This window comes from Lactuca virosa, chromosome 4 (genome assembly GCF_052849685.1).
Source record: "Lactuca virosa cultivar CGN04683 chromosome 4, Lactuca_virosa_CGN04683_v6, whole genome shotgun sequence".
Classification (NCBI taxonomy): domain Eukaryota; kingdom Viridiplantae; phylum Streptophyta; class Magnoliopsida; order Asterales; family Asteraceae; genus Lactuca; species Lactuca virosa.
The window spans coordinates 70,646,944-70,711,553 of record NC_136429.1 but is presented as its reverse complement, the minus strand read 5'-3'; the positions used below and the strand labels follow the sequence as shown (position 1 = coordinate 70,711,553).

General features: G+C 34.5%; 3 protein-coding genes, 2 long non-coding RNA genes and 1 pseudogene across 5 annotated transcripts; 4 read left to right on the top strand and 2 right to left on the bottom strand.

The window, feature by feature from the left end:
- Positions 1–13,334: 13,334 nt before the first annotated feature.
- Positions 13,335–14,699, bottom strand: LOC145109813 (uncharacterized). Its single transcript, XR_013709228.1, has 2 exons — positions 14,509–14,699; positions 13,335–13,730 (listed from the first exon to the last, which is right to left on the bottom strand). It is a non-coding gene; the product is annotated as an uncharacterized LOC145109813 (long non-coding RNA).
- Positions 14,700–14,961: 262 nt separating this feature from the next.
- On the bottom strand, positions 14,962–23,128 carry LOC145104606 (uncharacterized; annotated as a pseudogene).
- A 3,242-nt stretch (positions 23,129–26,370) lies between these two features.
- On the top strand, positions 26,371–29,220 carry LOC145105323 (Pentatricopeptide repeat (PPR) superfamily protein). The gene has a single exon (XM_079042446.1). The coding sequence runs from the start codon at positions 26,396–26,398 to the stop codon at positions 29,012–29,014; it is 2,619 nt and encodes an 872-aa protein (XP_078898572.1). The 5' UTR covers positions 26,371–26,395; the 3' UTR covers positions 29,015–29,220.
- Positions 29,221–30,497: 1,277 nt separating this feature from the next.
- LOC145105321 (cytochrome P450 76T24-like) lies at positions 30,498–32,476 on the top strand. The gene is made up of 2 exons (XM_079042444.1): positions 30,498–31,572; positions 31,659–32,476. Exons 1-2 carry the CDS (start codon positions 30,676–30,678, stop codon positions 32,262–32,264), a joined length of 1,503 nt encoding a protein of 500 aa, XP_078898570.1. The 5' UTR covers positions 30,498–30,675; the 3' UTR covers positions 32,265–32,476.
- Positions 32,477–53,600: 21,124 nt separating this feature from the next.
- LOC145105313 (early nodulin-like protein 18) lies at positions 53,601–54,735 on the top strand. The gene is made up of 2 exons (XM_079042439.1): positions 53,601–53,884; positions 54,000–54,735. Exons 1-2 carry the CDS (start codon positions 53,707–53,709, stop codon positions 54,440–54,442), a joined length of 621 nt encoding a protein of 206 aa, XP_078898565.1. The 5' UTR covers positions 53,601–53,706; the 3' UTR covers positions 54,443–54,735.
- Positions 54,736–58,206: 3,471 nt separating this feature from the next.
- Positions 58,207–58,770, top strand: LOC145168553 (uncharacterized). The gene is made up of 2 exons (XR_013741931.1): positions 58,207–58,267; positions 58,343–58,770. It is a non-coding gene; the product is annotated as an uncharacterized LOC145168553 (long non-coding RNA).
- Positions 58,771–64,610: the final 5,840 nt, after the last annotated feature.

Here is a 64,610-nt window from a genome sequence, read left to right as displayed (position 1 = left end):
GTGAGGCTACACGGTGTTCCGTTAACAATTGTATCCGATCGTGACAGCCGTTTTACCTCAAGGTTTTGGAGGAGTCTACAAGAGGAATTGGGTACCAAGTTGTGTTTGAGTACAGCTTACCATCCACAAACCGATGGTCAGAGCGAACGAATGATTCAAACATTGGAGGATATGCTGAGAGAATGTACCCTAGAATTCCAAGGTAACTGGGATGAACACTTACCTCTAGTAGAATTTTCCTATAATAATGGTTTCCACTCAAGCATTAAGATGGCACCTTATCGAAGTTGGAGATTCGGTTTTACTTAAAGTCTCGCCGTGGAAGGGACTTATAAGATTTGGTAAAAGGGGAAAGTTGAGTCCAAGGTTTATTGGACCATTTAAAGTTCTTCAGAGGATCGGGAATCAAGTTTACAAGCTAGAATTACCGGAAGAACTGGAGGGTATTCATAACACATTTCATGTGTGTTATTTGAGGAAGTTCACGGGAGATGTGCCCGACATAATTCCGATTTCTGAGTTAAAGGTGGATGAAAACAAAAGGTTGATTGAAGAACCTGAGGCAATAGTTGACCGTAAGACTATGAAGTTGCGACGCAAGATGGTTGATTTAGTGCTTGTGCGCTGGAAACATACGAATGGACCAAATCTCACCTGGGAAACGGAGAGTGACATGATGAGTCGTTACCCGCAGTTGTTTGGTGATGTGTGATTTCGGGGACGGAATCATCCTAAGGAGGAGAGAATTGTAACACTCGTGTTTCTAGCGTAGGCATTAATATTAAGGTGATAGTCTAGGTTAACCTTTGTAACTCATTTTGAAGAAATGAAAAAGGAATTATGTGAATTCTATGTATTTTAAGTGTTTTATGCTTAATTACTAGGAGTTAATTAATTAAGAATAAAAATGAGCGTCAAAAATTAAATTTTAGATAAAGCCGATATCTATTAAGAAAGTTGTAGTGGTCGTGACAAAGATTACAGATATATAACGAATGCCGAAATCCGAGTTATAACGAAGAAGTTATGACCTGTCGAAGTTTCACGACAAAACCGGCTCGGTGCTGAATGTCGTAAAAAGTGAGTTTTCGATAAACTACTTTTTAGCCTTAGTGATCTAAACGAAACTCGTAGTGTTCGTTAAACCGAGAAGTTCGATAAAAAGAACACCCAAATCTGACGTCGGATGAAGAAGTTATGAATTTTTAACGGATTTCCTGTCCCGGTCTGTTAAAAACAATAATATACAAATTAAAGTCAAAATTAGCCGACGAAGTCTAAACGGAAGTTGTAGAGCGTAATTTTACCTACGCGTGCATATAAAGAACGTCAAAAACGGAGCTCGTATGCGAAAGTTATGGATTTTAGAAGTTTTTGCACAAAAACCGAGAAAATTCGCATAGTCACGATTTGCCACGTCACCCTCGCTTAGAAGGTGCCACGTGTCCGAAATTGGTGAGTCATCCTCGCACGAACAGTGGCTGCGTGTCGGATTTTGATTCGACCGAAGGGAGGCCCAATCTGAAGCTCGCACATGGACCAAACCTCGCACCGCCTAGCCTCCGAGCCTCGCACATGGGTCACGAGTCCGCGGTCCAATCAGCAACTGCCACCGAGGCCTTCGCACGTGCTGCCACCTGCGCACCCTCGCCTGCGGACCCCACCACCAGAACCGACTTCGGACCTAAGCTTCGGACCAATCACAAGAAGTCAGCAAGCCCTCGCAGGTGCGAGCCTCGTGCGAGCCATCCCCTGCGAGCTCCGGATCAGCGACGCGTGGCCTCTTCTCAGCGGTTGGATCAGGAGCTTCGGCCCCTATAAATAGGGGGTGCGAGACCTCCCGGGGGTATTTTGAAAACTTGTCATTTTTAGCCCCTTTCTCCATATTTCTTTCATATTATCATCCCCCGAAGCCCCGGTATCAATTATAAGCCCTGGAATACGCCACGAAGTGCCCATGAAGCCCGAAAAATTTATCTTTTCAGTTTCGAAGCCCGACTTTTGCAGAGCCCGGTTTCTCAATAAAACTCCCGGTTTTATTAAAAACAAATGTTTTAGGAAACGAATTGCTGCCCGATTATCATCAAATCATGTGAGTGTGTAGTTACTTTCAATTTACACATAGATATGAAGTATTTACCTTAAAATACGTGTTATGTGTAAATATGTTAATTGTTTATTTGAGGTGACTGTTGAATTGATGTTTTATACAAGTTTTAAACTGTATATGTATTTTATCTACAAATATGTTGGGTAAAACATGGGTAGACAAAATAGTCGGTGGGTGTTAAAAATGATGAGAGGCCTCGGTGTCGGTGTTGTTGTTGGTGTTATCGTTGTAGTCGTCTAGCGGAGTATAGATGACGATCACGGACCTTTCTAGACAGTCCAGTGGTACACTAGCAAGTTCGCAACTTGTAGGTGTTGATGAACTAAATGTTCATTGGTGTACTCCAATCCCCCTCCCCCCCCCCTCATGGTTGCCTTTAGGACATGTATGGTTGAGGAGTCCCCTTAGCAGTAGTGTCCAACCCGATAATATTCCTTAGGCTAAGTCCCTTGTGTTAGGTGTTTAGGGACGTAAAGTGAGGACAATGGGAATGGGTAATGAGGGTTATTGTTGATTGGTGAACTTAATAAATTAATATTATTGTGGGTTGAAAACCCTATATGCTCACCAGGCTCCCAAGCCTGACCCACTCAGTTTTTTTATGATTACAGGTAGTGGGCCCTGAGCATAGTCGGAGGATGATGAGAGATTTTTTGATTATAGGTCAGTAGTTGTAAATAACTGTTGAAAGGCTTATAATATCTTGTTTATGCTTTTGATCTGTATCGGAACATGACATCCCGAGTTTTGATATATATATATATGGGAAAATATATACCTTCTTAAAGAAGGGTTTTGATAAACTTTTATCATATGTTGTTTGGGGACCAATTCCGCAACATCTTTTGAAAAGATTTCTCTGATTTTATTTTAAAAAACATAAATTAAATCGGTCTTTTCTGGCCGAGAAATTAGGGGATGTCACAATCTTGTTAGTCTATGAATTGAAATGTGTGTTTTAATGTAAAATTATATATATATATATATATATATATATATATATATATGTATATATATATATATATATATATATATATATATATATATTATGCTTGCTATTATGTGTTGTTGTAAAAATTCAAAACCATAGAAAACAGAATCGCCAAGCTCAATTTTCATCTATTTCTGAATCAACATGTTTTTCGTGATTATAATTTGTTTCAGATTTCATCACGATAAACACTAAACTGGTCATAGAAATGCTTCATTCTATAGATTCATATTCGGATTATACACCTGATCATTCTTCAATTCACAAAACATGTATTGATTTTTTCTATATTTCAACTATAACTTGGTAATAAAATTATTCCGATTTACGTAGTTAGGGTTTATGATATAATTATTTTGATTTATAAATCAACAACAATTCAAGCATTTGTATTCTACATTCTCTTGAGTTATCCTTGATTTTGATTCTTATTATTCAACGATTATGATTTATGAAGCATTTTTTTTATGAAATTGTGTACTCTAGCTACATTTAACAATCAATTTATAACATCATATAAGTTTTTTTTCTAGATTTTTTACAGGTGTTTGGACTATAATTTAATCTGATATGTTATTGTTATTTTGCTTATTAGTTGATATTCTAGAAAAAAGTTTAATAAGTTGATGTTTCATAAGTTGATATTCTAAGTATTCAGATATGATTTCATATGTCAGTTCATAACTTTATTTTATTATATGATATATTGTTTTATAACATTGAAGTCTAATTGTTTACGATTTATTTAGAGTTTATGATATAGGTTTATTGTATATAGGTTTAGCTATTAATTTTAGAATTTTCTAAGATGTTATAGGTGTCTGAACGATAGTATAATCTTAGATGTTATTGCTATTTTGCTGATTATTTGGATATTGAAGAAAAGTTTAATAATCTGATGTTTCATAAGTTTATATTGTAGTTATTCTAATATGATGTCATATGTTACTTCATAACTTTATTTCATTAGATGATATAGTGTTTTATAACATTGAAGTCTAACTGTTTTTGAATTCTTTTACATTTATGATGTAGTTTTATTGTCGACAGGTTTAGCTATGAATTTCAGATTTTTAGAAAATTCAATACCAAAGAGTCGAGGATAAAGGATTCAAAGAAAGTTCTCAAACAAAGTAACATTATGATTCCAGTGAGGACCATATGTGAGTTATTTCATGTATTATGTTAATTATTTATCTTCTGGTATAAATTTAGTAAAAAGGTTTTTTCAATTTTGATATTCTACGTATTCTTATTAGTATAATCTAAGTTCAAATGTTATTGCATTATTTAGTTGGAAGTTATAGTACAAATAGAGTGATATGGGTTTTGCTATCTAAATATTCTGATTTTGTCTAAACTGCTTGATTTGAACATTTTCGTGAAGTAATGTGTAATATTCAGAGAGCATTTGATATATTATGCAGTTATGTGAAATATTTTAAAATTATATCTCATATTCTAATTTCAGACATTTTGATTTTGTTGGAAACAACTTTCTTTCAAACTTTTTGTTAAGTAATATGTATTATATTAATTTAGACATCTTAATTTTGTTGAAATAATTTGTTTTGAACATTTTTGTTAAGTAATGTGTAATATATGATTTTAAACAAAATGAATTTAGTTGGAAACAACATGTTTAGAACATTTTTAAAAATTTATTGTTTATATCCTAGTTTATTATTTGTAACAAAATTATGGTTTATTTTTTTGATGCAGATGAGATAACGAAATTACCAAATCAAGGGAAAATGAGTTTTTGATCCTAAAGAAAAGAATGTATGACAAGGTCTATAAAAATCTGTAGTTCATGGTGCCTCGTCAGATAGCTCATCAACTGATCAAATACACGCCAATAAAATATGAAACAAATATATATGACAATATAGTTGTAATTTTAGAATATAAGATGTATAATTTTGACATTCAATTTGTGTTATGTATTTTAAAGAATAATAGATGTAATGTTATAGTTTATGTAATGTAATGTTAGTAATATTCTATGTGTTATGTTATCATAAGTATATGTATAATAGAATAATACCTAATTAAAATTTGGCTTGTTTAATACTCATTGATATGCTATTATTTTGGCTATTCTAACTATTTAACATTTAATATTGTGTCTGTGTGTACTATTCTGATAATAAAGTGTAATATTCTAATATTTTAATGTGTAAAATGAAATTATATTATGTAACATTCTAATATTATAAAATCTGATCGACTAAAGCTTCTTAACTTGGCATAGGAAGTGATGCAGTGAAATGAAGATTGTTGATCGAATTGATAAAATATTTGCAAGAATTTAATGGTTAATTAATTTGGAGTCTTTTTCTCTTTGAATATTGGCTATATTTTCTATTTAACATGTTTGGTAAATAATAGTTATGGTTTGAATGTTTGAAGATTGATGAATATTTAATAAAACAATATTGTGGTTGAACAATAGTTATGTTTTAAATGATAATACATGTAATTTTGTAGTTTATGTCGTGTAATTGTAGTAATATCTTTCACATATTAGACGAGTTTAAAATTAAAGTCTCTATGTAAAATATTCCATCAGAATAATATTGTATGTTTTATGTTATAATAAGTATATATATAATATTTTAATAGAATAATTTCATGTGTTGTTTGTTATCTTTAATTGATGTTCATGTCTTTTTTAGAATTTAAGTCACTATTCAAGGTAAATTTTATAAGTAGAGTGTATGATGTTTAAAATCATTAGAATGTTGTAGTTTATGATGTATGATGTTTATAATCTAATAAAATAAAGTTATAGATTTTTATAATCTATATGTATAATATTTTAATAGAATAATATTCTGTGACATTCTAAGTTATATGCAATATATTCTAATACAACAATGTCTAATTAAATTTTGGCTTTTTTAATACTCAATGATATGATATTAATCTAGTTATTCAAAATATTCAATATTTTTATAATGTGTTGTTAATATGTAATATTATGAAGTTATTTGTAATATAATGAAATTTAAGCGTAGTATTCTAAAATTATGTTGTAATGTGTACAGTTAACTTACATTATGTAAGATTGTAATATTAAATATTATATGAAATATTATGTAATATTCTGAATTTATAATTTATAGTGTTATAGGAATATATTGAATAGTCTATAGAAAAAAATTGATTTATAGAAATGAAAAGTTTATAATGTTAATGTGTAATAATCTGAAAGATTGTAATATGATGTAATATTATATTATAAGATGAAATATTCTAATTCAGACATCATTCCCTTCAACTGTGTAGGAAACCAAATAATATGTAGGAACCTAGACTAATAAACATTTTAAACGAGTGAGAAACATATAAGTTTATAAAATGAAATGAATACTTTTAGGATATACTTCTCTAGAAGTTGAAACGTATTCTAAAAACCTCATAGATTAAAAACCAAATTTCAAGTTTGTATTATAAAAAATATATCACAAGGTTATAGTATTTACTAATATGTTGTTAATTGATACGTAATATTATGAAATTGTATGAAATATTCTGATATTAAAGTGTAATATTCTAAATTGTGTTATAACATATAAAATGAACTTATATTACATAAGATTCTAATGTTATATCTAATATTCTGAATATACATACCATTCTAACAGAACAATTTAATTAGGTTGTCTATATTCAAGTTACAACTTAATATCTTATAGAATAATGTTATAGGATGTTTGTATATGTAGAACATTCTAAATAGAATGTAACACTAAATGATTATATGAACATCAAATATTGAACTAGAATATAACAATATATATGTAAGAAAATTAAAATAATGCACGGTTTATTTGTAAATACCAATGTAAAAGTAAAAACTTAGAATATAGTGTTATCGTTTTATTCAATTACTTCAAATACATCACTTGAAACCAAACAAAAAAAATAACAACACCCCACTACATTGAATGAGACACTCCAGGAAATTATTATCGAGTCACATTCTCTACAGTTTCATTCAAGACTTACCTAAAAAGTTGTAATGATAGAAAACATGAAAGTTTTAGCTAATTTCATAATTGTATGTATCACTTTACACTGTGAAAGGGATGAAAGGGGTTTGATGGGTATTAGGATATATATCTGCTGCAATAACAATGTTTAAAGTTGCACAAATGTAGAGAACAATTTCATCAAGAAAGAAATAAAGAGAGTGCTAGGAGTAAATTAAACCAACATCCTCATTACAGATTTCGATTCTAAAGATGAACCAAGTCATCATCATCCATCAACTTCTTAGCCACTTTAACTCTTTATGGACCAAGCACCATTGAAACCAACATGTCAATATGCTTCTTGAAGTTCTCATCATTAATTAATGGTGGCAAGATATGGATGATATGCTTCTTCCAACATATGCACTGAACATTTGCATCGATGACAGTTATATGTCCTTCAATCACTGAAAAAAAAGAAGTACACCAGTCATCACTAAGTTAAGAAAAATCAGCTTGGAATTTGGGGTCAATATCATTAAATAGTAACAAAGTTTAAGGGTGGGAAGGAAGGAGTGATATATCAGACTCTACATCAGACTCTTTATTCATTCAAGACTTTCATCAAATAGGTAGAGTGCATGTATAATGTAAGAGAATTGGCTCAAGAACAATAATAATTATGTACATACCTCATTGATTTTATAGAATTAGAACAAAATAACACGAAGATACGTTGTTTTTGCTTGCTTATCTTCATTTAATATGTGCTCGAATGCACAGAAAAAACCAAAAGCTTGAAATTGATAATCGATGGCTGAAATCAAATACTTGAAATGATAATAGATTTAAGATGAAGTTAAATGGATAAAACACCTGATTTGAGAGTAAACTCGAAGCATCAATCTGATGGAAATCAATATCAGTTGATGATTGATTACCAATGTTGATGAATGGCTAAAAATCGTTGATCTAAAAGCGATGAAAACTCAGGGGAAGAAAACTCAAACCTTAATCAATTGATGAAATCATGATGTAGAGTAAAAAGCACAGCTTGAAAGATCGTTAGCAATTGTTGAAGATGAAGATTAGCAGAAATCGACTGAACACTTGAACTTCTACCTTGGATGAAATCGATGATCACAGAGCTAAAATCGATAAAAAACTTGTAATGAATTGTTGGTGTCGATAGATGAACATAAACCTCAATCACTCAAATCAAAGCAAATAGAAGATTGATTAGCGTGAATCGAAGATTAAGGAATGTTGATCGATTAGTGTGAATTGGTAGAAAGAATCGAAGCAGTTGGGTTTTGTGATAACGTGAAGATAACAGATCTGATGATCTAAAATTTAACCTAGTGACTAATCTACCCCTAATTAACTAATCTTTTAGAATAATTAGTGTTAATCACGTTTTCTTATGAGCCACAAGATCAGTTTTGATGAAAGGCACAAATTTGGTCCCCATGTCTCACAAAATATAGGTGGTCTCAAATGAACATCTATATATATATATATATATATATATATATATATATATATATATATATATATATATATATATATATTTCCAAGTAAGGTGTCACTCACAAAATTACTATTCATTAGCTTCTATCGCTCAATCCAAAACACACAAAGTCCAAATCAAGATAGAAGGTTCATAGAATACAATATAAGTTATGAAATAGAGTAAATTATACGAATGATCCTAATGGTTTTGGGTAATTTGCGTGTTTGGTCTCTAACTTATTTTTTTAACTCGGAAGGTCTTTATTATTTGTTTTTGTTACGCTCTTAGTCCTTGTTCTACCTAAAAAACTATTATTTAAATAGGAAATAATTGTGGGATAGGTAAGGTAAAGTGAGGGGGTGAGGTTTGGGTGTGTTTATTTAAATAAATTAACAAATTAAGGGAAAAATAGTATTTTTTTTAGGTAAGACAGGGACCAAGCGCGTAACAAAAATAAACAGTAGAGACCTTTCGAGTTAAAAAAATAAGTTATGGACCAAACGTGCAAAATTACCCTAAACCATAGGGACCATTCGTGTAATTTACTCTATGAAATAAGCATTTTCTTGAAAATAGCAAGTTTTATTATGCTAATAAAAAATCTCATATTTACATTTTCTCCCCTAAATAAATTTTGATTAAACAATTTTTACCTTTTATAATTCTAAAGTTAAATTATGGATGTTTTTAAGTTAAGATTTTGATCCCTTACTATATTTTTAAGTTATTTTTTTGGTCCCTGATTGTTTTTATAGTTTTTATTTTTATTAGTATTACATTTTTATTTAAACATTATAAACTTTTATGGTATTTACTATGGTATTAACTCGTAAAACTAATACGTTCAAGATACACTTTCAAACTTTATTTTTTGTCTGCCTCTTCCAACATAATTGTTTGGTTCGAAATCTTATCTTATATTTTTTTGCTCCGTTTTACACGTAACTCCTTTGCTAAGCGAAACACAAAAATATAAAAATAAAGTTATGATCGAAACAGGCTTGAAGGTTTAAATTATGTTGAAAGTTGTCTAAAAATTTCTCTTACGATACCTTATCCATGTTGCACTGCGTTTTTCAACTATCGGGTTTCTGCAACATCGTGTGGAGGGTCAAAACCCTATATATATATTAATTACCAAATATGGTTTGTGAGAGAGTTACTATTCATTAACTATTGCATTTTCAAGAACCAAAACTACTAAACTTAAATAATATTATAATTGTTAAAAACATTTGATACAAAATATAAATAAACTCCAATTTGGAAATATAACTTTTGATTCTTTTTATAGCAGACTTTTATATTTATATTTTTTCCACTCAACTAATTTTAAATTAATTGTTTTCTCCGTAATTTTTATGAAGTTATGTTATTTGTATTTTGTAAATTGTGATTCTGGTCGCTTATTATATTTTAAAGTTATATTTTTCGTCATTATATAATTTGTTTTTATCGTTTTCATTTTGATTAATATTAATTTTTCGTCATTATATAATTTTTTTTTATAAAGCTGGATCTGTAGAGTTTGATAAACGAGCAATTTAAGTTTTATGAATGAGAAACGATTAGTTACTGATCATTTGACTCATTTTAGAAGAGAATTTGTGATGCCACAGAAGCTTATTGTAACAACCCAATTTTTCAAAAGATTTTTTTTTCATTTTTAACAAATCAAATATTTACCACAAACCATAAAATCCCCAAATACAATTGTTTTCAATTTAGTAACAATAACAATTTTATTCCAAAACATCAGAGTGTCCTACAAACGCCTGAGAGAGAGTGCACGCCGCGCCATCAAGCCTTGCCTTTGCCCTTGGGCTCAGCTGTACCTGAAACAAATCCACAAACTGTAAGCTAATACTTAGTGAGTTCCCCAGAGCATACCCCACACACAATCCACATAACACATATCATATTAGCTATAAAATCTACATATATCACATAATCCATGCATACATCATATAAGGAAGTCATGGAAACCCTCTAATGTCTTACACCTTGTGCCACTGGAACCCCCACGTGGTCTTGACTACCTGCCATGGGAACCCCCACATGGTCTTCCTGCCATGGGAACCCCCACATGGTCTTCTCTACCAAGCAAATACAATGCAAAACTAAACATGAAATTATATACTAGGATGCCATGGAAACCCTCCAAGGTCTTATACCAAATGCCACGGGAACCCCCCAGGGTCTTCCATACAAATGTCATACTAACATAACGTATAGTCAATCGACAATCCACATATCATAACATGGGCCGGACTTGGTGCCTTAGACCCATTGGTATGGTGAGAAGCCTCACCTCTCGAGTGCTGAACTGACAAGCTAAGATCAGATATATCCCACACACTGCTCCTCCTCAACTGCCTATAACTAACATGTGATTAACTTGTCACAATCCCGAAATATCATAATTACCCTCAATGTCAACCCTATTCAAAGTCAAGGTCAAAAGTCCATGTTGACCTCAACTCGTCGAGTGCATCCAACAACTCGTCGAGTTAGCTGAATAATTCTTCAACTCGCCGAGTCACCTAAGTGACTCGTCGAGTTCATCAAATGTCCAGAAAGCCTAAAGTCCATTCTGACCAAACTCTAATCCTTCACTGCACTCATTCAGAAGCTCGAGACGGGTAAACCCTACCCGACTCGTCGAGTCAACTAAGGGACTCGACGAGTTCCTTCATTCCCTTTTATGTTCAGCCCTTTTTAGTGGGATCTAAGGTCCCAAACTTCAGATCTAACCTCACTTTACGTGCATGCAAGGTCCTCCAAGGCTAAAACATCAAAACTAAGCTTCCTACAAGGTTTTAGTGCATGGAAAGGGGCCAAGCTGTATAAAGTGAGCAACTTTATGTCATTGGGGACCTAGAGAGGTCCAGATCTGGAACCATATCCTTGTGATAAGTCCAGATCCGAGTTTGACCCCATTTTGCACCCAAAAGTGACCACATCCTTCCATGAAATGAGATCTAAGCAAATAGAGATCAAGGTGGTAACTTTTTACCTCTAAATGGATGCTCACAACCAACAGATGCTGGATCCCAAGCGTTCTCCTCTCTTCAAGCTCCTCTACCTTCAAGTTTCCTTCTTCAAAGGCACACGTTTCACTCTCTAAGGCTCACAGACACTCAAGGAAGCTCAAATATGCGGCTAGGGTTTCGTTTCGGGCTGTAAGGACGATGAGGGAGGCTACAAATGAGCCATAAGTCCTTTAAATAGGGTGCAAACCCCTGAAAATTAGGGTTTCTCTCTACAGCGCCTACTCGTCGAGTCGGGGCCTTCCGACTCGTCGAGTAGCATCCAAATCCCGTGTCCTCATAATAGTCTCTACTCGACGAGTTGGAGCACCCCATCTCGCCGAGTCCATGCACAAAACCCTAAAACTTAGATAAATTAAATAATACCTGGAACAGGTGTTACATTTATGAGAATCTTATTGAAGCATTTTGGGATTTTTTATGTTTCTGAAAGAGTGAAAAGGTTTAGTGTGTTCTTGACAGAAGCTTATGAAGGTTCTGGATTGATTGAGAAATGTCCATTGGTTGTTTGGAAGGAGAAAGTTGTGAGTCTTACTGGTTATAGAGGAAGGAAGAAAAAGATTGAAACTTTTGATGATTTTGATGATTTGAAGGATGATGATTTGTTTGAGAGTGATTCTGATGATGAGAAGACTATTCGGATTGATCAAGAAGATGATATGATGAGTAGTGATGTTGAAGATGGATTGATTCCAGAATGTTCTGAGATGGATATTTCAGAAGTTCAGAAAGCTTATACAGAGAAGTAAACATTTGAAGGTCAGAAATATTGTGTGTATGTTTTTTTTACTTATCTGGTATTTGACATAGTTTTAGCATACTTCTTGTTACATTAGCTTAAGCTCATTCGCTTTAAAGTGATTAGAGATAACATTGTGATGGTATAACATATTAATTTTATAACCATTAAAAACCATTTAGTCAAACATATGTTGAGATAAGTTGTTGCAAAGTTTTTTTTTTTTAGATTGAAGGAATAGCGTATGAATGGTTGTCTTTTTCTTTAGATATATTAACTTTTGTGGGGAGGAATTTGCAATTTCATTTCTAAATATAATAGACACTAAAACATTAGCTAAGTGGGACTTGACGTGTAAAAAAATAAAAGATTTAATCAGACATTTGAAATAGTTTGTTACTATAAAAGAAGAAAGACTCACATTTTTGCAACAAGTGATATCTGTTGGTATTTTGCAAAAGAAATATAAAAAAATAAATAGTTATCTCTTGGTAATTTTATTTAAAAACGAAATGACCTAATTTCATATAATCCATATTATATTTTTTTTTTTGGAAACGGCAAACGAATTAAATGGAGCCTACTCGCAATATTTCAACGAGCACCCCGGGTTCGAGCTCCTTTACAGGGCAAACTCAGCCCCCATAGGGATTTTCAGGGAAAAATTCCCCATATGTGGCACCACAAGAGGTAATTTAAGGGAATAGAACTTCCGACCTCACGCTCCACATGGATATAAAACCCGGTGCATCAACCCAGCTAGGCTGGACATATCCCCTGCATAAATATGTATAAACTACAAACGCAAACAAACATTACAAAATGGTAATATTTTTTATTTTCTGATAATAATTAAATCAGAATTCATTTATGCACCATTGTTTCCAAAAAAAAAAGACAACAATATGTAAATAAGTAAGTCCCAAAAATTATTATGTACTAAAAAAAATGTTAGCCAACATCAATATGATTACTAGTGATCATTTGGGATTTAATCACTTTATAATGATAATGTTACAAAGCTCGAATCCCGTATATACTGATTCAAACCTTGGGATGACATGAAATGTAGTTCACAAAAATACAAAAAAACAAAAAAAAAAGTTCAAAAGTGTCATCGTAAGCACAAAATATTTGTCGCATCTTTTGGCTAAAACCATAGATTTGCTTTAGGATCAAATGCTACATAACAACATTGGTCGAAAGATTCTCCTCATACGTATCTTCTCTTCGTACATTTGTGCCACTTTTCTGCCCTTAAATCTCATCATTCTCCTTTGTCCTTTTGTTTTTTTGTAGCCTTTGGAAAACCTCGAGTTGGCTTGGCCTTTTTCGTAATTCATTTTCCTAAATGAATAAAAAAATCAAAATCAATTAATAAAGTGGTAACACCTGTAATTATATCATATATTAAGGGTGGACAGAGTTGATGGCGTGGTGTGGCGGTTTAAGGGCGGGACCGCCGGTGATCCAAGCATTGATACCGCCGAAGTGAAGACACACGAGTATACTAACCCCACCCCCCCCCCCCCTCTCAAGCTTTATCACTTGTACAACATGCTACATCACTTGTACTCTATATAGTTTTGTATGTGTTTAGTTAGTTTGTGAATAAATTTTGTATGTTTTTAATATTTTCTAAATTAGTTTTGTATAACTTTAATTAGTTTGTAATTTTGTATTTATTTTAAAATTAAAAATTGAGTGTGAGTTTTCATGTGTTTTTAGATGAGATGGTGGAAATGAGCGGAGAGAAAAAACTAACGTGACACTATGTAACAAGTCAGTTTGTAGGGATAGGAAAAGTGGGTTCTCTCCACCCTAATAGAAGTAGCCTTGTGATGACATTGTGTGATTGAGGAGTGAAATTTCATATAGGAGTTACAAGGTTTAAACCATTATAGTACTAGTATTCTGTGATTGATCTTCTACGTGGGACCCTAGGGTAAGTTGATGTGAGCCGTTTAGATGGTGATTTTTTTTATTTTTTATTTTTATTTTTTTTAATACTAATAGAAGTATAGTAAATCAACAGATTTTACCAACGTAAAATGTACCTTTACACGGTCATGTATTAGTTTTAAATCAAAGACAGAATAACCAATAGATAAAAAAAAAGTAGTACCTCTTTTGATGGTTCTTCGTGGAAGGGCTCCTCTAATATCTAATGCTTCTGATAATCATCCATATGTTGGTTTATAGCCTCTCAATCACTTGTATTTTTTTTTTTTGCAGAAAAATAGAGAAGGAAGATGAAGTATTTTTCGTGTGTATGTAGTGAATGGAGAGAGAACAAATTTTCAAAAGTTGTGACTAAGTTACAGTCACACGTTTTCATTCATAGCTTTTTATAAACAAAAAAACAAAGCATTTAAGCTAGACAACTACTTAACTACTACTTGGTTTTTTCAACTACAATATTAAAGAAACATAAATGATAAAGATGGCTTGATAGTCAAACTAGAGTAGGTGTTAATAATAAACAAATGGACAGACAAAGAGCACGCCTGCCTGCTGTGTCATCTGCTTCTTCTCCTTTTTATAATAAATATTATGGATTATAATAATATTTCCCCCCTTAATCCATAATTTTTATTTGCTTCACTCCCAATAAGTTACACATTTCTTCAAACTTTTTGCTTGCCATGGATTTTGTGAGAATATCTGTCTTCTGTTCCTTGCTGCTCACGTGCATGACTTTTATGTCCCCATTCTCAACACATTCACGTATGAAATGAAACATTGTGTCTATGTGTTTGCTTCTCCCATGAAACACTGGGTTCTTTATCAAATCTATGGTTGATTTGTTGTCAACATGCAGCACCACAGGACTAACTTTCTTTCTTGTTAACTCGCTAAGCAACCGACGAATCCATATCCCTTGGCACGTTGCACTTGTCGTCGCCATGAATTCTGCTTCGCATGAGGAAAGAGCTACACTCCTCTGTTTTTGCGACGCCCAAGTAACCAGATTTTCATTAAGATAAAATGCCATTCCTGATGTGCTGCGTCTGTCATTTACGTCCCTTGAAAGATCACTATCTGTGTACCCGGTTACAATGTCTTCTCCATTCCCCCTGGTGTACTTTAAGCCATAATCAATGGTTCATTTGATATATCTCAGAATATGTTTCACTGCTTGTAGATGCTTGACTGTGGGTCTTTCCATGAATCGACTTACAATCCCGACAACATAAGAAATATCAGGTCGAGTGTGTGTAAGATATCTTAGACCTCCAATAATGCTTCTATACTCCGTGGGATTTACCGGGTCTCCCTCTTCATCTTTCGTTAGCTCTAACTTGGGTTCCATTGGGTATTTACATGAGTTGCATTCAGCCATGCCTGCCTTCTCCATGATATTTTTCGCATAAGCTATTTGCTTTAGAGTAATACCATCCTTTTGTTGACCCACTTCAATACCCAGGTAGTATGACAATGAGCCAAGGTCACTCATTTCAAACTCCTGTTGCATTTGTTCTTTGAAGAGCTTCACCTCATTACTACAATTTCCTGTAATAATCAAATCATCGACATACACCCCAACTATTAAGAGCTTACCATTCTTCTTCCTTGTGTAAACTGCATACTCTTGTGGGCATCTTGTAAATCCCAAATTTTTCAGACATTTGTCCAGACTAGAGTTCCAAGCTCTAGGAGCTTGACGAAGCCCATACAAAACTTTTGACAGCTTGTATACTTTTACTGGTTCATTTTGATTCACAAACCCCTCCGGTTGAGTTACATAAACTTCTTCTTCCAAATCTCCGTTTAGAAATGCAGATTTTACATCAAGGTGGTGAACAATCCATCCATTTTTACCTGCAAGGGCAAGCAAAATACGTATTGTTTCAAGTCGTGCAACTGGTGCAAAGACTTCATCAAAATCTATCCCGGGTTTCTGAACATAGCCCTTTGCTACCAACCTCGCCTTGTGCTTCAAAACTTTTCCTTTTGGATCCTTTTTCAGTTTGTAAACACACTTGAGACCAATGGGTTTTCGACCTGGTGGGAATTCAACCAGATTCCAAGTTTTATTTTTTTCAATGGCTTCCAGTTCACTTCTCATTGCATTTACCCAATCAACATTCTCACTAGCCATGGAGTATGACACAGGCTCCTCACTATCATGCATGAATAAAAGTTCGTCACACTCATCATAAATATAATCCAATGAACGATACCGTATCGGGGCTCCTCCACCTGTCGATTCTGATTTAGTACTTGCAGAAGCATCTGAACTGGTCGAACTTGAGGGTGTAAGTGTAGAGGCTTGTGCACTTGTCTGTTGGGTTTGTTCTGGTGCAGGACTTTGCATCCAGAGTTCATGTTCCTGGTTGCTCACATCTTCATAGTTATCTTCTGAAGAGTAGCCTTCAATTGTAAAAGTTGCTCCTGGTGTACTTCTAAACAAATTTGACTTTTCCCATGACCAAGCTTTATCTTCTTCAAAACATACATCCCTACTGATGCATATTTTCCCTGTGTCTGGATCAAACAATCTATATGCTTTCGTTCCTGTCTCGCATCCTAGGTGCACCAAACATTTGCTTCGATCATCAAGTTTCTTAAGATGACTTCTTGTTGCTCTTGCATGAGCAATACATCCAAACACTCTTAAGTGATCAACTTGTGGCTTTATTCTAGTCCACATTTCATAAGATGTTGCATCTTTTAAGGCTTTTGTGGTCACCCGATTAAGAACATAAACAACATGATGTACAGCCTCTCCCTATAACGTTTCTGGTACATGCATGCTCTTGAGTATACTTCTTGCCATCTCTACAACAGTGCGATTTTGTCTCTCCACCACTCCGTTTTGCTGTGGAGAATATGGTGCCGTGTAGTGCCGGTTTAGACCGGTTTCTTCACAATACGTGGTGAATTGTTTAGACAGAAATTCACCACCACGATCTGTTCGAAAAGTCTTTAACTTTTCACCAGTTTCAGTTTCAACTGATATCCAGAACTTTTTGAAAACACTGAAAGCTTCATCCTTAGTCTTCATCATATATATCCACATTACTCGAGTAAAATCATCAACTAACAACATAAAATATCGGTTACCAGCAGGTATGGGTGGTGAAATAGGACCACAAAGGTCCCCATGTACTAGCTCAAGCCTCTATTTTGCCTTGAAGCTTGCTTGTGATGGGTATGATTTCCGTGTCTGCTTTCCCACTAGACATCCCTCACACAACCGTGTAGGGTTATCTATCTTTGGTAGTCCACAAACTAAGTTCGTGTCTGACATTTGTTTGAGGGCAGTAAAGTTAACATGACCCATTCGTGCATGCCACAACCAAGTTTGTTCACAAGTTTCTCCAAGCAGACATCTAGACCCAACTTCATTCAAAATGATTTTATAAAGACGATTTGGAGATTGTTTTACCTTCATGAGTAGTCTCCCTTTTACATCATGAACCCACATAAATGATCCATGTATCAAGATCCGGTCACCATTCTCTGCTAGTTGACCCAAACTTATGATATTATTACACAAGCTTGGGATATAGTACACATCTTGCAGTTTTCGTTGCTCTCCATTCTTGCATTGGAATATGATAGAACCTTTCCCTTCTATACGCACCTTGGACCCATCTCCAAATTTTACATAACCCTGAGTTGTTTGGTTAAGATCATAAAACTTATCTTTCTGACCGGTCATGTGGTTACTTGCTCCATTGTCTAGATACCACACATTTGACTGAGTTGTTTCATCACTTGCTAACTTCAGTTTTGGTGTCACTTTTTCTTCATTCAGGAACACCTCCTCTATTGCTTCATTATTGTCAAAAGAAGCCAATAATAATGCCGGTTCAGCATGATCTTGGGTCAGATTTGCTTCATGGTTCCTTTCACGTCTTGGGTTTCTACACTCTGAGGCATAATGCCCAAATTCTTGACAGCTATAACATTGGAGTTTTCTCTTGTCGTGACTGTTAGATGGCCCACGATTTCCTTCTCGTTGTTGGTCAGCTACGCCTCTTCCATGGCCCCTTCCACGACCTCTTCCATGGCCTCTACCACGGTTGCTTTAGTTATTCCATCTACCACGACTTCTTCCACGACCTCGTTGATTGCTTGGACTGTTATGGTAGGATCTGTGAGAGGATTTTGAGTCCTCTTCACTTTGCTTCTTGTTTCTTTCAGACCACTCTTGGTGAGTCAATAGAAGCTTCTTTTCTTCAACTTCACTGTGCCCTCGGATTCTCTCATCGTGAGCTTTCAACCTACCAACAACTTCTTCAACATTCATCTTATCAAGATCCGCAAATTGCTCAATGGTTGATGCAATCTGCAAAAAATTTGATGGAACTGGCCGTAGTAGCTTCTTCACTACATAAGCTTCCTCAACTTTGTCTCCTAAGGCCCGAACATTGCTTACAATATTGTTTATCTTCAAAGCAAACTCGTCCACTGTCTCCATCTCCTTCATACTTAGAACTTCAAATTCTGCTTTTAACGTCTGCACCCTTGCTGTCTTTACTCTATCAGCCCCCATGTACATATCTTTTAGAGTTTCCCATGCTTCCATTGCTGTTTGTTTCTTAGCCAATGACAACAACATGTCTTCTAGAATTCCTTGATAGATGGATGCAAGTGCCATCTTATCTTTTCTAACTTCAACTACATCTTCCGGTTTACTGGGCTCTACAGCTTCCCAAACACCTTGTGCTTGCATGAACACTTTCATTTTAATGGCCCATGCAGCATAATTGTTTCTTGACAGCATAGGATAGTGCAGTGTAATCTGCCCATCTTTCTCGTTCCTTGACGAATCTCCCATGGATGCAGATCGGGGTTGATATTTTGGCATAAACTTGGAGCGCTCTGATACCAAATGTTGGTTTATAGCCTCTCAATCACTTGTATTTTTTTTTTTGCAGAAAAATAGAGAAGGAAGATGAAGTATTTTTCGTGTGTATGTAGTGAATGGAGAGAGAACAAATTTCCAAAAGTTGTGACTAAGTTACAGTCACACGTTTTCATTCATAGCTTTTTATAAACAAAAAAACAAAGCATTTAAGCTAGACAACTACTTAACTACTACTTGGTTTTTTCAACTACAATATTAAAGAAACATAAATGATAAAGATGGCTTGATAGTCAAACTAGAGTTGGTGTTAATAATAAACAAATGGACAGACAAGGAGCACGCCTGCCTGCTGTGCCATCTGCTTCTTCTCCTTTTTTTATAATAAATATTATGGATTATAATAATACCATAGAGGTGTCTATGGATTGACCCTTTGATTCAAATCCACGGATTTTAGACCTTTCAACAAAGAAATACTCCTGGGAAGATGACTTATGCATGTACCTTTTACATCTAACAGTTCTAAAGCTTCTAAATCTCCCAGTTTCTCGGGTAATTCCTTAAGTTGATTACATCCTTCAAGTAAAAGCTGTTTGAGATGCTTCAACTTACATATGTTGTCTGGAATTTCTCTCACCTTGCTAAATGATAGATATAATCTCTCCAAACATTCTAATCGCCCAAGATCCTCAGGTATGTTTTGAATGAAGTCACAATGTTGAAGATGGAGAATTTTTAGATGTTTCAACATACAAAAGCTTTCTGGTAGATGTTTAATAAGTGTATATGATAAATTTAACCAATATAAACATTCTAAATGACCAAGGTTCTCGGGAAGTTCCTCTATGGCACACTCCTTGAGGTTTAGATGCCTTAAATGTTGTAAAATACAAATGCTTTCTGGAAGACTCTTCAGATCTCTGCAAGAACTGAGATCTAGAGAAACAAGATAATGAAGATTTCCAATTGATGAGGGTAGTTCTTCAATATTGTTCTTTGAAAGATCTAGGGAAACAAGACAATGAAGATTTCCAATTGACGAGGGTAGTTCTTCAATATTGTTCTTTGAAAACTTAAGCTCTCGTAGGTCTACAATTAGATCCGGGAACTCCCACAAAGATAATTCATTTAGATCAAGAACCTCAACTGATTCTAACCGCTTGATAAATTAGAGAGATCTCAATCTCGTACAGAAATCTAGATTCAAGTACACTAGATTTTTCCCACATCCAGTGGACACGTGAACTTCTACCAAATCATCACATGCTTCAAGTATTAACCTCTCAAGATTCGGAGCCATCCCAAGGTCAAGGGTCCTCAACTTTGTAAAACCTAGGTCAAGGATTCTAAGCTTGTTGAGAACCTGTTGCAAGCAAACAAAAAAATGAATATTGGTTTGGTTTGAAGGGATAATCAGTCTCCACAACTTAACAATGTCGCTTAAACAATGGTGTAATTTATGAGTAGATTAGAGTATATGTGTGTTGCCGTTCTAGAAAAAACTAGGTAAAATGCACAACATTATTATGGAAAAGAACATATAAATCATTATTTTTACCTTTTGTTCTCCTTTCCAAAGTTTTACGATTCCGATTAAACTCATGTCAAGCACAACAAGATTATTTGCTTGAAACGTTTTTGGTAAATAATTATAAGGGTAAGCTCTCCAACAAAGATATCGTAAAGCTTTTGGAAAGTAGTGGCTAACTTGATCAAATTTCCAACCACCAGTAATCCAACTATATTCAGAACCATAACACATGTCATCGACATGCAGGTGAAGAGCCTTAAGTTCCTTTATTTTTCCCAGACCTCTCATAATAATTTCAGGAGGAAGTTCCTCTGATATTATTATAGATTTTGTTGCTTCAGTGCCCTACGATCCAAAAACATTAACCATCAAACTTATGTTATATGTAATGAAAATGATTTAGGTTGTGTTTGATACGCTATTTGAAAAGCTAGTTTATAAGCTACTTTAGTGGTCTCACAAAACGCTAAATTGCAACAAGCTTAGCTTATGCATGCCAAACACAACCTTATATAATTTTCTATAGCACAAGTATCATGATCCTTACCAAGTCATTAGCCAATACATCTTCAATTTCCTCATGAATAAACAACCGGCTATGTCTTCTTGGATCATCAAGGTGCAATCGACGAACAATATTCCTTCCCATTTCTTGTAGATGATCATGCATGTGCAAGAACATACTTGAACTAGTTATGAGAGATTTTTCCTCAAGAACTCTTAAACCAATTCTAGCATGAAATCCACAGCTTTCAAGTATTCTCATTGCATCCTCCTTGAACACATCTTTTAGTCCACATGCAACATCAAGGAATATTTCCTTGTAGTCATCCTCTAGTGCGATATAGCTTAACTTTAATTTTTCCAAAGTTTCCTTAAGTGGAATTCTTTTGAGTCTTTTTAGTGCATCCCTCCATTCAAGCTCATCTTTCCCACAGAGAAAAGAACCCAAAACTTTGATCGTTAAGGGAAGACCAGCAGCATAACGTACAACTGCAAGTGATAGCTTTTCATACCCTTTAAATAGAAGTACTGTACCAAATGCATATCTATTGAAAATAATAATGGCTTCTGCATTAGTTAATAGATTGACATTATGAATCAGATCTACTCCATGTGCCTTCAACAACTACTCATCTCTTGTTGTAATAATAATTTGACTTCCAAGCTTAAAGCAATTAGTCGCCCCAGCTAATGCCTCAAGCTGACTTATATGATCTATATCATCTAGACCAGAAGAACTTTTTTATGGCACAACCTCTCACTTAACATTTTTCTCCCATCATGCACACTATTTACAGTGTAGCCTTGATAATGTAATATGTCTGAAATGATTTGTTTTTGCAAAGACTGCAAACCATGCAATTTAGAAACTTCCCTAACGTTCTCAACAAAGCTTATACCATCAAATTGAGTTGATACTTTATCAAAAATAGATCTAGCAAGAGTTGTCTTACCACTACCTCCCATTCCCTTGATCCCTATCATTCGAACAACATTCAAATTATCGATTTGTAAAGACGACTCTACATCCTGCACTCGATGATGCATGCCTATTAAATTTTCATCGTCACTGAAATGAATGGAACGTAATTTCAGCAAAATCTGTTCAACAATAATTTTGATGACTTTAGCTTCATACTTGTAGATTAGAGAATATTCAGTTAGCTTGTTGAGGAAGATCCTACATGAAAAATTAGTTTTGGATCTATGATCTATCACATACTCACTTAAATTGAACACTAACATACACATACATTATTTTTCATCTATCGTCAGGACTTTGAATTAGGATTTGATAACACAACATGAGATGCTAGTGATAACCCTTATACTGTTATACATCCTAGTCTACACGTTGGTTTGAAAGAAACAAAATGAAAGAATATTACAAACATGAGGAAGCAATTACCCATTAGCAGTGTCCTTCAATTCCCACCCAGCTAGATTGGCTGCTTCATTGAGAGCCTCTCTCCATTTCACAGTAGCCTCTTCCATTTTATGTATGGATAAGGCTTCTGCAAATGCTCCATTTGGTTTTCGGACTTCAGAAGGTTCCACATCATAGAACACAGGGTAAGCAGACTGCTGATCATTCGATTTTTGGCACTCCATAATCTTGACAAGCTCCCTTAAGCACCAAGATGAAGATGCATAGTTCAGTGAGAAAATAATAATAAAGATTTTTGAGTCTTCAATGGACTTCAAGAGCTCTTCATCGATCTTTTTTCCTTTCTGGAGTCTTTCATCATCCTTGTAGGCGTGAATTCCGCTCCACTCAAGAGCAGCATATAGATGATCAACAAAGGTCTTACGGGTGTCTTCACCTCTGAAGCTCAAAAAGACATCATATTGATAGCTCTTGTGGATGGATAAAGTTGAAGAAGAAGCCATTGAAGGTATGTTTGACATCCAGTGAAATCAACTCTTTGTTGGGGGAAGTTTTTACTAAATGACAGAAAAGAGAGTAGACATGAGATGAAAAATTCTCATACTAATATAATGCTTAAAATGTTAACCACACATTTAGATCTTGACTCTTACAAGAGGCATCATGTGCAAAAATGTCATACAATTGATGCATATTAAATTATTAATTAAGCATTTCTATAAAGTCAAACATACAATGTCATCACTAGACACACTTATTTTTTTTATGAATCACGAACATTTAATTATACAAAACTAGACGAATTCTCGCGCGTTGCGCGACGAAGATTAAAAATATATTGTTAAAATATTGAAAAATATATGTTTAAAATGGTTATGTTATTGACATTAACTTTGAGATAATATTTTTACACTAATTTATATATATATAATCTCAATTATTTTGAACAATAATATTCATTGACATCAACCCACATTCCTCATTAATAGAATTAAATATAATTATCTATTAAGTATTATTTTTAACAATTATTATTATTGATTAATTATATTTTTAATTGTTATTCATTAATTTTAAACAACTTATTATTAATAATAAGTTAAAGAAGACTTTTAAGAAACACTTAATATTATTATTAAAATGTGAAACATACACTAAATAACAAAATGATAAGATAGACAATTTGCATTTAAAAAGAGACTTGCATGGATAATATGACATATCCATGTAATTTGATTTTATTATTTATAATTATTGCTTATTAATTTTAAAACTACTTATTATTATTAATAAGTGAAAGAAACTTTTAAAAAGCACTTATTATTATAATTAAAATGTTAAACATATACTAAAATATAAAGTGATAAGATAGACAATTTGCTCTTTAAAAAAGGCTTACATGGATAATATGGATAATATGACATATCCATGATTTTTAATTAATTATTGTTTTGAAGCAACATGAACATACAAACATGTATATAATAGTTAATTAAATATTATATATATCACCTTCAATAACATATGATCGATAACATGAATCTAATCTAATTTACATTAAAATTTCAACCACAACATACAATGATATTCTTAAAAGAATACTTAAATCAAGAAAATACAAAAAATAATTAGTATATAACAAACTTACAAATTAAAAACTTCAACATAATAACATGACTCGAAAAATTGTTCAAAGCCCTCAAACCAACACAAAAAACTTTAAACTTGTTTTCTTTGTGAATTTTGTATGTGATTTGTATTTGTGTGTCTACTCAAAAAGATTGACATTTTTATAGTAGAGTATGCATTAATTGTTTATTAAATATATTATATAAGTTATAAAATCTTTGAATTGTTAATCATTATTAAGAGACTTTTGAGTGGTATTCATTAAAATAGGAGGTTTCAAATACATGCGGTGTTTGTAAATTTTTATGGGGGTTTCAAATGCATGAGGTTCAATGAAAAATGCTAGCTTTATAAGTATGTATGATAAGTGCACCGAGTTTCTTAACTCACATTAAAGCAATTCATAGACTTAATTGCATTTTAAAAAAATTGTTATTTTTCTTAAGTTTTTTTTAAAGAAATATTAAGGGTGCGTTTGATTATAGAAAACCGTTTTCAGTTAATAGAGTTAGTTTTCATTTTTAATTTTCAATGAAAATTATAGAAAATGCTTTTAATTGGAACGGAGAACATTTTCCATCTTAGAAATTTAAAAAACTTTGAAAAACTATAAAAATCACTTTTCTAATTTAAATGCAATTTGAAAAATAGAAAATTTTCATTTTCTTAGAAATTTTTTGAAAACCGAATCACAACCAAATGCGTTTTCAAAATTTTCATTTCATTTGAAGATTTTCATGGAAAGCCATAAAATTTTCTGCAACCAAACACACTCTAAGGATTTTCCATCCATATGAGCATACAAAGTGGTCACAGGAAAGGAGCGGGTGAGGATCAGGATGCAATGGTATCGACGGGTTATCTGACAAGGCTAAAAAGACGGGTTCACAATATAAAACCATATAAATACCATTTCAACCTTCTCATTTTTCACATCATTTTTCCGGTTTCGTCTCAATTTCAAGTTGCGACAAGGCTAAAAAGACGGGTTCAAACTGAAGCAAGAGTAAAGCTATGCTACGGGTTCACAAGTTCCACCACCATTTGATTTATTCAAACATAATATAACTCAATGTTTATGTCACCACAGTTTCAATATCAAAACCATTACCCCCACAATTAATTTTGGCATAGTCTGTCACAATTTGCTAACAATGATATCCGATACACATATTTGATGCATGAGTCAATCAAACAATTGTAAAAACCGATTAGTATACGAGGGTCCTACTCAGAAATCTACAACTTGCGGGACACAACAATCTAGGAGATATTTTTATCTCTCTCAAGGTGTCCAAGAACGCCGAATACGAGACATCAACGGTAATAATTCAATATGTTTGGCAAACCTTAAGCTATAGTGGCTAGATTTGTGTGTGTGTGTGTTTTTTTTTCTAACAAATTATAAGAAGAACATCAACAAATTGATTATGAAAATTTAGGATAATGACTTAGGAGGGTAACAAACATATTTTTGTTCACATTTAGTCACTTTTTTGTACTTGAAAAACACGATCCTAAGGTTTTTCGAATTTGAAAAAAACGTCTGCAAAAGACCGAGTTCTAGAATCGATTTCATGTTCGTGTTATTGGAATTGGTTTATGCTCAGACCCTTTAGATTTCAAGGGTTTTTGATTTCTATTCAAGATCTTTGATTTCAGATCAAACCCTTCGACTTTAGCCTTTTGATTTCAAGGGTTTTCTTGTTTTTAGATATGCTCTTGTCTTGTTTTTTTTTTTTTTTTGAGTTCATCAAATTTCTAGCTTTTGAGTTTGAGTTCATCAATATATGTTCTTGAACATATGAAGATGAACAAACACACATGTCTAAGCCTTTGAAACAACCAGATCTTCATTTACATTTTGCTGGAGACTCATTGGAAAACTAATAGAGTTGTCGGATATAACAAAGTCGTCGGAAACTTCCAATAGCTGGTTATAATGGTATTTTTTTAAACACATAAATCAGTTCAATGATAAATGATTAAAAAAAACGATAATTATTACCCTCATAAGTCGTTTTACCATTAAAATTTTAAACATGAGGGGCCTATTTGTTATAAAAGTGAAGTTAGCATAAAACATAGAGGGCCAAATGGTTGTGTACTGTGGTAACTTTCATCACGGACAACAAATTTCAATGCTCAGATACACTCTCCATGCGACTGCGGCAGCTCGCGTATGTTCTCTCTTCCACCATCGACTCTCAATTCACCAATCGAAGCAGCTCCGGGACGTATCCGACTTGACCCAATCCCAATTAGTCGACCGCATTTGCCGTCTCCTCGTACTCCGCCGCTTCACCGCCATATCCACCCTTTCTTTCGACTTCTCCGACGACCTTTTAAACCAAGTCTTAACCAAACTAAAATTAAACCCAAACGCGTGTTTACATTTTTTTAAACTAGCTTCGAAGCAACAGAAATTTAGACCACATGTTAAGTCATACTGTAGATTAGTTCACATTCTGTCGAGGGCGCGTATGTTCGATGAAACGAGAGCGCATTTGAGGGTACTAGTTGGGTTCTGTGAGGAAGATAGTCGTTTGGGTTTGTATATTTGGCATCAGTTAGTTAGGTTTTATCGGGAATTTGGATTTTCTCCTACGGTGTTCGACATCATCTTGAAGCTGTACGCTGAAAAAGGGTTGACAAAGAATGCACTCTACGTGTTCGATGAAATGTGTAGGTTGGGAAGAGTGCCTAGTTTGCATTCTTGTAATGGTTTACTGAGTGGTTTAGTCCGGAAGGAAGAGTTTCATTCCGTTTTTGTAGTCTATGATCAGATGAACACGATTGGACTTGTGCCTGATGTATGCACTTGTAGTATTATGGTGAACGCATACTGTAAAGATGAGAAAGTGGGAAGAGCTGTAGAGTTCATGAGAGAGATTGAGGAGGACATTGGTGTGGAGCCTAACATAGTAACATACAATAGTTTGATCAACGGGTATGTTTCTATGGGTGATCTCAGAAGTGCAAAAGGAGTTTTGAGATTGATGAATGATAGACATGTGTTCAAGAATGTGGTTACATATACCCTGATCATTAAGGGATACTGCAAACAAGGGAAAATGGAAGAAGCTGAAAAGTTTCTTAAAGAAATGAAAGAGGAGAATCCATCATTCATCTTAGATGAACAAGCTTATTGTGTTTTGATAGATGGGTTTTGTCAAATAGGAAAGATGAATCATGCTGTTCGAATTCAAAGTGAGATGTTAAAAGCAGGATTGAAGTTAAACTTGTTTATTTGCAATTCGATGATCAATGGATACTGTAAACTAGGCCAGGTCAATGAAGCTGCAAAAATGGTAAAAAGTATGAGTAAATTAAAACTGAAGCCAGATTCTTACTGTTATAATACTTTGATAGATGGATATTGTAGGGAAGGTTTTATATCCAAGGCTTTTGATCTCTGTGAAAAGATGGTTCATGATGGCATAGATGTAAATATTGTAACTTATAATACCCTTTTGAAATCTTTTTGCCAAGATAACAACATCAACAAGGCTTTACAACTTTGGCATCTCATGATAAAACGAGGTTTGACACCTAATGAAGTTGGATATGGTACTCTACTTCATTGTCTCTTTAAAGTTGGAGACTTTAAAGGAGCTTTCATGTTATGGAAACAGTTTTTAGCTAAAGGGTTTATTAAACCTGTAATTGGGTTTAATATAATGCTTAATGGACTATGCAAAATGGGTAAAATGGATGAAGCAGAAAAAGTTTTTGATAAGATGAAAGAACTCGGTTGTCCACCAGACAAAATTACCTATAATACCCTTGTTGATGGGTATTGTAAAGTTGGAAACATGGAAAGGGCTCTTGAAATTAAGGACATTATAGATACAAAAAATTTCTCTTTGTCTATTGAAATGTATAACTCTCTTATTACTGGATATTTTAGATGTGGGAAAATGAAGATGAAGAAAGTCACAGATTTACTCGGTGAGATGCATAACAGGGGAATAATCCCCAACATTGTAACATATGGAGCCCTAATTTCTGGTTGGTGTAAAGAAGGGAAGCTGGATAAAGCATTCACTACATATTCTGAAATGAAAGAAAAGGGTTTTACTCCTAATGTTATCATATGTAGCACAATGGTGAGTTCACTTTATAGAAATGGCATGATTGATGAAGCAAACATGTTACTTCACAAGATAATGGATTTTGATCTTTTACCAAAGGACAAAAGTCTTGAGAAATTCTTCGAGTGGGATATGAAAAAGGTAAATCTCCAAAAAGTTTTTAACATAATTGATGAAGTTGTGGAATCCACTTTTCTTCCAAACAATGTTGTGTACAATGTAGCAATTTCAGGGTTATGTAAAGTTGGAAAAGTTGATGATGCAAAAAAATTCATTTCTGTGTTGTTGGAGAAAGGATTTGTTCCTGATAATTTCACTTATTGTACCCTAATTCATGCTTTATCGAGTAATGGTGAAGTTAATGAGGCTTTTAGTTTGCGTGATGAGATGTTGACAAAAGGTCTTGTTCCTGATATTGCTACATATAATGCTTTGATAAATGGGTTGTGTAAATCAGGGAATGTTGATAGAGCATTGAGACTCTTTTATAAACTTAGGTCAAAAGGGGTGGATCCAAATGTTATTACTTACAATATTTTGATGGATGGATGTGATAAGAATGGAAATAGTTGTGAGGTAGTGAAATTGAAAGAGAAAATGGTGAAAGAAGGTATTGCTACTTCAATTGTGACATATTTAAGTGAAGTGAGAGAAGTTGCTAGCTGAATGTATCTCATGAGTGAAGTATAAAGAGAAAAAAAAATGAATGGAAAGAGAATGTGTCTTGATTTGTACATAAAATCAGGAATTTGAATGCGAATAGTGAGAATCACATGAATGAGGTGGTGAATTTGTTGTGTTAAAAGGTAAAACGCTATTGTATTCACATGTAAATTTTTTTACATTAGCAATGTAATTTTAAATTGACCCCATTTAATTTGATCCATTTTTCTACAAGTTTTCACCCGATTTGGACTAATTTTCTACAAGGTTTTAAACTCTTTTGTACTGTGGATGTTTTGGTCATATTAACGTAATAAAAACAAGTTTGTAATCTCGTTTGTTGTTAAATAAATTTTGATTGTTTGACGATATCTTCATATTGATATTATGTTATTGTTAGTCTTCTCATTGCATCCACTTTTATAGAAATGGACAAATGGTGGACCTCAGGTATAACCAAAACTCAAAGTATATAAAATTTGATAAACTACTATAAAAAGAGGATTTAGCTATGAAATTTGATAATCTACATTTTATCTCAAGTACTACCATTAAAAGGTGTGAAATTTAAATTTTTGTGAAACGGTTGTTGTTTCACGAAATCTAAATTTTCAATGACTACTCTATTTTAACATGCTGTAACAATTTGGGTATTATGTCCACATTTACTTAAACAAATCTAATGTCACTAGAAAGTAGTTGAAAATGTTAACATGGATGCATCAGAAAACGTTTGGAAGATTGCAAAATGGTTCTCGTCTCGTGAAACATAAAATTTCAAAAAGTACTCTATTTTAACAATAATACATTAACAAGGATATAAATTATTTTGTCCATATATACTCGAGCTACAATGTTACTAGAAAATATGTGAAGACTGTTAAAATGGCCGTTTAACGAAACATTTTAAATTTTATGAAACGGTTCTTATTTGGCAAAACCTTAATTTTCAAAAACTACTTTAATCTAACATACGATAACAACAAAATATGCATATTTTGTTTACATTTTACTCAAAGAACTACGAGCATCACTACAAAATATATGAAAGACGTTAAAATGGCCACTTCATAGAGTGCTTTTGGATTCGTGATTCGCGAAGTTACTGTGGAATAGTGTTTTCAACATAGATTTATATAATTTATGGAGATTAGTTTGTTGCCGTTTACTAGCACGAATCGATCACTCAAACCTTCACGATATTTATTGAGACGAGAGGTTCGAACCATTTGTCTATTTTCATGAGTCACCAAGTAGTATTTGTGAAAGCGCGTGCTATTCTTTTAGAATATTTGAAAGATTGTTATTTTGTGATGTAGTCGATCTATTTTTGGTATTTTATTAAAAATAAAAAAAATCAAAAAAAAAAGTTAACAACTAAAATCATTTTTTTTATCGAGGAAACGTAAGTTTTCATTTGACTTGGTATTTTCTATATTTCACCATTAAGCATGTTCGTAACTTCCTATCATCGTATGACGATTGATGGACCGAGTACTCTTCCTTTTATGGTTCAAAAAAGAATTAGTCTTGTCGTTGTCTTTGAACAGGTGAACGTTTCTGCCATTGATTTCCTTATCTCTATCCTTGACTCCAATAAGAACCACCACTATAAATTCAACACCATGATCGATGAACAACAATTTTAGTATGATTAGAACAAGATGGACTACACAATCATCTTAATCTTACTATCCATTTTGTCATGGGTCTATATCTTCATCACCCAATCCAACCGTCGTCTCTCCACCAGACTGCCGCCGGGTCCATACCCACTTCCGATCATCGGAAGCATCCTTAAACTCGGAAACAAACCACACCACTCGCTTGCCACCCTCTCAAAAACATATGGACCATTGATGTCGCTAAAACTCGGTAGCACCACCATGATAGTTGTCTCCTCGCGTGAAATCGCTCAAGAATTCTTTTCAAAACATGACATTTGCTTCTCCAGCAGATCAATCCCATATGCTGCTCATGCACACGATCGCCATAAAATCTCCATGGTTTGGTTGCCAGTTGGAGATCAATGGCGTAGGCTACGAAAAATATCTAAAGAGCATTTGTTCTCCATAACCCAACTTGACGCTAGTCAGCACCTACGCAAGAAAAAGGTTCAAGAACTTGTTGACTATGTTAACAACTGCTGTCAGAATGGCAAAGCTGTAAATATAGGTCAAACTGCAGTTACCACAACTCTTAACGTTCTCTCTAACTTCATCTTCTCCATCGATTTAGCTGAGTATGATTCTGTCTCATCTCAAGATTTCAAGAACCTCGTAGGAGGTTTGATGGAAGTTGGTGGAACACCTAATCTAGCTGATTTCTTTCCTGTACTTCGTCCGTTGGATCCAAAAGGGTTGCTCCAATCAGCAAGTTTTTATACCGGGAAATTAATGGCAATCTTTGAACAACATATCAGTAAACGGTTGAAAGAAAGAAGAACAAGTTCATCTAATCATGGACCTTCGTCAAGTAAGGATCTTACGGATTTGCTTCTGGACATTAGCCAAAATGAGAAATCCTCAATTAGCATCGATGACATACGAAACTTGCTCTTTGTAAGTAAATCTTGTTCATGTTCAAGCTACAATAATTTTAAAATTAACGAAATGCATGTATTCATGAACGAATGGTTGGTGTACAGGATTTATTTCTTGCAGGAACTGACACGACATCAAGCACGTTGGAATGGGCAATGGCGGAGCTAATCCACAGCCCGGAGAAAATGTCAAAAGCTCGATCCGAATTGGAAGAAGTAATGGGAAAGGAAGGAAAAACCATTGAAGAATCAGACATCTCCAGACTTCCTTACTTACAAGCCGTCGTCAAAGAAACTCTCCGGCTACACCCTCCGGTGACCTTTCTAATCCCACATAGAGCCATAACCGACGTCGAGATCCAAGGCTACATCATCCCAAAAGACGCACAGATTTTGTGTAACTTGTGGGCTATGGGTCAAGACTCAAACGTATGGTCAGATGCACAAACTTTCCGGCCGGAGAGGTTTCTTGATGTCGGAATTGACTACAAAGGCCATGATTTTGAGCTCATACCATTTGGAGCAGGAAGAAGGATGTGTCCGGCATTGCTTCTTGCTCATAGGATGTTGCATATGATGTTGGGGGGTTTGATTTACAGGTTTGATTGGAGAATTGAAGGGATGAAACCAGAAGATATGGATATGACTGATAAGTTTGGGATTACGTTACAGAAAAACCTGCCTCTAATGGCCATACCGGTCAAAGTTTGACTTTAGTCTTAGGGTTAACCAATAAGAAAAGAACATTATAACAGAATGTTGAAGTTGAAATGTCTATTTAGTTATTTACTATGTAATGTTGTTGACGTGTAATATTTATAATACGCGTACTTTTACGGGATTTTATACAAAGTTGGTGGTCTTAATTTGGAGTTACGTGGACGATAGGGAATGAAGTAATAGTCAAAATGTTCTTTCTTTTTCTCGCTTTGGGTGTGGTCATAAATAAACATAATAATATAACAATATCCATATTGGAACGAGGTCGGTGAAGGAGCCCAAATATTAGAATGAACAATGGATATTGGATAGTAGTAGTGTTGTTCAAAGAAATGGGGCACATTTACTTTTAGAAATGAAGCCACAAGCATGACAAATATCTTTTGTTGTGTTTTTCTTTGGATGGGACGAATATCGAAAATCTAATCGGGCGAAGTTCCGAGCCAATGCCAAAGGAATATTGTTTAGTCCTCAAGAAGAGGTAGAATCAAGTCATATAGTCATATAGAGAATCTTTGGTTGCACGGAGTGAAACACAATATGAATAGAATGGATGGAGTAATATAATTGATAACGTAATTATTTCATTGTTATTTTTGTTTACCATAATGGATTAGAATAAATCATCAATCAATACGGTTTGGTAAATAGTAAGGTTGCAGAAAACGTTAGACGTTAGCTAGTCGGTGACTGGAGTCTAGGGATTAATCAATCGACTAGACGGGGATTAATCGGGGACCATTAATTATTAAGAAAATTATTCAAAAATATATAAATCTAACTTTAATCGTAAGAATATAAATAAATAAGCATAAAAGTTTAATAATAAGTTTAACAAGCACAACAATTTATCATCCAATTAATAAGAAAAGTTATTCAAATTTTAATATATCTTAAAAAAAGAAGTAAATTTGGGTATTTGTATATTTGAAAACATAGAAATTTTGAAAATTTTGGAGAAAAACTTTAAAATTTATTTTTTTAATTTTTTTTATATTAATTGAACATTGAAATACTATAAACTTTTGAAATTTTGAAAATTTTGGTTTAATATTTAAAATTTTGAAAATTTAAAAATTTGGCTGATTAGGCCGCTTAGGACCGATTAGAACCGTCTAGCTCTGACTTTGACCCCCTTTGACCAAAACCGATTAAGCCGACCGATTAACCTTAATCCTATTCGGTTGAAGACCGTCTAGCGATTAATCCCCGATTAATCGGCCGCCTAGACCGATTTTTACAAAACTGGTAAATAGAAAAAAAAAAACGTATCAATAAAAAAAATAAATTGTAATTAATGAATAAAATGTTGTAACAAAAAAATTGCATATAATTAAGGAATTTTTTTTGAATATATCCAACTTGTTTATTCTATATATATATATATATATATATATATATATATATATATATATATATATATATATATTCAACTTGTGTATCAAATTTTCAATTTATATCCAACTTGTATATTTACCCAACTATATTCAGTGTTAAATATATTTAACTTGTGTATTCTTCATGTATATTCAATTTATGTATCAATTCTTCATTTATATTTGAATTGTGTATTAAACTATTAATGTTTATTCAACTTGTTTATCAAATTATTCATGTATATATAACTTGTGTATTCTTCATGTATATTCTACATTCTATTGTTGAAGAATATTGAATTTTATTTAAAAAACTAATCAAATCTGAATAATCAAATAATTTTCATAATTATACAATTATTGAAGATGGCGGTTTCCATCAATCATGATTAACATTATGACTAATATACCCTTCTGCAGTAGTTATTATCGGATTCTTAATTTTTTTAATTATTTAATTAATTAAATCTAAAAAATACAAATGATTGGCTATATATTATTCTCAATTTTCTCACAATATATATACTTTTCATTTTGACTATATATTATTCTGACTTTTCTCACAATAAATGCACATACAATTTCACTTTTGTAATACTTAGGGTACCAGAGTGTTGCGCATGGAGCCATCACAACTCATGAAATGATTCGAAGGGGTCACGACTCACGTGCTACCAAGGTAATTGCTTAATGTTTTCTTGTATTACTAAATTATATAGTACACCGTTATGAAAAACAATGGCATGCATGTTAAGGAGACTATAATTAAGAGTGTTAAAGGAATTCAAATACACTATACCATCTATATCACAATTTGTCGCCCTAAGCAGACTATCCATTCGTTGGCCTTTTTCTAATTCATATACATCTAGTGTTGGTGATTTTAATGTCACCAGGACATTTTGTGCAATTGGAACTTACATGTGAGCTAAGGGGTTTCGTAATTTGTACTTTAACATATGTTTGAGTATGTGCGGAGTGCAAGCATGTATAAGATCGAATTAGAAGTCGGTCCGACGACAAGACGGGGTTCCAGAGGCAGTGTCCTTTTGGCAGGGTCTAGGGGCAGCGCCCCTAGCGGGGTCCAATGGGCAGAGCCAAAGGAACCGGATTCTAGTGTATACATAGCAGGGTCATCGAATTTTACTAGTGGATACATAGTGGAAAAATCGAATTCTTGAGGGAGATTATGGTAAAACTAACTAAGATCTTCAGTTTTGGAAACCATTGATTTCCTCATTAATTCCGGATTCTCTTGACTTGTTTCCAAAGGAACCCATGACGGAAAATCCAATAACGAAACCCTACATCTCGTTTTCTATACAAAACGACTCTCCTTTTGAGGAGAAGACGTCAAATTTTAGGTCTCGTTTTCTTTATACGAATTCAGAATTCTCTAGCAATTTGGCTTACGGTTTCTATGCCCAGATTCATAAGTGTCCCCTTTGGATTATCCTAGGCTAAGTTTCTTATAACCCGGGCATAGGGTAGACATATCAGTTCGGAAAATGTTTACATGATCCAAGGGGTATCCAGATCTCCACTATGAACCCTACCCAATTTCTAACAATCGAACTGATATTTTTCTGTTTCTAGAGATGGGTGATTCAATCCGCGAGATGACCACGAAGTTCGAAAAACTAGAGAATTTTGAAGGCGTCGATTTCAGGCGCTGGAAGAAGAAGATGCACTTCATGCTGACCACTCTGAAAGCAGCATACATGTTGGCTACTCCAAGACCAGCTGAGGTGGAGGAAGGTGTTGATGAGACACTTGAAGAGACCATGAAAAGGAAAAAGTGGGACAAAGATGACTACATATGCAAAGGTCACATCTTGAACGGTATGTCTAATGCTCTATTTGATATCCATGGTGATGCTTTACCTGGTAAGGAATTGTGGGACACCCTTGATTTGAAATACATCTTTGAGGACGCTTCTAGCAAGAAGTTTCTGGTTAGTGAATTTAATAACTTTAAGATGGTTGATTCAAGGTCTGTCACTGAACAATACAATGAACTCCTTGGTATTTATGGTTAATTTAAACTACATAGTATGAAAATGGATGAATCCATTATTGTGTTAAGTGTAATTGACAAACTTCCACCATCATGGAAGGATTTCAAACATAACCTAAAACATCAAAATGAGGAATTGTCATTGGTTCAACTTGCTAGTCATATTCGTACTGAAGAATCTCTTTGTGCGAAGGAAATTGACAAATCTGATAAAACCAAAGGGATAGTTGAATCTGGACAGCCTTCTATTCATATGGTTGAAAATAAAGCCAGGAACCTAAACCATAAAGGAAATGGAAAACGTAAGTAGGAGCATGTACCAAATAACTCCAACAAAAAGAAAAAGGAACTAGTTTGTTGGAGGTGCAACAGGGTGGGGCATTGCAAGTTTGATTGTCGTGTGAACTTAGGCAACAATAATAACAATAATGGTGTTGGAAACAGTTGCGCCAATGGAAGTGTGAACATGTCTTCGATCCAAGCTAAATGAGGCCAGCTTTTATAACACCCCGACTCCCAGGTATAAAATTTAAAGCTTATATTCACATTCTTAGACCTACTCGACGAGTTGGATGCCCCAACTCCTCGTGTAGAAGCGAGTTAGGCCGCGTGATTTATGAGGTCTACTCGACGAGTCGGAGGACCCCAACTCGACGAGTAGGAGCTGGAAAATGAAACCCTAATATCCAGGGTTTTGCACCCTATTTAAAGGGTCATTAGCCTCCCTCTGCCTCCCTTACCGTCCCCCTTGAGCTCAGAAAACCCTAATCGCGCCTACTCTCCATTGTTGTGTGATAAGAAACTTGGAAGGTGGATTTTGTGAATAGAGCTTGAAGTCTAAGGAGCTTAGAGCAAGGAGAAACTTGTGGATCTGATTTCTACTTCATCTTAGCATTATCTTGAAGGTAACAAGTCGTTACCTTGACTTCTCTCTAGCTAGATCTATTCATGCAAAAGTTTAGGGCTATTTCTAGTTGTTGAGGAGTTATTTCTGGTTTTGGGCATGATCTGAAATTGTAACTTCAGATCTAGACTCCTCTAGTCCCTTATAGTCATAAAGTTCCAGTCTTTGGCAAGTTATGGCTTTCTCCTTACCTAAAACTTCTCCCTTAGCTTGGTTTTGGCATTTAGGACCTTGCATGTACGTAAAGTTTGCAACTTTACGTGGAAACCATGCCTTAGGATACTAGATCTACAAATTGGAGCCTTGGTCTTGCTTAAAAGCGTCTGAATAAGAAAAGGATTTAAGGAACTCGACGAGTTGCATGTTCAACTCGACGAGTCGGATGAAGATTGCCTGGTTTTGGTTATGCATGAACTCGGCGAGTACTCGACGAGTTGGTTAGGGTTTTCCCGACATTCTGGATACGACATGGACTCGACGAGTCAGTGAGTACACTCGACGAGTTGGGTCAACATGGACTGTTGACCTTGACCGTTGACTTTGACTTTGACCAAGGGTTGACCAGTTGGACTTCTGAGGGTATTTTGGTAATTTGGGATTTTGATGGACTTGGTTCTATGGTGGTTATAGGTGGCTGAGTTCGTGACTGTGATTCGGGAGTTTGATCTTATCACTACAGTTCGACATCGTGAGGTGAGTTCTTCTCACTATATCAACAGGGTCTAAGGCACCAAGGCCGACCCTTTATGATTTGTATCCTGGTTATAGGATGGTTGTTATGTTACTGATCTGTTAGATCGGTATCCTGGTTATAGGATGGTTGCTATGTTATGTTGGATATAGTGTCTAAGTCCATAACTATATTTGGTATGTACTTGACCCGACCCGGCATGGTCCATTTGGGTTGCATGGCATCATGCACTTGGATAGACTAAATGAGAGAAATAAGACACTTATGGTTTATTAATATATTATAAGTTCTAATATATTAATAATAAGAATAATAATATTTAGTTAGTATTGATCAATAATTAATTTAGAATTAATTATGTGATCAAAAGAAGACTAATTAAATATATGGGTTGATTGTGTCAATCATCCATAACTTATATAGTGGGCCAAGGCTCCATGGATTATCAAGTTGGGTTAAACCCATAAGATGCTCCATGGATGCTCCATGGGGGTTACATAACCCATGGATCATGGAAATGAAAGGTCATGACAATTAGGGTTTACATGGTGTAACCCTAATTGTAACATACTATATAAAGAAGCTATTATTCACCATTTTCGGCAACTAGTGTGAATCAAAGAGGGCTAGCCGAAAATCCAAGTGTTCTTATTCTCTTAGAGTTTATTCCAAGTGTACTTGGTGTTGTGTGAAGCATTTGAGGCATCACACTTGAGGTGCTAGGCTCACAAGGTTTCAAGGAATCATAACAACAACAAGGTATGTATTTCTAGCTATCTCTTTTATTATAAAGTTCCCCATGTATGCTAGATAGGTTTATGAACCTTGGAAAAAGTATTTTGCATGTATCTTAGACAAACATAGATCCAAGGTTTTCTAGGGTTGCATGTACACTTAGAAGTGTTAGAATTGCTCAAAACCCAACATGTTAGTGATCTGTTAAATCGGTATCCTGGTTATAGGATGGTTGCTATGTTAGTGATCTGTTAGATCTGTATCCTGGTTATAGGATGATATTATGTTAGTGATCTGTTAGATCTGTATGACTATCTGTACATGCTAGCTAGCATATGATATTTATGTGCACATGATTTTTGGATTGGGGGTTGGGTTGAGGCAGGTCCTGCTTTGTGCTGAAGGCCAACATACCCAGGGTGGACCGGATAGACTGCAGACCCGGTTAGGGCGTACTAGTCAGGACGAAGGCCCGACGAGCGGTCCGGATAGGTTGAAGTCCCTGAGAGGCGGTCCAGACGTGCCGATGGCTCGGAGAGCGGTCCAGATAGACCGATGGCCCTGCGAGGCGGTCCACTAAGGCAAATGGCTCATTATGCATGCTGTTTGTTTATATGATATGATTATGATTGTATGTCGTTGGTATTTTGGGGGAACTCACTAAGCTTCGGGCTTACATTTGTTGATTATGTTTCAGGTACTTCTGATGATCGCGGGAAGGCGAAGGCGTGATCATGCACCTCCTTATGTTTTTATGATTTGATTATGGGGATACTCTGAAATGATACTATTTTGAAAACAAAGTTGTAATAATTGATATTTTTAAATGTTTTAAAAAGATTTAAATTGGCATGATTTTTATGGGTGTTACAGCTTTTGACTAACTTTGATAATTCTAATCGGAATTATGTTTATTATGTTTCACTTATTACTAAATCGTTCTATGTATAGGATGATGATATTGCTTGGTAGATCGACTCTGGGGCAATGAACCATGTATGGAAGGATAAACGGTTGTTTGAAACAATGTAACATACACGTTTTGAAATCGTGTTATGTAATTTGAAAAGTTAAAAATATTATGAAATATTATGTGAAATTGAGTGTTGAGTTCTAACAGATAGTTTTTACTAGAAATAAAGTAAAACTATGTTTAGAATCACTCATAAAATATTGGAAGTCTTACGAGATTCCAATTAAAAGCCAAATAGTGAAATTTAGCGAAAATATAAAATTTGAAATAAGTAAAATTTTATTATTGAAAGTTGTAGATAATCTCGTAGAAACATGTAGGCGAAAACCTCATCGAAATCCGAGTTATAACGAAGAAGTTATGACCAATCGAAGATCCGCGATAAAACCGGCACGGTACCGAATGACGTAAAAAGTGAGTTTTTGATAAACTACTTTTTAGCCTTAGTGATGTAAATGAAAGTCGTAGTATTCGTTAAACTGAGAATTTTGATAAAAAGAACGCCAAAATCTGACTTCGTATGAGGAAGTTATGATTTTTCTAAGTTTCAGCTTAGCAGTAGACAGCTAAAAACTCGAATTTTAGATCGAGTGATTTTTAGCCGACACAACCTAAACGAGAATCGAAGGTCTCGTCATTAGCAGTACAACGGTAAAAAGTCTGACGAAAACGGACGTCGGATGAAGAAGTTATGAATTTTTAACGGATTTACCAGTCCCGGTCTGTTAAAAATAATTATATAAAAATAAAGTCAAAATTTTCCGACGAAGTCTAAACGAAAGTTGTAGAGCGTAACTTTACCTACGCGTGCATATAAAGAACTTCAAAAACGGAGACCGTATGCAAAAGTTATGGATTTTAGAAATTTTGGCTCAAAAATCGAGAAATAGTGGATAATACCGGGAAATTTCGCATGTGTGGCTCGGAATTGGCCACGTCACCTCGCGTATGATCTCGCCCCGTGTCCGATGAGTCATGCATGCCACGTATCCGAAGATCCTCGCAGGTCCGACGCGTGTCGCGTTCCTTCTGAGTCCGAGCTGCGGTCCAATTAGGCGATGACGCGTGTGGCTTCGGTGGCGAGCCCTCGCATCCGACGCGTGCCACTTCGCATCCGAGCCTCGCTCTAGCTGTCGCGTGTCCTTCTTCCATCGGCCGAAGCTCCGGACCTCACTACTATAAATAGTAGCTGCGAGACTTCCCGGTTAATGTTAGAAAATTTACACATTTTCACCCCTTTTTCCATATTTTCACTACTTTGACATCCCCCGAAGCCCCGGGATTAATTCCAACGCCCGAAACACGCCCCGAAATTCCCGAGAAGCCCGGAAAATTTATCTTTTCGGTTTTGAAGCCCAACCCTCGTAGGGCCCGGTTTTCAACGAAGAAAGTCATATTTAGAGCCGAAGTGCTGCCCGAATTACTATTTTGACCCCCGATTATTTCACGGTGAGTTCAATATATAGGAACAATTGTATGTTATGTGTTATATGTGCTATGTGCTTTTCAGAATTATTATTCCGGGTTATTTTCCTGTGTTATTTTGGTTTTATACCTTTGGCTATGTAAAGTATGAATTGTATACTAACGGAGCTATACCTTTGACTTGAAGTGTATGACATAGGCATCACTTGGGTATTGGTATGAACCGTTGACCATGAAGTGTATGACATAGGCATCACTTTGGCTTTGGTAGTATGCTAAGATAAGGCTGAAAGTCTGGATATTCTAGCAAAATAATATTCTTGAGTATTTTTCCGTGTCATTATTATTCGTTATTTTTAATAGCAAAAGAAATACCTTTGACCATGTGATCAGTGAAAGGACTTAGATTCATATTGGTACTGGTATGTAGCCTCTGGCCATGTAGAACATGTCTCCGTAAGAGAATGATTTCTATTCTATGGTATTGGCAAAAGGTCAGACAGGGCCATAAGCCTGAAATCTACCAAATAAAAGTTAATCCGAAATTGTATGTCTTCTGTGCCATTTGGGTCAAAGCTTTATTGATTGTATATCAAGTATGGAAATAGTTACGTCTCATTGATTGATAAGGAAAGCTTATCGCATTATGCCTTTGTTGTTCCTTGTTCCTCTTTGCTCCTGGCATATTGAAGTATATATATGGCATAACGTTATATTGTATCTATTATTGAACTCACTAAGCGTCACCGCTTACCCTCTCAATGTTTAACAAACTTGCAGGGATTAAGTAACCAGTATAGTCATATACTGTTGGAAGGTTTAGAATAGTTGTAATATTATTTTTGTATTTTGGTTTATGTTTGTATAGATTTACAATATCCTGGGTAGTTATGTAAAATATTAAAACATAGTCGGTTTGTATCCAATCTTTTGTAATCACTTTATCAATGTAAGATAATGTTTTATAAATATGCATGTAGCATGTTTTGGAGTAACTATATTTTCAAGTATGAAAGTTTGGGTCTTTCAGAAATATGAAAGTCAAGAAAGGGGTTCTTTCAATCATGGTATCAGAGCAGTGGTTTAAGTGAACTAAATTCCATGGATTGGTATTTAGACTTAAACTATTGGAAGTTCAATATATGAACTGAATCTTTGTAAATATATGGATACAAACCATAGGAAATACTTAAGTGGGGTATTGGGTAGTGATAAACCCTAGTATTCTAAGATATTAAGTTACTTCAAAAATTTTAGAGAATTAGTATATATGAACTAGGAATTTTGAGAATTTCCAGATTTAAACATGAATTGTTAAGTGAAGATGATACAATATGTATCTGGTATACTTTAGGTTGAATACCTAATGGACACAAGCACTAGAATATTAAGAGGGGATATGCCTTATATTCTAAGATGTGCTAAATGATAAGTAAATATAGCATGCCTTAAGTTGCTTAGCTATATTGCTATTACTTGATAAAGTTTAAGGTCTTTTGCCGACCTTGGTTTAGAAAATTTTATGTTCAGAATTCTAAGAATTTCTGTAATAGAATTTACATGAAACTTTTCAAAGTGATAAAGACACTTATGATAGTTAACATCGATAAGTTTATAAATAAACGATCACGGGATATCGTAAAATAATAAATATGGAATGTTATCGTAAATAGTGTATTAATACCTATAAAGTGGTATTATGCATTTAAAATATGTAAGATAATATAATAACATCTTTGGAAGAAAGATGTGCGTTTTAAATACATTTGGATGAGATAAATGTTTTGGCATAACCGATGAAGTTGTTCCACCGCTGTCCAGATTAAAGCAGTGATAGTTTATAGAGTCGGAAGAACCGAGGATGGTGATAAATACTTCAAAAGTATTGAAATTAATGTAGTACAAGATTTAGAAGAATTAAATGAAGATCAAGGAAAAGGCTAATGAAGTTTTCAGACTCAATAGGCCAAGGCCTTGTGATGTAGTATGTAGTTCGAGTAGTAACCCTATACAGGATGCTCAGACTTAGTATTTAATAATACTGAGTGATGATTGACTTCTATCACATCCTTATGGAAGTTCCATTGTGTGTTAAGCCGACTTTAACATACAAGATTGGGATAGTGAAATAGGTTATTTGGTTGTGAAAAGGCTGTGTGGCTTACTTGTTAGAGTAAGGTAGAGTACTTAGTTGAAGAAGATATACACTCATATTATTATATGAGAAGAAATGTTGTAATTAGGAATGACAGAGAACCAAGTTGAAGCTAGTAGAGCTTGCTGAGATGCAGCTATAATGCAGACTTCTTAGGATAGACTCCTATGAAGTAGACTTAAAAGATACAACCATGAGAAGAAGACTTACTCAGATACAGGAATGACGATGTCATGAAAGGATAATGAAACCAACAAATATGCATGATGGTTTGCATGAGTTAGAAGATGATGTAAGTAGTTGGAAACTATTTTTCTTTACACTGCTAGAGGAAATTTTGGGTGTAGTATGTCTTGCAGAGTAGACACTACCCGAGAAAGAATTTATATGAAGAAATGGAAGTAAAATTTCTATCGACCTATGGAAAAGTATTAGGATATATTAAATCGAGAATATGCATGAGAAGAATTTTAGAAGGCGAGTATAAGTAATCCAAGATATGTTTGATAGAAACGCGAAAACCCTAGTTGAGTCTAGGAGAAATTGTTGTATGTACTTGTTTGAACACACTTACGTGTGAAAATTTGCTTTGTGAAAACTTTTGAATGGTGACTTAGGAACTGCGAGACAATACTTGGGACGAGTATGAGTAGATGTGAATAGTAGTAGAAGCCTATACTACTGGAAGCACAGGACTCACACTTGGATCAGGAAAAGTCACAAGGTTACCAAGAAGCTAGTAAATGATTACGTTTTATTCATGTGTGTCATTACCTTCGTTTCGGTAATGACTAAGGAAATAATTATCGTTCAAATCTTAATGTCATAAAGAGTGGAGTCCGATTAATATAAATCTACAAAGATAAAGTTGATTGGTTTAGAAAGCCATGTATTGAGTAATGACGAAACTTCAGTAGGAATACTGAAAAAGTAAATGGTCGAGGTAGTCGATAGAAATATAACGATCTTCATTAAAGGGTTGAGCAATCATTAGCCAGAGATGTGACTTGCTATGTGGTGTTACTGGCCACAAGAAATGTTTCCGCCCTACTCTTACTAGTCAAATGGCGGGGAGTCAAGTTTCCGTTCAACAATCAAAGAGTACTCCAACTAAAAAGGAGGAGGTGCCAAAAGCTAAAAGATGTATATGTCTAAAAGCACGAATTAGAGATACGTGGTGCTATTCTTTCTGTTCCGAAGCATCCACGTGTTGATCAAACTCTTTTTGTTTTCTTTATTCCATCAGCTTGATTTATTCGATCTAATTCTAATACAAGAGTTTGGTTCGTTATGTGTCTTGTGCGTTACAAAATCAAAGGTCATTAGAATAAGACCATTCGAGTTGTTGTTATAGCAAAAGTAAAGGCCTCATCTTGGGTTTAGTCTATAAACCAAGAAGGAGCAGGAGTCTGCAATGAGAATTGAGTCTTAACGTAAAGATTAGGATCGAAGGCCCAATAGAGAATGATGATCGGGTGCAGGTTTGAGCACCGCTAGTAATTAAGAAGTTTGAAGAGTTTGACAATCGTTTGGCAAACCAAAAGTTAAAAATCGTACATTTTAGATTACCACAGAGGAAGTAAGTTAGGACTCGAATGTTGTGACTAGTAATTTTCTCGTAAACTTTAGATCTGCTCACATCTTATTTGATTGTGATGCCTCAGATTCTTTCGTGCCTTATAAATTCGCACATTATTTTCAAATTTCATGTTATGCAATTGTCCAATCATTTCATATAGATAACATAGGAAATATATCATTACTTGCTGATAAAGTCTATAGAGATAGTGTCATAGGAATTGAAGGTTATAATCTTCTTGCTAACCTAATTCCTATCTCCTTTCCCAACTTTGATATTATTCTCGGGATGGATTGGTTGTTAAAGAACCACGCAAAACTCTTGTGCTACAAAGAGATAGTATGCATCCCTATCGAAGAAGAGGATTTTATTTATGTCTACGGAAAAATAATAAATTTCTTTCTTAAAAACTCGTAAATTTATATCGAAGGGATATTCTACTTATCCGGCTTATACAGTTAATACCTTGAAAGAGGAGAAGAAAACTGTGAATGATAGCCTTTGAATAATTATCGACCGGCTGATTAAGAGTGCATATTTTCTCGCCATACGTACAACGGTTCTAATGGAGAAATACGTACAAGTTTACTTAGACGAAATTGTGGCGAGACATGGTGTGCCACTAAAGATTATTTCCGATCGTGATACTCGCTTCACTTCTCACTCTTGGGCGAGTATGAAAAGTGAATTGGGATCTCGAGTTGCTCCCAACACAGCTTATCATCCTCAGACAAATGGTTAGATGGAGAGAACAATCCAAACAGTAGAAGATATGCTTCGTGCATATGTCTTAGAGTTCGGTAGTAACTGTGAACACCATTATGTTGGCATAATGTAGGACAGAAAATCCTTAGTGGTCCTGAAATGATTCAAGACACCACTGATAAGATTCAAATTATACTTAGGGAAAATAATAATGAGATAAGAGAGAAATATCCTCATTTATCTAAATCATTGTGATTTCGGGGACGAAATCCTCAAAAGGAGGAGATATTTGTAACATACACGTTTTGAAATCGTGTTATGTAATTTGAAAAGTTAAAAATATTATGAAATATTATGTGAAATTGAGTGTTGAGTTCTAACAGATAGTTTTTTTACTAGAAATAAAGTAAAACTATGTTTAGAATCACTCATAAAATATTGGAAGTCTTACGAGATTCCAATTAAAAGCCAAATAGTGAAATTTAGCGAAAATATAAAATTTGAAATAAGTAAAATTTTATTATTGAAAGTTGTAGATAATCTCGTAGAAACATGTAGGCGAAAACCTCATCGAAATCCGAGTTATAACGAAGAAGTTATGACCAATCGAAGATCCGCGATAAAACCGGCACGGTACCGAATGACGTAAAAAGTGAGTTTTTGATAAACTACTTTTTAGCCTTAGTGATGTAAATGAAAGTCGTAGTATTCGTTAAACTGAGAATTTTGATAAAAAGAACGCCAAAATCTGACTTCGTATGAGGAAGTTATGATTTTTCTAAGTTTCAGCTTAGCAGTAGACAGCTAAAAACTCGAATTTTAGATCGAGTGATTTTTAGCCGACACAACCTAAACGAGAATCGAAGGTCTCGTCATTAGCAGTACAACGGTAAAAAGTCTGACGAAAACGGACGTCGGATGAAGAAGTTATGAATTTTTAACGGATTTACCAGTCCCGGTCTGTTAAAAATAATTATATAAAAATAAAGTCAAAATTTTCCGACGAAGTCTAAACGAAAGTTGTAGAGCGTAACTTTACCTACGCGTGCATATAAAGAACTTCAAAAACGGAGACCGTATGCAAAAGTTATGGATTTTAGAAATTTTGGCTCAAAAATCGAGAAATAGTGGATAATACCGGGAAATTTCGCATGTGTGGCTCGGAATTGGCCACGTCACCTCGCGTATGATCTCGCCCCGTGTCCGATGAGTCATGCATGCCACGTATCCGAAGATCCTCGCAGGTCCGACGCGTGTCGCGTTCCTTCTGAGTCCGAGCTGCGGTCCAATTAGGCGATGACGCGTGTGGCTTCGGTGGCGAGCCCTCGCATCCGACGCGTGCCACTTCGCATCCGAGCCTCGCTCTAGCTGTCGCGTGTCCTTCTTCCATCGGCCGAAGCTCCGGACCTCACTACTATAAATAGTAGCTGCGAGACTTCCCGGTTAATGTTAGAAAATTTACACATTTTCACCCCTTTTTCCATATTTTCACTACTTTGACATCCCCCGAAGCCCCGGGATTAATTCCAACGCCCGAAACACGCCCCGAAATTCCCGAGAAGCCCGGAAAATTTATCTTTTCGGTTTTGAAGCCCAACCCTCGTAGGGCCCGGTTTTCAACGAAGAAAGTCATATTTAGAGCCGAAGTGCTGCCCGAATTACTATTTTGACCCCCGATTATTTCACGGTGAGTTCAATATATAGGAACAATTGTATGTTATGTGTTATATGTGCTATGTGCTTTTCAGAATTATTATTCCGGGTTATTTTCCTGTGTTATTTTGGTTTTATACCTTTGGCTATGTAAAGTATGAATTGTATACTAACGGAGCTATACCTTTGACTTGAAGTGTATGACATAGGCATCACTTGGGTATTGGTATGAACCGTTGACCATGAAGTGTATGACATAGGCATCACTTTGGCTTTGGTAGTATGCTAAGATAAGGCTGAAAGTCTGGATATTCTAGCAAAATAATATTCTTGAGTATTTTTCCGTGTCATTATTATTCGTTATTTTTAATAGCAAAAGAAATACCTTTGACCATGTGATCAGTGAAAGGACTTAGATTCATATTGGTACTGGTATGTAGCCTCTGGCCATGTAGAACATGTCTCCGTAAGAGAATGATTTCTATTCTATGGTATTGGCAAAAGGTCAGACAGGGCCATAAGCCTGAAATCTACCAAATAAAAGTTAATCCGAAATTGTATGTCTTCTGTGCCATTTGGGTCAAAGCTTTATTGATTGTATATCAAGTATGGAAATAGTTACGTCTCATTGATTGATAAGGAAAGCTTATCGCATTATGCCTTTGTTGTTCCTTGTTCCTCTTTGCTCCTGGCATATTGAAGTATATATATGGCATAACGTTATATTGTATCTATTATTGAACTCACTAAGCGTCACCGCTTACCCTCTCAATGTTTAACAAACTTGCAGGGATTAAGTAACCAGTATAGTCATATACTGTTGGAAGGTTTAGAATAGTTGTAATATTATTTTTGTATTTTGGTTTATGTTTGTATAGATTTACAATATCCTGGGTAGTTATGTAAAATATTAAAACATAGTCGGTTTGTATCCAATCTTTTGTAATCACTTTATCAATGTAAGATAATGTTTTATAAATATGCATGTAGCATGTTTTGGAGTAACTATATTTTCAAGTATGAAAGTTTGGGTCTTTCAGAAATATGAAAGTCAAGAAAGGGGTTCTTTCAAATAATAACACCGCTTGATGATGAATTGGTGCTGAGAATGGGAGACAATTCTTTTATACCTATTTGTGGTGTCGGTTTCTTGAGTCTTGAATTTACTTCTGGAAAGACTATTAGGCTTTTTGATGTTTTGTTTGTTCCTAAGATTCGAAAGAATCTTGTTAGTTCTAATTGTTTGAATTATGATGGTTTTAAACAAGTTATTGAGTCGAATAAGTTCATCTTATCTCGAGGTGGAATGTTTATTGGTTTTGGATATTTAAATAATAGAATGTTTCATTTGAATATTATTGACAAATTATTACATGAAATTTTACATTTATATCTTCTACTTCTAATGTTGATAAATCTATGCTTTGGCATGTAAGATTAGGTCATGTCAATTTTAGAAGGATGTATGAGATGTCAAAATATGGATTAATTCCAGCCTTTGACATGACTTCTGATAAATGTAAGACATGCATGCTTACAAAAGTGACAAGTACACAGTGACCTATGTGATTTTCACTCACTCCTTCCCTGGAAAATAAAAAGTATGTAGTTACCTTCATTGATGACTGCACTCGGTTTTGCTATGTGTATTTGTTACATTCTAAGGACGAAGCGTTAGATAAATTCAAAATATACAAAATCGAGGAGGACTTGCAATTGGGCAATCCTTTGTTAAATGTCTCAGTACTGATAGGGGAGGTGAATATATGGATCTCGTATACTTCCAATCAGTGGGTATCATTCATGAGACCACGACACCTTACTCGCCCCAATAGAATGGAATTGTTGAATGCAAAAATTAAGTTTTAAAGGAAATGGTAAACTCGATGTTGTCATACTTGGAATTGAGTGATGGATTTTGGGGAGAGGCCATGTTAATGGCCTGCTATTTATTAAATAGGGTTCCAAATAAAAAGAACAAAATCAGTCCCATATGAACCGTGGTTCAAGAAAAAGTCGAATATAAGTTATTTTCGGGTTTGGGGATGTTGGGAAATTGTAAAACTAACCGAGCCTAAAAGGATAAGTTTAGGAGAACGTGGAATATATTGAATATTCATTGGATATGTTGAACATTCCAAGGCATATAAGTTCTACATAATTGAACCTAATGATTCGGTATCGGTTAACACCGTTATTGAGTCACGAGATGCAATTTTTGATGAGATGCCCTTTGCATCTATTCAAAGGCCTAAGGATCTGACTTTTGGCACTAATAAAGTGCAAAATCCAGAAAGTTCAGATGGTGTTACTGAACCAGAAACACAAGAGCTTCGAAAAAGCAAAAGAGGTCAAATTCCAAAAAAATTCGGTTCTGACTTCCAAATGTATTTGGTGGAAGGCACAATGGATGAGGAGTGTCTTCAATACTCTTATTGTTACAGTATCGAGGATGATCCAAATACATTTCAAGAGGCCATGCGGTCTCGAGATGTAATATTTTGGAAAGAAGTAATTGATGATGAAATGTCAAAAATTCTTGAAAATAACACTAGGGTGTTGACTGATTTTCCTCTAGGTAATAAACCATTTGGTTGCAAATGGATATTCAAAAAGAAAATGAATGTGAATGGGACTATTGACAAGTTCAAATCTCGGTTAGTCATTCAAGGTTCTAGACAAAAACCCGGTGTTGATTATTTTGATATGTATGCTTCGGTTGCACGTATCTCAACTATTATATTGTTGATTTCCTTGGCGAGAATCCACAATATGGTTATTCATCAAATGGATAGTGATGATAGAGGTGGTGGTGGTGTTGACCGAGATAGTGATGATAGTGATGATAGAGGTGGTGGCGGCGGTGGAAGTGTTGAAAGCGGAGGTGGTGATAGTAGTGGTGGTGACGGAGGCGATGGTAGTGGTATAAATATAGGTGATGGTGGTGGTGGGTGATGATGACGTTGGTGGGTGAGTATGGTGGCATAGGTGGTGGTAGTGGTAGTGATGGAGTTGGCGCAGTGGTGACGAGGGCAGAGATGATAGTGGTGGTAGTGGTGGTGGTGGTGGTAGAGAGTAATATGGTAATCTTCAACAATCCTTCTTGAATGGGATTTTAATTTCCCCCTCTTGTTGATGGAATTTATTTTCCCTTCCTTTATGAAAAGTTAAACTTGTTCATGATTCGAATTCCATTTGAAAACTTGAACTAAACATAAGAAAGTACTCCTTAATTCCAATGGAATACTGCCAACCAAACAGGCCATGAGTATTTGTGGTGGTGGTTGTGGTCGTAGATGTGACAATGGTTGTAGTAGTGATGCTAGTGGTAGTAGTGGTGGTGTTGGCACAACAGGTGGGGGTGGTAGTGGAAAACAATATGCGAGAATTTGATGAAATTTTGACATTTTTTACTTTATGTTTCGTTGTCACGTGTTTTTTAATTTAAAATTGTTTACTACATTAAGTTTTGACATTAAAAAAATATTATTGAGAACTATGTGTAAAAAATTATCCCACAAATTAAGATGTTTAGGTAAGTTATTTGTGCATGAATAACCAATTTATTGTTATGGACAAAATTAAACTAGCTTAAGTCTATAAGGGGTTTAAAGTCAGTCCTAATAAGTTTCCCTCCAAAGTCAAAATTGGTACTAGTCTTTCAAAGACTGAAATTCAGGCTCTAATAAAGTTTCTCATATAATTAAAATTGGTGTTATTTTATATGAGACTGAAATCCAGTCCCTAATATGTTTCTATCAAAAACAGTTGGTGTCTCATTCATTAGTTTCTGATATATGATATCTATGAGTAAATAATTTTTTTCAAAGACTAAAATTTAATCCCTAATAAGTTCCTTAAAAAATCAGCATCGGTACATGTTTATCTGGGACTAAAATTCATCCCCTAAAGAATTTTTAACCAAAGTCAAAAATGGGTTACTCTACTAAGACTGAACTTCGGTCCCTAATAAGCTTCCTTTTAAATATTACTTGTGACTAATTCATTAGTCACTAATATATGGTATATATAACTAAATAATCAGTCTCAGATACTAATTTCAAGTCCGTTATAAGTGTCTATTCAAATTTTAATTAATGCATGTCTATTAGAGACTGAAATTCAGTATTTAGAAAGCTTCACTATAATGTCAAATATTTGTAATTATATCGGGGACTGAAATTCATTCCCCAATAAGTTTCTTAAAAAAACAAAATTTGGCACAAGTCTATCAAGGACTGAAATTTAGTCCATAATTAGCTTCCATTCAATGTCGAAATTGGTGTTAGTCTATTCGAGACTAAAATTCAGTCCCTAATGTGTTTCCCTCTAAATCTAAATCGGCACAAACTTATTAGCGACTAAATCTCAGTCCCGAAAAAGTTTAGTCAGTCTCTAATTATTCGCACATTAAAATCAGTCCTAAATAGTGTTAGAGACTGATTCATCAGTCCCAGATACATGGTATCAAAGATTGATTAATCAGTCTCTGATATTTTAGTCACAAATGCCCATTTTTCTTGTAGTGCATAATTTTGGACAAGAGATTAATTGTGATCTGTGTCTCATGTCCATACGATATCTTGTAGAACGAAGGAATATTTGATCACTTATCTTAGGACCAATGTCTGATCACTTCAAAGTCTGGCAGTTGCTTTGGAAAGGACTCTTTGCTGTTTGATTTAGAAGTTATACTTGCAATTGTAGTTATAGACTTATCCAAGTGGGAGACTATTGGATTAAGTGTCTAAGACAATAACTAAATTAATATATACTTGAATTAAAAGCAAAGTGCTTTTGGGTTGCTCTCAAAACTAGTAATTGACATAATGACTTTTTGGAGAGAGAGAGAGAGAGAGAGAGGTTGATTTATTAGTTTATTATAATATTAATAAATAGCAATAAATAATTTATTAAAATATTATGAGGTTAATTTATTACTTACAAAATAATATTATTTAATTAATAATTAATCAGAAAGTAATTAGAATTAATTTTGGAATTAATTGGATTAATTAAAAGTGCAAGGACCTACGATGTAAATGTCCAATAGTTGAACAAGAGAAGGATTCTAGAATTATATAGGGTAGGCCGAAAATATGGAGCCTTCTTAGAGTTCTAGATTAATCCTTAAGGATAATTAGGAATGTGGATAATTACCTAATTTGAGATATTAGTATTATATTCAAATTAGGGTTTCTAGAGTTTCTAATTCAACTATATAAGGAGCCTTGGAGCTTAAATTTTCGGTTACTCTTTTCTCAAGAAGAAAAGACGAAAATTCCATTATCCCTCCTCTCTCCTCTCAAGTCTTCTATTTCTAGGGTTTGGGTACAAACCATTAGAGGCACGAAATTTCTGATGCTTGCTTTCTGAAGTTTGTTCAAGAAGGAATTGTTGATTATTTACTACAATAATAAAAAGATATGTAAAACCTAAAACCCTTTATGAATTTAGATTATAATAGGGTATTCCTAGAGTTCTTTGATGTTCATAGATTATAAAATTTAATAGAGAAAACTTAGATTCAAATAGGTTGCATGTGAACTTAAGGGTTAAGTTTTTTCACCACATGAATTGTAAATATAACCTATAAAACCCATCACTCTTTGCATGTAAACGTATCTATACAATTTATACCTTAAAATTTGTTTTTAAAACTCTTTATTCATCTAAAAAAATTTATACATGTATTTAATAATATGTATAAATACATTTAAATGAAAAAAAAAACTTTAAAAACATTTTTTTAAGGTATAAAATTATATAAATATGTTTTTTATATGTATTTATTATTTTTATACGTATTTTTATATATAATTATATTTTTTTATACATAAATATGTATTTAAAATGTATTTATAAATGTTTTTTACAGGCAGGATTAGTGTTTAGAAGTTAATATCACAAAATCATAAACGCATGGATCAGAACTTGAGACCTCCAATCTAAGAGGTAAACCTCTACCAACTATGCTAGTCTTACATTGGTGTATTTATACATGTATTTACTTAATAATACTAATAATAAAGAATTTTAAAAATAATATATTTATTTACGTTTTTAATAAAATAATAATAATAATAATAATATTAATAATAAAAATATCAAAGCTTTTTTTTCGAAAAGTCTCAATATTTTGGATAAAATTACGAAATAGTTTCAAATTAATTTGTTACCGATTTTAACCGGGTGAAAAGAGTCATAATGCAATGTTTTACTGGTTTTTAGGACTTTTAAAAAAAAAAATTAAGTTGGGAGTAAAACGTAAACTGAACCAAAATTTTAAAATTTTATCGGAGATTTCCCTAATTTTAAAATTAAATTATTGGTATTTTATTTTGCGATTTTGGTATTTACTTTATTGTAAAGTTATGTTTTTTATTATTTACATAATTTGTTTTTATAATTTTTATTTTTTTAATATTAATTTTTATTATTATAATTTTGTTAATTAATTGTCATTTGTGTAATTTTATATTATGTCAATCAAAATATATATTTTCAACATTATTTTTTTATTGTTATTTTATATATAACTGTTTGGAAATTTTAATTTTATATTTTTGTGGGCAGTTTCGCATAGGAATTATGCGATGCAAAGTACGAAACGACTAAAAAATAATTTAATAATAATTTCCATTGATATATCTCTCTATTGTAATAAAAGAATAGTTTTAATATCCTTTTGATAAGTGTCATCATATTAAGCCTCCTAATTAATACATATTTTATTCTTCTTTTGTCATGTGTCACCATATTAGGCCTTCTAATTAATCAATGACACTTGTCAACCTATTAATTCTTCATTTCAAATTTCAAATTTTAAATTTCTCACTCTAATTACATTAAATTAATAACATTAGAATAAAAATTAAAATAAAATTAATACAAATTATAAGGTGATATAATTTCACATATTTATTTAAATTAATGATTATAACTTTATATAACTAAAAAAATATCTCTTAATTAATAATTTATTTAAAATAATTGATTAATAATTTTGAATTCTGACTATAAAATTTTAATTAATTTTATAACCGTAGTTTTCACGGTTATAAACTAGTTATGTAATAAATATATAAAAAAGGTCAACTTTTTCTCTGTCGACGTGAACTTTCTTTATCACATGCCGCTATCGATTACAAATTGAACAGATTTCGAGATCAGATCGCTGCTACCATTCACCGACCACCGAAAAATTTCAGCCGCTTCCAATGGCTCCGGTGGTGCATTTAACATTAATCGCGCTTTTCATCACTAGCGCCGCCGCATACACCAATCACACTGTCGGAGGCCCCGCCGGTTGGCTTTTCGACCCCAATACCAACACCTCTTCCGCAAATTACGCCTCTTGGGCCGGCAATCAAACCTTCGATCTTGGCGACTACTTAAGTAAGCGTAATTTTGAATCCAGAAAAATTGCTATTGCTATTGATTTTGATTAGTCATTTGAGTTTAGTTTATTTGAATTGATTTTATTGTTGATCTGATTGTGATTCATGTGTAGTATTTAACACGAACACGAATCAGACGGTGGTTTTGACTTACAACACGACGACGTTCCGTAGCTGTAGCGTTGATAACTCTTCAGACAGTGACACTTTTATGTACAGCCAAGGAAACCAACAGTTCGGGCAGCCGTTGACCGTCGCAGTTCCGTTGACGATCGAGGGACTGAACTACTTCTTTTCCGATGCCAGTGACGGTGTTCAGTGCGAGAATGGGATGGCGTTCGGTATCAACGTCAGTCACGGCGACGGACTTCCGCCAAACCTCAACCAGCCTCCCCCGCCTCCCTACGTTGAGCCTCCGTCTAACGCTGATGGGACGCCTGGGACCATCGCTGGTAATCTGCCGAGTGGCGCTGGATTGAGCGTTGATGCTAACGTGCGCAGAGCCGTGTTTTACGCACTCACGTTCTATGGAATCTTTGGGTTGCTTCAGGTGTGAAAGAAGATAACGGGTAGAGATTTTAGTTGTTGTAATTTTCTGGGGGCATATTGGGCATTGCAAATGTTTGTCGAGAGGTGATATGGAAGCAAGTATTCTTTAAACTTTTGTGTTCAGAATGAAAAACTTGCTGAGGGTACCAAAATTTTTAAACTATTGATATAATTTTTTTTTTTATTTTTTTATTTTTATTTTTTTATTTTTAGTTTGAAGTATCTGTAATAGTAAATTACGTTTTTGGTCATTATGTTTAGTTGATTTATTAAAAAAATATTTACTTTATTTTATTTTTATTATTTTTAGTCCATTGTAATATTTTGTCCATATATTGTCAAATTTAACAACTCCCTCGTTTATATTAATTTCAATAAATACTTTTATTGCTATATTAATTTCAATAAGGGGATAGGAAATATGTGGCGGTTGGGTATACAACACTAGGTATAGAACCAAAAAAAACATTGTTGTTTTACTTCAAAACTTAGACGGAGTCGTGTTTTTCCTTTTTTAATCCTTAAAATTGTTTCCCTCTTCCTTGACTTCTCCATCTTTGTAGAGTGTAGTTGTCATATTTTAATTCAAAGCTTCTCCATATATTAAAGGGAAAATACCGCCAATAGACAAAAAATAGGGGTCAATTTTAAAATTTAGTCATAAAAAATGACTTTTCCGGCTATAGACATGAATTCTGCGGAGGGCCTCCGCGGACCTCCGCGGATCGAAGTTTCCTCTGCGGAGAGGGGTATTTTTGTCATTTCACCATGTTCTTTTTGACAAAATCGAACCCTCCTCTTTGGTCCCCCCAATGGTCCCCCGAATCCTCTTTGACAAAAACAATCCTCCGCATCGACGTACCACCGACGATTCCGGCGACACCGACATCAAATCTGGCGACAACGACATCAAACGACGTCATTTTCCGACGACATCGATTACATACGATTTCAATTTCGAACTTAAATTCCGGCAGTTATGGAGGGCAATTTCCCCGATATTTTGGCCGACGGATTTGGCTCCCGGGTATTTCTCACATTCCTTTCTTTGGATTAATGTAGTATATTATTGAAATTTGTCGAAACCGATTTGATTACATGTAATATATAGGTAAAATATACATATTTAGATGAAATCGATTTTTACAGGTTTCGGATTGGGTATGATCCATTCCGCGAAGGGTTACGTCAGTCCGCAGAGCACCCTCCGCGGAGTGATGTATTTTCTCCAGGGAATGCAAAGAATGAATAAAATTGGGCCTCCGCGGAGGTATTGATCAATCCGCAGAGGGTTCTCTGCGGAATGACTTGTAGTCTCCGCGTAATGACCTCAAACTGATTTTTCTAATTTTTTTTCTGCCGTTTTTCTGCCCTTTTATATGAAATTAAATGTTATGTTTTGCAGCACGAAGATCTCAATCAAAAAGCGGATTTAACTTTTAAAAGGTGTGGTGGGTACTATCATTAAAGACTATTTTCCGCACCTAACACAATCACAACGACAATTATTCGAAGCTTCGCCGTTCGGAGTATTCTTAGGAATGCATATCCCACATGGTGATCCGTTACTTGTGCATTTGATGATGTTGCACGAAGTAAGGTGTCAACAAGTATTTGAAATGGGGAGGTTTCTTTTTGATATACAAGGGACGCATTTGGATTTTGGTGAAAATGAATATATTCTCATTTGTGGTTTAAAAGTTGGTCCTTATGTGGATTTACTCCACGACGAAAAAGGCCGGTCAGATTCAAATCTTTGTTATTGGTTGTTCCCAAAATATATCTGATGCACGTTTGCGGTTGAAAGATTTAGAAAACTTGATTATGTCCCTGAATTACTTGGCACTACAAGATGAAGATGTTGCGATGCATATCCAGCTTGTTTTTATGTTGAAGGGTCTCCACGGACGGGACGTTAAAATGGGCATTTCCACAACAGTATACAAGCTTGCTGATAATAAAGATGATTGGAACAGGTATTACATTTAAAGATTGTGTATAAATGCAATGCAATAATAATAATTATAATAAATAAATTGAAAATTGCAGGTTTGCATGGGGTACGTATTTCTGGACCTATACTTCGCGTTTGATGCGTGGAATGTTTAAGAAAATAGAAGGGTTTAGACTATTCAAGCAGACTAATCTCGAATCCAAGAAAGTACACAAGTATACCGTTCCCGGTTTTATGCTTCCGTTTAAGGTTACTTTCTAATGCATTTAAATAGGTATCAGTTTTTTATACTATAAAAACTTTGAACTTCGGTTTGTATTATATAATAAGTTTGTATTATGACTTTTATAGTATAATAGCATGATACTTATATTTTTTTCATAGGTATGGATTTTGGAGACGTTCCCAGAGATAACCCAGTTTTATATACGTACGCCGACAGAATTGCCACGGATGAGGGCGTGAAGAAGTAAAACATCGTTATCTTGGCGTCAATGTTGTCAAATAATCAACGTGTTTGTGGTATGCTTTTTATATTAACGATCATCTATAGTTACAAATTCCAATGTATTTTCATGTTAAACTAACAATCTGATTTCTGCAGCCTAACAACCAACCTATTAATGTCGTGGCAAACCTGGAGGAGGTGACGTTGTCGTTTATGTTCGCTATGTCAATTGGACTCTTAACCCTGTAGAGTCTCCCCCACGGCAACATAGTCCAGTCCGAAATAGTCCACCTGTTGTTGCCTCACCTTCTCGAAGAAAGATGTACAAGTCCGAAATAGAAACATCTTCGACCGAATCTGGCACAAATGCTTCTTCCTCGCAACGTCCTGAAATAGAAACAAGTTATATGTCAAACGACACATCAAGGTTGGTAAAGAAGAAGAAGACAACCACAAAGGCATTAGTGAAGCGTCTACTAGGCGTTGTGGCTGACTTAACTTCTAAAGTAGATCGTGTATTACAGAAAAAAGATGAACCAGACAGAAATTTTGAACAAGACAGAGGGTTTCGAGAGGAGGAGGAGGAGGAGGAGATGATAAATGAAGAGGAGGAAAAAAAATATTACCATGATACACATTTGCATTATAATGATATAAGTACTCATGGTTTGGAGGTGGAATTTGGGCCTACACCTACGCATGTTGAGCCGTCATCGGACGTGGGTTAACATCACACAAAAGAAATGACTCCTATTGTTAGGCCGCAACGAAAGAGGGGTGTTCCATGGTATCAACGGACTCCGTTCACAGTGGTACAAAACTCATATTTTAAATTTGGTATATTTTTAAAATATTAACGTATTGATAATTATTTAACATGTTAATTTTTTAGTTGCAATCCACACCAAAATTGAAGAAAATCACCAAAGCAAAGAAAAAAAAAGTGGTGAAGAGTCCTGAAAAAGCAAATGAAGACATTGTGAATGAAGAGAGTAATGATGTTTCAAATCATCTCCTGCTCGACAGTGTTGAAGGTGCCAGTACGTTGAGTTTTTGGAGAGAATAGAATACGATCTCTTCCAACCTAAACACTAAACATAGGCTGCATATGCTCACACTGGATGTGGAGTTTTGGTCAATGTTACTTGCAGTTACTGACGCTGGGTGGTTAATTTCTTCGGTAACATTCGTTAAATATAATTTTTAACTACATTTTTAGACGATAATTTATATAAAAAACTGTAACATTTTTATCTTAAAATGTACAGCATATTGCGATATGGAGTGCCTTGCTCATGGAAAGACGGCTGGCGAACGCAAGGTGGACGATATTCCCTCAAGAACTTAATTTGCAAAACGGAAAAACATTTTTTCTTAGGAATATAGCAAATGGTGTCGGAGGCCATCCTAAATGGAAGGATGTGGATATGGTTAGTTAAGTTTATTAATTATTTATTTTATATAGGAACTGAATTAATGACTATTATATTTGTTTTTGTTTGCAGGTTCTATTCCCCATAAACGTTCCTCATGCCCATTGGTTTTTGGCAGTGCTACATTTAGATATTTGGAAAGTACACATTTATGATTCAGCACGATCTATGAATTTCTTCACACAGTACTTGACTGGTGGAGAATTCAAAAGTTTTGGGGATAGTATTATCTCAGAGCTAGATGTCATTGACTACTAGAACGATTTTCCCGATGGACACAAAGACAACGCAGTTGTGGAGTTTATTGATATTGTAGACGCGCCACAACAGGAATATATTCTTAATAGCGGGGATTGTGGAGTATTCGTAAGCATGTATATGGAAATGATTGCTTTGGGGGTACTGGTGAAGAGTGATAAGCCATGTAGAGATGCAGGATTTCTCTACAGAAATAGGATGACAAATATTATTTGGGATACTAAATAACTTGATGTTTGGAAGTTTGTATACATTATTATGAAATACTTTTTTTAGTAGTTTTGTTTAATATAAATATGTTTTTTATCCTATATTTTTTGAAACATAATTCACCAACATATATTACGATACATTCAAACAAAATAAACATTAGAAATAACATAATAACATTACACAAAACATTACAAATAAAAGATGAACGACTAACAAACATTGCATAAAACATTACGAATAAAAGAGTCGTCTACATGAAAAAGGGTTTATTTTTAACCAGATTCCAAACGTCTGTATACTCGAAATCAGTTTCATCAAACTGGCACAGGTAATATCCGTTCACGTATTCAAGAAGTTCTTCATCGTCAGCATCAGAGCATCACATTTTCTCATAATTGTAGCATCGATTGAACCATATGACTTTTGTCTTTAAATCCATCCATTTACTAACAATATCGGGTTTTAGTCGTTCTTTTCCTTGTCCCACCTCATAGTTGAACAAAGCTACTAAGCGGGACCATTCATCACCAACAAGGCAATTAAGGGGAGCGATTACCGATAGACCCTCGTAAATGATAATCCAACATCGTGTTAGGACCAACACCTCTATTGTCGTCCATGGATATGTACCATTTTTGGAGCAGACGCATTAGACGGATTAGCTGCATTTGAAGAAGTTGGTACATTGGATGCCATTTTGTGAAATGATCCCTTACCTTTAATTCGGATGTATCGATACATGCTTTACTATATATAAAAAGATAGGTAACGCGGACTGACAAGTCAGTAACGCGGACTGACAAACAGCTACGCGGACTGACAAGTCAATAACGCGGACTGACAAGTCAGTAACGTGGATTGACAAACAGCTCTTTGCGGAGTTGAAGGGTCTATATATTGTCATGGATGATCGTTGGATATTTGCGGACTGTCGTGTCTATATAAAACGACAAAAAACTGTGTATCACTTCATCTAATCTATTTTAGTTCATTTACTTTGTATGTTTTACAATGGGTTCAAAACCATGGACCGCTAACGAGTATTTGCTTCTAACTCGTGCATATATTAATGTCTACGAGAACAACAGTTTGACAAATAGAATGTTTTTGCTCCTATTAACCAATACCTTCAACACCGACGCTGAAACCACCATAGAAAACCATCGCATCACGCTTGATATAGCAGCAAAATGGTATGAATTGAAAACAGAAGTTGTGTTATTCAACGATCTTTATAAGAAGATTGAAGACGATCGTGTGAATGATACTGATGAAGACATCTTGGAGGCAGCTAAAGAACAATACAAATCCATTAGCAATGGAGAGAGTTTCGAGTATGAAGCCCCTTGGAATCTTTTGAAAAATGTCCCGTTTTATTAACTAGTATTGCGTTTTGTATTGCTTTATTTATATGTAATATGGTATTTATCCTTTATTTTTTGAAACATAAGAGCACAACAAATGTTACGAAACCATACATTAATTCAAACAAAATAAACATTACAAATAACATAAAAACATTACTGCCGTCCATATTGCGGACAGACAAACAGCTCTGCGGACTGACAAACAGGTTACGCGGACTGACAAACAGGTTACGCGTACTGACAGGTCATTTACGCGGACTGACAAGTAAGTTCTGCGGAATAATGTATATTGATTCCTTTTAAATTGGACAAACATTTTTCATTTTTACAAGGTGTCGAAAGTTGTGAAAATGAGTTCAGTCAATCAGGTATTAAGAAAAAGTTTCTCCAACCTACCGACTTTTTTCCATAATCTGCAAAGAACCAATCCTAACACCTTCACGTACATTACAAAAGATCAGTACAATCCTTTCCAAATTTGTTTTGTGGCATTGGGATGCGTGGTATGTAATTTGTTATAGTAAATAAATATTTACTTATTTGAAGTTGTTATATGGCTAATATTCTTATCTTGACTTGCAGATTCGTACGTTTCTCACGTCTATGATACCAATCATATTCGTTGGTCAAGTACCTCTGATTGGGGCGTATGTAACATCCATGTACATTGCGGTTGCTTTAGATGGAAATCATGAACCCCTTCTCATAGTGTTTGCTTTGGGAACCATAAACTATGACAATTCATGGTTATGGTTCATGAGGAGGCTTAAAGAATGTTTAGGTGACAATACGGAAGTTGGTTTCATAAGCCATATGTCTGATTCCATAGACTTTGCAGTTCAAAGAGTCTACCCTGATTCATATCATGGCTATTGTTGTAAAAATATAGCCGAGAAGATACGCGCTTCCACCGGAAGCAATACAGTCGTAGAGAAGTTGTTCTTGAAGACTTGTAAAGCGTATAATATGTATAATTTTTATGCATGTTTGAACAACTTACAAAATGAGGTTAATGGGAATGATCCTCATTGGCTTGAAAATATTCCCATTAAAAAATGGGTACGGGCTTTTTTTCCTAGAGTACGTTTCAATGTTAAATTCATTGACATTCCCGATGTTGTCAATTGGTTTAGAACAAACAGACATGAGTTTCCAATAATAACAATTATTGAAATGGTCCATGACTCGATGCAAGCAGTGTATCGTCAACGTGCTGCGTTTGGAGGTAATTATAAGTTATGACATCACTCAAATGGTCAATTGATATGTTATTATACGTTATGACATCAAAATTTTTGTTTTTTCATTCAGTTCATTTCACAGGGGATTTTCATGGTCTTCTAACCCCTTATGCACTTAAGGTGATTCATAAAAGATTTATCCACTCGGATGGTTGTAGGATTAGGCATATTGTTGGCGACAGATATGAAGTGAGTAAGTATTCAACAACCGAATCTGTGCAATTAGACCGTGGTATTTGTAGTTGCGGTAAATGGCAAAAATGCGGTATACCTTGTGAGCATGCTATAGCTTCACTACAACGGCTTGAAATTGCAGAAATCCAGCAAATGGTAAATTTAAAGTTAAGTACCGCGGTGTATCGAAATGGTTATCAAACTGAGACGGTCAATCCTATTCCAACCCTTAGGCATTGGGAAATACCAGTTGAAAGTGTTGTGGTCTTACCTCCACGACAATTCAATTGAACGGTATTGTATGGATCACAACGAATATTAGTTTGTATTCAGTTCTATGTTAACCGTAGTTGTAATGGTCTGTTGGCGTTGTTTAGTTTTAATAAAAAAATGTTTACCTTTAAATAAATAATTGTATTCCCATAATTGTAATGTGTGGATGACAACGACTAGACAAACAGCTCTGCGGACTGACAAACAGTTTTGCGGACTGATAAACAGCTCTGCGGACTGACCAACAGCTCTGCGGACTGACAAAAAGTTTTGCGGACTGACAAACATTATCTCTGCGGAGTTGAAGGGACTATATATAGTCATGGATGGTCGTTGGATTTATGGTATAGAGTTATAATTTTTTTTTAAATTTAAAATGAGTTCATCTTCAAGTTTGTATATTTGCTCGTGCAACGAAGTTGATTGTTTCTATTGTGATCCGATCGACCCTTTTCTTGCCCCATCACCAAATTTAAGAGAGTCGTATATGTCTGAGGATACTTTGCAACAACTACAATGGGCTGAAGAACAAAAAAAAATAAAGAGTCATCTCGAGCTCTCACTGAACGTCGTGACCTCATTGCGGCGGAGTGCAAAGAGGTTGAGGAAAGGATGACGATTACTAAAAAAAATCAAAGATCATGAGGAATGGATAAAAAAAAACTAAGAAGAATATCAAACTGTCTGAAAAATGGCTTGCTGACAAGGATGCAGAAATGATAGAACTTGGGAGGTAAAAGGACCGTATGGAAGATAAATTAAGAATTAGGGACGACTACATAACAATGGAGAAAGAAAAGTATCCTTTGCAATTCCCTTAAGTTAATTAGTGTTGTTGTACGTTTACTATATGTTTCTGGTTTGTTGAATGTATTATCTTCGAGTTTTAGTTATTATTCTACTAGTAATGATGCATTAATATAATCATAATATTACCCATCATCTTTAAAATAAACACACCATTTCAAAGTACACAAATTAATGTCCTCTAAAACAAAACATAATTAATTATAAATACAACATCAATCATTCAAATCAAACGTTGAACAATAGTCTTCTCTCTTCGTCCCACTCTTCCAGCGCGTCTCTTATGTTCCGTGCGTCTCTAGCATCTCCTGAGTCCCTTGTGTCCCTTTCCCTTTTGTGTTACTACTTGATGCCGCACTATTTTTACTAGCCTTTTTTTTGATTCATTGGGACCAACGCCGTGTTGGATTAGTGTCTAAGTCCATAACTATATTTGGTATGTACCTGACCCGGTTGTGCATGGTCCTTTTGGGTTGTCTTCACCAAAGCAACTTGACTGGAGGAATAATATAGAAAGAGGTGATTATGGTTCATTAATATATTATAAGACTAATATATTAAAAGAGAAATCATATTTGTTTAATTAACATTGGTCAATAATTAATTAAGAATTAATTTTGTGATCAAAAGAAGTTAATTGAACTTAAGGGGCTGAACTGTAATTATGAGATAGTTACTAAGTTGGGCAAGGAAACCCTAATAGATGGGGTGGACGAATTCTAGGGATAAACCCTTAAGAATTCGTCCATGATAGGGATTCTGGAATTATCTTACGGGCTGCTTGGTGGCTAAGTAACCAGATAAGAATAATCACTGAAACCCTAATTCCTACACCTATATAAAGGACCCCTTGGCATGGGAATTTCGGCCACTTGAACCCTAGAAGTCCTAGAGCCGAAATTCTCCTCTCCCTTCTCTCTCTCTCTCTCTCTCTCTCTCTTGTTTCCTCCAATTGATATTGGTGTTTGTGATTCACTAGAGGCACAACACTTGAGGTGCTAAAGTTCTCAAGGCTTCAAGATCTTCAATCAACAACAAGGTAAACATCTAGATCTGATTTGTGATGTTAATTTCGATTATATACACTAGATCTAGGGTTAGAAAGTCTTGGATGAATTGCATGTACAATAGAGAAACCTAAATCCAAGCATTAGGGTTTGCATGAGCACATATGATGTTCTTTTGGCTCAAACCTATCAGTGGTATCAGAGACTTTGTTTGGTTTCTATTATATTGATGCCTTGTATGTTCATTCATGCTTTAAAATCGTTTTTTGGGCATTCTGTCTGATGAACTCGACGAGTTCCATTGAGAACTCGACGACTTCCATTGAGAACTCGACGAGTTGGATGAACTCGACGAGTTCCAATGAGAACTCGACGAGTTTAGCTGTCAGACAGAGAGATTTTCGGGATTTCTTGTTGTTTTGCTTAAGGATAATTACCTAAATCGTTTTTGACTAATAAAATCCGAATTTTATTACTGTTTTATGATTATCCTTACCAAATCAAAAGATAATTACCAATTGTTTGAATAATAAATTCCTTATTTGATAATATTTGATTATTTAAAGTCATTGTTGAATTATCTTGCAAATAAAATTGATTAAGTCAAATTTAGATAATCATTAAATTAAATGTTTAATTTAAATTATTTGCTATTTGATCCTTTGTGTTTTTTGAAAAGTTCAAAACTTGCCCTCAAGTTTTGAAATTTAAATTTTGATTAAAAGTTTAATTTAAACTATTTAAATTTCAAACCCTAGAATTTTACAAATTTAAAATTCAACCTTATACTTTATAATATTATAAGATATATATATATATATATATATATATATATATATATATATATATATATATATATATAACTTAAATGCTAGTCTTACCGTTAGTAGGCCTCATTCACGAAGCCAATCTATAAGGGGGTATAAGGTTATGGTATATAAAATGGCCGTTTAATGGGTGTTCACTCTCACCCACCGCTTCCTTGATTGGTGGAGGGTCG

Bases quoted from the DNA above. Each gene is read 5' to 3' on its own strand.
- LOC145105323 (XM_079042446.1), top strand. From the start codon at position 26,396: ATGCTCAGATACACTCTCCATGCGACTGCGGCAGCTCGCGTATGTTCT.
- LOC145105321 (XM_079042444.1), top strand. From the start codon at position 30,676: ATGGACTACACAATCATCTTAATCTTACTATCCATTTTGTCATGGGTC. The intron at 31,573-31,658 runs GTAAGTAAATCT...GTTGGTGTACAG, and splicing joins ACATACGAAACTTGCTCTTT to GATTTATTTCTTGCAGGAAC.
- LOC145105313 (XM_079042439.1), top strand. From the start codon at position 53,707: ATGGCTCCGGTGGTGCATTTAACATTAATCGCGCTTTTCATCACTAGC. The intron at 53,885-53,999 runs GTAAGCGTAATT...ATTCATGTGTAG, and splicing joins CGATCTTGGCGACTACTTAA to TATTTAACACGAACACGAAT.